The 72,089-nt window shown below is 46.3% G+C and overlaps 1 protein-coding gene across 1 annotated transcript; it reads left to right on the plus strand.

The window, feature by feature from the left end:
- Positions 1-577: 577 nt before the first annotated feature.
- LOC142584121 (uncharacterized) lies at positions 578-30,834 on the plus strand. The gene is made up of 3 exons (XM_075694298.1): positions 578-706; positions 20,989-21,093; positions 30,167-30,834. Exons 2-3 carry the CDS (start codon positions 21,011-21,013, stop codon positions 30,471-30,473), a joined length of 390 nt encoding a protein of 129 aa, XP_075550413.1. The 5' UTR covers positions 578-706; positions 20,989-21,010; the 3' UTR covers positions 30,474-30,834.
- Positions 30,835-72,089: the final 41,255 nt, after the last annotated feature.

Below are 72,089 nucleotides of genomic sequence, written 5' to 3' on the forward strand. Positions count from 1 at the left end.
GTTATCCAGCGGGCATTTTCTTATTGCGGTGTCATTATTAAAGTACTTCACGAACTTTTAACACGTTGGGATTCTGGCGGTTGTACACGCACTTAGCTCAGGGATTATTCATCTAAGACTCTAACCATTTTGCCGCCTACCTGGGTCACTAAGTTGTCCATGGTCGAACAGGTAGCTCATTGGGCTGCTGTGCAGAGGAAACGGCGAACAGGAATTGAAACCAACCGCCATGTCAACTGCGGTCACTGAGTATGCCGCAACGTCTACATACGTCTACAACGTCTACATGGAAGGAGCGCGTTTGCCACATGATGCATTTCTCAGCACTGACACGCTGCGCTGCGCTATGCATTTCGAAAGCCACGCGCAGGCTTAGTGGTGGCAACGCCATTTGGCCTCGATCATTCTTTTAGAAGCGCTAGAGAAGAATGTCGTTGCAGAGCACATGTCATATATGACTCGTTTCGACTGTGGCAATACGTTGTGACGCTATCATGATTGCCCGCTAAACGATTGACTGTCGATAGTCATCGTGGGATGGGTTCGGCTGAATATTTCTTCTTTCAGGCATTGGTGGTGACGCGGGTGCTGCTTCGGCACAAGATGCCAAAGGTCTGTCTTTTCCATCGCCCGTAACACTACGGGTCAGGGCATCCGGAGAAGGCCCTTCTACCAGCTCACAGCAGCCGCAGTCTGAAAGATCGCGGTGAGAGTACTTACTGTGTTCATTCTGCCATGTCTGTAGCCATCTCACTTTCCTCTTCTATGGGCGAAGTGATGTTACGGTCTAAGCGAGAAAGCCCACTGCATGAGAGGCATCATGCCGAAATCCTTATAAATATTATGAAGCACTGTGCTGGGCCATCAATGCGTGGCACACAGGGAACTGAATAGATTTCTAATATATGTCTGAAACTGCTATGAGATTATAGATGTTTTGTGGACGACGTGGTGCACTGTTCAGTTAGAAACCTGCTATCAAGGGCCAATATTTTACAGAAGCGGCCACGCGAGATTATTTAAGTGCTTACTGCTATTTTAATTATTATCGCGGCTATCTAATTGCGAAGTCATGCTTTTACCAAACTTGTTTTTAATTATTACGCGGATGTACTTGAAGCGCCGTGTTACATTGCTTGTAATTCTTGTAGTTGCGATGGAAACTCTTTCGTTACGGAACCCCGATTACTATGTTATTTACCTGAATTTTCTCTACATAGAAGCGCCTAAAGCTTCTAGAGAGATATTAGGACAGTATGTGCAACTTTTTCCAAAATGGCGCCGTGATTGTAGCAAACATAAAAAGTTCAAGAGATGTTGAAAACGTTTGAGAATAGCCCCTTAATTAGACGCCGTTATTGTGACTTTTCCCTTCTTACTACCATTGCCGCAATGGAGAAGTAGTTCTTTTCGTGTTGGAAGACCCACACGCAGTCCACTTCTGTCGCACTTATTTGGGCATCTAACACGCAACCACCTCCTTAAAAATTTAATTCTGGACTTTTATGTGTCCAAACGATAACCTTCTTTTAATACCTGCCGTAGTGGGTGACTCCATGTAAACTTTGACCATTGAGTCACTTTAAAATTCGCCTACATTATAGTACACGAGTAGTACACCTGCACTTCTGCAATTTGCCTTCCTTGAAATGCGGCCGCCATGGTCCGACTCAAACCCACGACATCGAGTTGAGCAGCGCAACGCCATAGCCACCGGGGCTACCACGTCCGGCTCACTTTCTCCAATGCTCTGATACTTGATCTTAGTTTGTGTCACTCTAAGTTTTTTTGCTTTATCCAGTGCGTCTGTGGCGGCATTCTTAAGCCTAACCGTCTGGCTAAGCCAACCAGAGCGTGGCAGCCACTTTTGCACAAACGGCAGTTGCCGAACAAGAGGCAAAGTCTCGCATATGGCTTAAATTATCCTTCGCACTGCCAGGCATCCTATACGCAATATTCCGTGCGCAGGCGAGGGCTGTGACGCTCTGGGTGAACGTTACATTGACAAGCCAGCGCGGAAACGTTCGGTGTAGTTGCTCGTCGAATACGACTTTCCTCTGTAAAAGCACCAAAAGACGAGCAAGTGCGAACGATTGCCGGCAAGTAAATGAAATCACTGAGCAGAAGGAACATATTCATACAAACGTCTCCATCAGCCTAAAATGCCAGTTGCTACACTAAAAGAAAGAGTGAAGGTAATAAGGCCCATCAGCCTAAATGCAAAATAAAGACATAACAGTGTTTCCACTATACATTGATGAATTATCCCATATGCGTAGTATACTTAGCCGTCCATTAAAACCAACGAACAATTCAAGCGCATTTTATTTAAAGATGGGCTAAGGAAGGTGAAACGAGTGCGTATGCCAAACTATGGTCACATCTTAGAAAACGTACAAAGTAACTATATTATAGCTGTTACTTTATTAAGCAGCCCCGTTATCCAGCCTCTAATTGTGTAATATGCTCTGCAATTACCGGGACAACAAGGAACTTCAATGAAGTGCTTTCTGCTGTAGTATACGCTTTCCTATTGAAAGACTACAGACCCGTGGTTACATTTTCTTGCAAGTGCTGTTGGCCGATTGGGCCGTTGCAGGGGTGGGGTATAAATTTGATATAAAAGCAATCATTACATAAATAGAGTACCAATGTATAGCCGAAAAATGTATTACGATGCTACAGCCTACAACTTACATAATACATGTTACATAATATACATTACAAAATTATACATCACAATTCTACAATCTAAACTTGCATTGGATAAGTTAGACCATGAGGATTGATTTATGTTGGTTTCAAAATGTTCTACAGTTTGAGGATTATATATTGCAAACGGTAAAGTATTTAAGTCTTTTACAGTTCTAGGGAAAAGGTTGTATGAGTATGTGTTCACACGAGGTTGAGAGACTAAAAAGTTCCTTGCGGTGGTGGGCTCTGGACTGTCGTACAATTAGGTATCCACGTTAAATATATTTTCAGAAAGCGAAAACAAGAAATTCATTCTGGCTACGTGACGGCGTTCCAAGAGGGAGGGGATAAATTTAATTCTTGCAGCATGTCTTTTACGGAATCAGCACGGGAGTACTTTAAGAGAATAAGTCTAGCCGCCTCTTTTCGCGACCGCTCAATTTTATGAACTAATCCTTTTGGTAAGGGTCCCATATGATCGTTGGATATTGCAGTGTAAGCCTTACTATTGGTAAATATGCTGTTAACTTTACGGGGGCCGGATCGAGCTTTAATTTGTGACGTAAGAACAGCCTTTTTACAGTGGCAGAGCAAATATTTGCGATATGATCAGTCCAGTTGTGGTCTTCAGATATTGTTACTGCTAAATATTTACATTTGTTAGCAGTAGCAAGTACAGTGGAAATTAGTTGATAATCAAAATTTAGGACGTGCTTAACCTTGTTTGTAAGACGTAAAACAAGTTTTTTTTCTGTCTTTACTTGCGTTTTCCAAGTTTCACACCATTTTTCAATCGGCGCCAGCGCGTCGCTGAGCATGTTTTGATCATTGTGGTTATATATTCCTCAATAAGCTAAACAGTCGTCGGCGAACAGTCGTAGAGTAACGTTTTCATTAACGTCAGCACAAATATCTTTAAGCCAAAAATAATACCGGTCCAAGGACAGAACCTAGAGAGACGCCTTAAGTTACAAATAAACGAACGCACTGGCAGCCGTTTATGTCCACGTACTGTTTCCTACGTGATAGATATGACCTGATTAATTCAACTATATTGGTATTTATTCTAAGCTGTTTCAATTTTATAATTATTTTGCTATGAGGAACCTTATCAAAATCTTTTGAGAAATCAAGGCAAATTGCATCAACCTGTTTATCGTTATCTATTGCTGTTGAAAAGCCGCGGATGATTTCAATGAACTGCGTGACAGTTGGCAGTTCTTACCGGAAGCCATCTTGGTTCGAATATAGTGCTTTCGTATTTTCTAGGTACTCATATATTGCTTTCCATGTTAGATATTCGAGAAGTTTGCAGCAGACGCAACTTAAAGAAATAGGTGGATAATTTTTAATATTCTGTGTGTGCCTCCGGTTTTGTGTATCGGGATAACTCTTCCAACAAGCCAGTCGACTGGAACCAGTTTTCGTTGCAATGGTGCATTACCGATAATTTCCAAGTATTGAGCAACCCATTTAGCGTATCTTCGCAAAAAAGGCATTTGAAATTCCATCCAGATCCAAAGATATCTGTTCTTTATTGTTTAGTAGTAGCGATAGTATTTCTTTATAGCTAATTTGTACTTCTGGAATATCTGGCACGTGTGAAAATGATGATACTGTAGTTTGAGTAGTACAGTTAGAAACATTTGAACTGTCAGACTGGAAGAACTTATTATGGTAGAACGCAATTTTCGAACTCTCGGTTATGATTTCGGCATTAACAACAATGCTATATTAACTTTGAGTGGTTTGCGATAAGTGATGCCATAACTTTTGCCGAGAAGATACCATGAAGTTCGTGTTTCCTCGTAATATTTCTTTTTTTGCTTGCTTAAGCGTTATTCGCAGCTGTGACGATAGGTTACATATCTTTTCACAATATTTTACTTTCTTTCTTCTTCCTATTTTTCACTTCCGAAGAAAAATCTCTGGCATTATACAGCGATTACGCGTATTTCTTTTTTTTTCCTTAGTGGTACGAATGAGTTTACACAGTGCGAGATAATGCTTTTGAATGTTGCTTACAACGCGATCATGTCATCCTCTGAGCTCAGACTGTCCAGATGAAAACGACAAATAATCAATGAAGCTTGTGTCGTCAGCTTTAGAAACATTGGCGACGTGCGCAATACATTCTTTAACATTTGTTGCGGGAACGTTGGTTTGGATTCGCACAAATACAAGTTGATGGTCTGATATGCCATCTTGATAATTTTCAAACCGTCTTTCAAGAAATACTAAGTCCAATATGGACTGCACTGTTCCCATTTTTCGGGCCCTTTCCTGTAACACCTGTGTTAAATAGTTAGCGAAAGCACTGTCGAGCAGCATGGCACAGTCAGCTCGTTCCAGCAAATCCATGGTAGTCGAGTTCCAGTCAACCCCCGGCAAGTTAAAATCCCCGCAAATATTAACCACTGGTTTCGCGCCTTCCGTTGTTCTAAGTAGTGTTGCATGACCTCTATGTATTCAATCGATGCGCTAGGGGATCTATTGCTCCTATTATTACTAAATTACCTCCGAATTTGATTGCTTTGGCACCAAGCGCTCTCGTGACTAGGGATACCGTTCATCCCTACACATTCAATATTTTACTCTATTGTCATTGCAACTCCTGCTCCTCTAGTTTCTCTATCATTCCGTATTATCTTAACACCTGCAAGTAACTCACAATATTGTATTTCTGGTCGCAGTCACGTTTCGCTAACCACATGAGGGTCACAAGTGGCTGGCACATGTTCTATGCAGAAACTCGTTTGAGCCCATCGCCCATGCGTTGCCGCTGTGCCCACTGGATGTTGCCAGCAAGGGTGCTTGCTTTGTACGGTCTTCCTACGGCGTTGTTCCACCGTGGGTCCTGGCGTCGAGATTGTCAATTATCCGTGGGCGAGGTTCCAATTCGGCAGCAGCCTGATGAGTCAGGCGCACGCTCCGTGCGCTCCCGTCGAAGGAAGCGCACATGAGAAGCGCCTGCAGAAAAATTGGGCGGGGCTCTGCTATCGCAAACACCAGAGACCAGTGAGGCTGCGGGAAGGCCAGTAATGTAGTGCCAAAGTGCACACATAATCATAAGTGGTTCTGCTATAGCGAGCACAAGAAACCAGCGCAGCTGGGGGAACTTAAGGCTTCAGAAAAATCCAAGGCTTCGTCCTCAGGGGGGCAGCGGGTTGCGGTTGGGACGGCGCGCCATTTGAGGCCCCATCCGCCACAGAAGCGATTGGCCACACGCTGCACCGACGTGAGGCGGCGGCAACTGCCGTGCTTTAGCTCCGACGCATGCTAGCTCCGACGCCGTGTACCTGGTAGCTTCTAGAAATCCCCCGGAGCGAGCGCGCAGGTTTTTATCGGAGAGAATGTCGGAGAGCACTCGTAGAGTAACTTAGTATACGACAAGAGCGGACACTCGAGCCGTTTCGCGGCCAAGCTATGGAGCTTCGCCGATTCCGCTAGGTGGCAGAGCCCATCAAGAAAAATCCGGCTGTGGCTGCGGTTGCGGCTAGCAGCTTGACAGGCGGCACGACCACTGGGCACAGCCCAACATGTGCGAAGCCTTGTCAGACCGCTCCGCCGGGCTCTTTCTGTAAAATGCACCTGAGCATCGTTGTTGGGTTTTTCTGACAGCGTCTGCTTCGTCGCCGTTTCATGGTAAGGCCACAGCAAGTTCCTTTGCGCGTTGTTAGCGACTTATTCTCTTCGCATTTCGTTATGTCACTGTTAGCCGCACGAACGAATGACGGCGGCCTTGCAGCCATGAACAGCTGCCACCCATTTGCTACGCTGACTTTCATTTCGTGTTCTTGTTTTTATGCGCAGCAATGAGCGGTGATGCTGTCGATAACAACGATGCGGCAGCGTCCGAGCTGCGATGCACGTTCGATACAATGACGAAGTTAGAAAATAAAATAAAATGGTTCGTTAAGAAATGTGGCCTATGAACACATGCCGTTCGGGGCAGAGAGCTTTATGATACGCGCGGCGACTGCTGAAAAAGTATGCTCTCCTTCTGCAAAAGAAATGTAGTTATTTCTAAAGCGGTACACGTGCAATATTTGCAGTATGGCAATAATGCGCTCTCTCCGAACCTCTATAGAAGGCTATGTGCGCTCGAGAGTTGTTAGCTGTTCTGCATAGGGGCCGAGAATACGTGTTTTCATTTCTTAATTGTGTATGGAGTCGTTACCGTAGAAAGTTCTTTGTTTCCTAGTCTTTATAACCAGCGCTTCCTTAACCAAAAAATTAAATAAAATGCGCATTGCATAAACGAACGCAGCATCTCCATTATAAAGCTTTGCAGGCACCAATATTGCTTATACGAAGGCACGTAGCGTCTACATTCAATAGCTTTGAAGCCTCCAGTATTGCTTACTTTCTGTCTGTCATTCTGCGTATTGCAGGAATCTCCACCATTTGCTGAAAATACACTGCACAGGCAAAGGACATCACGCATACTCAAGTGCAAAATTCCAAGTATCAGAGGACGATTGCAAGGCTTCGAAGACAGCAGGTGAAGACCGCCAACACAAAATGCTTAATTGCAGCTCTGTAATGACGGCACACTGGCTTACACATTCAAGATGAAGATGTTGGTGCGTGCTCAATTATTTTTGCAGCCATTTTATTTCGGCACGCTACCATTTCGATAATTTTGCTGTCCTAATTCACCCTCCTTCGCAGAAGTACAAGAAAAAAACGTCATATTTTTCCCTTCTAAAACAATCCCATTTTAAGCAAATTAATTCCTGTCGTCTATTTGCAGTTTTCTTTTTCATTATCTGGATAGTTGCAACACGTCTTCTATGTGTTTTGCTCGTGCAAAGTTATTGCCATCACGCCATTCGTTTCCGACTATTCTCCATTTACCGGTGTCACACGACCACTTTCGATCGCGAACAAGTCCGATCCGGATTGAAATTCGCGACTAATATTGGCGCCATCGCGCAGCTTGCGCAAAAGAAGAAATCGTGACTGAGAAATTCAAATCGAATTGGGCTTGATCGCGGTTAAAAGTGCGCCGTGTGACACCCGTATTACTTAGATTTCGCTGTTTCTTCCCGTTTTATGTATCTGCCTCTTACAATCTTGCTGCAATAAATTGTTGTCTGCTATTTTCGTGTTCTTGACTGCGCAGCAAGTTCATTTATATTTAAGGAACACGGCACACTTATTTAGGATACACCTTTTGGCGTGAGTTACTAGACGCACAATATCATAAACGAAAAAGTTCTACTTCCTCAACAGTTCGCATGAATGTTGCGCTAAGTTAAAGCTTGAAGCAGCAAATATGAATTTAAATGAAACTAACATGAGTGAAACACCTTTGCGCGCTCGTCGTCACAACATATAAACAGCGGCACAAGCGCCTGCATGAAATCACTCGATTTAAGCAAAGGTATAGGCCCCCCCCCCCCCAAAAAAAAAAAGAAACGAAACTGAAATTGCAGCCTCCGAGATTCGGCAGCGTGCGCGACTGTCTTGGAAGCTGGTGCATTTCGCCGATTCCGCTTGGTGCGCTGAGGGCCAAAGTCGGCTAGTGTTCCTGTATATGCTCCCGCAGGGAGCAGAGTTGCGCATAGGTACGCCGTCGTGATCCAGCTCTGCAGCGAAGCCACTCCTCGTGCGCGCAGGAGCCAAATGCCGCGCGGTGTTCCGCCTTTTTCTCTAGTGGTCGCGAGCTACAAGCGCCAACTGTTCGCAGGCGCTTAGCAAAGGGCACTTCTTAATACAGACTGCGCTCGAACGAGTCATTCGTGCAGTCGTAGGGGGTGGGCTTCCAACCAACCGAAACTTTGTATGTACCTATGTAAACACGCATATACAAACACGCACATGAACGTACAAATAGGGGCTAGGACCGCCTTCCATTCCCCAAAATAAAATACTCCCGTGGCTCGAACAGCTCCAAAGTTCGCTCGCAAACGCGCAGTACGTTTCCACAAAACGCGGTGCAATGATTTTCAGCATGCATATGAAGTTGTCTTATCACTGTCAGAAAGCAAGAAATGTTTTAAAGAGTGTTTAAAACTTCACACACGTAAGGTGGACACTTAGCGCATTTTGGCTGCCGAAACCAGCCGATTAATGACCGTCGCCAAGAGAGCTATCGTGCCTGGAGTTATGTCAGTGACCGTTAACAGAGCGTCATTTATCACTAACCATCGTTCACAACAGCTGCACGTTTTCGATACATGCGGTGCAGACACAGATTTAAGCGCATTTCAAATGTTCACATGAGCACATTTTAAGCAAAGCTTGCTTTTACGATTCATTCATACCGCAGACTAATCAGCTATATAGTAGCAGCAAATCTGCAAGTAGAAAAAGATTCAAGATGCAAGAGCTTCTAGACCAAATTTATTTCATACAAGGGAATGCATGAACGGCTGCTGGCAGCAGGCCAAATGTGCTGGTTCTTGGAACCTTGGGGGCAGAATTCAAAGAAACTGGAAAGGCAACAAGCTATTAAGAGTAGGTTATTTTTATTGCACTAATCACATCAAGATCGCAAACTTGCAGAGTAATTATTCACACAGTGCAGACTGTAATCTGACAACACATTTTTCTTGATCTCTTACCACTCGGAAAAAAGCCAGTAGTTGAAGACACTGTATCAAATCAATGAAATCACTGAAGCAGCTTTTGGCCAAAAAGCCAGGTTACAAAGCTTTGTGACCTATCGCATCAGAGGCAAGGAAATTTTACGTCATTGAACAGTGCATTCACTCCACTTCCGCCCACAGGAAACAGCATTCACTAAAGCACAACGTAGATTTCTAGCGTGTTTAAATGAACGGCAAGTTTTTGTTCCACTGGCCGATACATGATGCTCACAAGCTAGCACACATACAGTTGCGGCTTAGCTTTTATGGCAGCAATTAGTTAACAAAATAAATAAGCCTGTGCACTTCAAGACAATAAATTGACTAGAATCAATTTTACTGTTCTCAAAACTTCACACGGAGAAGTAATATATTACAATTATCACAGCTCGAGAGCTAAATATGCATATGCCAACTTAGCACCCGTTTTATCCTTGTTCCCTTGTGTGCTTTCTGCAACGATGTCCTAGCTCTTCAGAAATTGCGGTTGACGAGAGAGGTACATATTTGGCAATTTGGCATTTCAATTTTAAACTCTGAAGGGTGCATTCAAACTCAAGAAGCCCAGACTTGTTAGCAACAACACTCTCCCTATAGTATCAGTGTGTCTCCAGCTAGTTTGCTTGGCTGAAGCATTTACTCCTATGGCTGACTTCCGTGCGGTTTGTGCAGTGTGGTGCGCCGCACCCCGTCATACTGGAATACAAGTGCCAGTACGATGTGTTTCGTATCACTTCACCAATGTCCTTGACTTCACATCGTCGAATACCGTACCTGAAACCCGCAGCTGCTCCTCTCAACGCACGATCGACGGTCCGCTGATTGCAATGGCGATGGCACTGACGGAAACGACAAATTCGCATGAGTTGGCGATGCACCCGTGAAGTTGGCTTCGCAGCGGCGCGGATCATTTGACGTCATTTTTCGCGCTCGGCCAATAGCGGTGCGAGCGGCGCCGGAAAAGGTATGCGCAACTGTGCTCCCTGCGGGAGCATATACAGGAACACTAAAGTCGGCCGCAGGCTCCTACACTCTTAGGCAAAGTTACACTCTTTGGCTTGCCCCTTCTGCCACACAACGATAATCGTTATCTGCCTTGATGCGTTTCCTTTCTTTAACGCGGCGAGCCCGGAACTTTCCAGTAACGAACGGCACGCGCGTTATCAGAAGGGGCACTCCAAAGGGTGTAAACTGTTCTATGCTGATAACGCGCGTGCCGTTCGTTATTGGAAAGTACCGGGCTCACAGCGTTAAAGAAAGGAAACGCATCAAGGCAGATAACGATTATCGTTGTGTGCCAGAAGGGGCAAGCCAAAGGCTGTAACTTTGCCTAAGAGTGTATTGGGAGTGTCCGCTCTTGTCGTATACTATGTTACTCTATGGAGCACTGATGTTCCACCACCTCTGTGCCCGTCGCGCCGCTCCTTCTTTCCCGCACGGCTCCACTCACCCTCGCTGCGTCGCTATGCTGCGCGATGCTATGGACAAGAACGGCACCGAGAGCAGCGCTGCTGCGCCGGCGTTGAGACTGCCGCATGCGAAGCAAAATTCCATTAGTGGGTGGTACCCCTCTCCCACTTTTGGTTCGCACCGCCTTGATTGCGTCCTGCTCTGAGCGTGTTTGGGCACGTTTTGTGCCGCGTGCGGAGTGTGCCTACGTGTGTGCGCGTGGACATTTCATTCGAAGGGCGATTCACAGTCTTGTTTCACATTTAGGGGAAACTCGGAGCGCATTACATCGCGATGCGGCGAGCGCTTCAGTCAGTCGGCTGCAGGAGTTCGCGCAGGTGCTCGAGGGGCGGGATCTTAAACGGCGTCGTCTGCTACGGCGGCGCGCTTCCCGCATTGTCGGGAAACGTTCTACTGTCAGTTGCAGGGCGCCGATCTCATCGTTATTGCGTGAAATGAGCCGGTATTCTTTACTAAGCGTTGTGCGACGCCCACTGACTGATACGCCTCGAAGGGAAGTTCATCGGTGCAGGGCCGTCATAGACGACGTACTGATTCCATACATTCTTGACGGCCAGTTTCTCGAAGGCGACGCGATAGGTCGCCGATCCACACTGCTCGTGTTGTGCAAGAACTGCTGGAAGAGCGCGCAGTCACTCTCTTGGAGTGGCCGCCTCGATCCCCGGGCGCCAACATCATTTAAGATGTCTGGGGTTCGTTGAAAGTATCGCTGCCGCACCATCCACTCTATTAGTCGCCCGAGGATAGGCTTCGATCCACCATCGTCAGCGACGGAGACGTGCTGCGAATTTGTTATTGTTATTATTTGTTTTGAACACATATACACAGTTAACAGGAAAGGGAAAGCGAGGAGCAGGCTGGCAACTGCCACCGGAAGGGGCACAACGCCTGCCTACTCTTCTGAAGAGAGGTGACAGCAACACAGATATGGAAGCTTGATAGGAAAGAAGAGAGGAAAGAGGGAAGGAAGAGCAACAGGACGAATCTAAAGACTAAAGTAGAACACAGTACACTACGCACGTTGTTCTGCCGCGTTTCGCTTTGCAGCTGCGAAAGAACACATCCCTGATCAAGTCATTCTACACTTCACTGCCTTCCAGGATGAGCGCTGGCATCGCTGCCGCTGGGGGCATGAAGAGATAGATACTAACTGAAGTTCCGAGCGTGACGTCTCCAATTCCTCGCCGGCGGGCAGGGTCTTGTCTGGTGTAGTGAATGATTGTCGAGAAAAATCACTTCCAGCTCATTGTCTTAACCTAAAACATTCCTTTAATCGTATCCGTTTGTTTCATCGTGTTCGACCCCCTTAGTTATCATTGTTGTGTGCTTTGTTTTCCTTTCGAGTCAAAAACTGAGCACGTTGCGCGCACATCTTGGTGCGTTTTGTCGCTGCTCATCACGGTAGCACACACAGTGAAGAAATATACGTGCACGCGCTCAGTACCCCGGCCTTTCGAAAGAACAAACTAAGCATGCTGTCAGAAGAAGTTTGTGGAACTCCATTATCGCCAATGAAGGCTCAGAATTTGGCGACGCACAACGTTTTGTAAAGAATATCAGCTCAGTTCCCGCAGCACCGATGAAATCGATGCACTGCCCCTGACAGTAGCACGCTTCCCGACAATGCGGCCCGCGCGCGCCGCCGTAGCAGACGACGCAGACCAAGACTCCGCCCCTCGAGCGTCTGCGCCTGCTCGAGCTGCTGCCGCCCACGAATTTGCTTGCCCCATCGCGATCACGGAGCAAGAAACATTTAGGAGTGGAAACTCCGCTGTTTGCGGCGATTAGAAAAGGTCACAAGCCCGTGAAGCCGTTATCGCGCTGGCGGCGCCTGGCGGCCTGGAAAGAAATTACCGCCTTTGAGAGCGCGCCGGAGCCATAGAGTTTCTCACTATAACACCTAGAGGGAAATCTGGCGCCACCGTCTATGGGAGTTTCTTAAGGGGGCACCGTGCCGCCATGGGAATGACGGTATATGTGTCTGCGAGGCTCGTGTTGGCTGGTGTTGTAAGAGGCTTCGTCTAAAACGTGGATGTGGCTACGCAAATAACGCGTTCTCAAAGTAAAATCTTCTTAAAATGTTTCCATACCCCCATATTACATCTTTACTCACCCACAATGCATGACCAAGTGAAGAAAAGCAAGAACAGACGACCAACTGTTTCAAAGCGAGCGCGAACCTTGTCGTCTGTCCTCCAACTTTAGCGGCCCGCTGATACTTTTTACTTAACATATAATCGTACACGCTATAACAAGTTCTCATAGTTAAACAAAACATGTTTCCGCGTAATAATAAAGCTAAAACAGCTTTTCACGTGCTGTTCTAGTAGAAAATGAATCATTGTGACAGACGAAACGGTACTTGCCAAGCGCGTCTTCAAGGTGTCCTGTCTCTACGAGAACGATGCCAATCCGAATCCACAATATACCGGCATTCCCATGCATACCACAGCGCAGCAACGCCAGATTTCCCTCTAGGTAATGTAGTGAGAAACTCTATGGCCGGAGCCGCCTGCCCGGGCGCTGCATTTTTTTTCTTTAGCTGTGGCTTCTACGACGCGCCGCATGACGCCGCCACTGTATACCGCGCCGTCGGCGCGTACAACAGTTGCGACCTTCTCTAGTCGCCCGCGCTCGCTCGCGCTGACGGGATTTTCACCTCCTAAATGCCTTACTCCGTGATCGCGATGCAATACGTTCCGAGTTTTCCCCTAAGTGTGAAACAGACTGTACACGCTTCTGTTTGCCTTTAAGAAGATCGGTACGCTTGACGATTATTTTTATGGCTGCAATGCGGCGAAAGGGGCAACGTCTCTTGTTTGCTTAACCATTTAAGTGACGCTGAGCAGGTAATTGGAAAAGACATCGTATGTGCCGCCGGAAAAACAGTCAGCACGTACGATGCGTCACATACGAGCTAAAGTCATTTTTGCAGTTTCTCACAATATGTTTGTCACAAATCCTTGTTGTCTCTGATGGCGACAACGGAATTCCATCGACACTGTGCGGAAATAAACAAAATATGTCGCTGCATAGCACAAGTACGTACGACATGCGCACACAACTTTAGCTAGTACGTCCCCTACAATATGGAATATAGGCCGCAATGTAGACAGCTTGGCCATTTTTTAACAGTGCTCAAGAGAGAGAACTTGAAAGTATTAGTAATAATTTCTGCTTCAGCAATGCCGGCGCGACCAAGACGCGGACGTGTATCGTCCAGTAACTCGATCGATCGGCGCAGTGGTGAAGCGGGAATGAACTCCGGTCATGTTGAATGCATCGTGCACATATTCAATTTCTCGGCACCCGTGAACTTCGGCCACTGCTAGCGCATACAACAGAAGTAGTTTCCGTAGTTGGGCAGCGCACACACAAACGAAACACGAGAAAGAAGACAGGACAAGCGCTCGTTGAACAACTTAAAATTTTTATATGAATAAAAGCATTTTGTACCAAGTAATTATTAAATTCATGTGGGTTACATATAAAAACGGGCGAACACTCAGGAGTGATCAATGAACGAGCTCGCTTCGTTTGCAAATTGTTTACTTCGCTCGGCGCACCGCAGTAATCGATATCTGTCGTCTGCTTTTTTCGTACCATTTTCTTGTGAGTCGGCAGAATTTCAATGGTGGCATCAACCCTTTCGTGTTTACATTGCTGCCGTGACAGTCAACAACACAATAATAATTTCCGGTCATCCGAAGAGGCGCCGTCGCAAACAAGAGACGTTTTAGCGCGCAGCGCGAACTGAACGCGGGCGCGACTGCTAAGGGAAGCGACGGCGGAAACCTACACCCCTTGGAGATGAAATCGTTCCGCCAGGGGAGAAACGAGCGCTGGCGTCTAGGATGAAACTTGGCGTGCGGTCGTCCATTAACAGCGGAGCTGTTTAAGCTTATAGTTTCGCCGTGGAGCTTTGCCAGAAAACTCAGCCCAGCTGCGCGCCGTATTGCGTTGCCTAGCAACCACCTGCGAGAGCACCGAGCCACGTAGCCTCCTCGCACCCCATGCGCGTAGAGCGGAGTCGTGACGTCACAGGCGAGTAAAAACTCGGAATAGTCGGCACGGCGACACACCTCTCGCCTCCTCTACTCAATGCGTATGTGCTGCTGCCATGGGAAGACCGAAGAAAGTCAGAACGCCCGAAGAAGCGGCTTACCAGGAAGAGCGCCATACTGCCAAGCGAGAAGCGACGCGTCGCCGCCGAGCTGATCCAGAGCACCATGCCGAAGCGACAGCTGAGAAGACGCGACGCCGAGTCGAGGATGCCGAGTTTCAGTCCAAGAAAGCGAAAGTCGGCGCCTGAACACTCTACGCCACCGAAAAAGCGATCCCGGTCGGCGACTGCTTGAAAACTTCAAGCGTCAAGCCCGCCGACACAACAACTTAGCAAAACCTAGAATACCTCGCAAAACCTAGAAACAGCTCAGCGAAACCTACCATAACCTCGCAAAACCTAGAAACGACTTAGCCAAGCCTACCAACAACTTAGCAAAACCTATTATAACCGCGCAAAACCTACAAACAACTTAGGCAAGCCACGTAAAGTCTAGGTGATCACAAGCTGCGCTGTTGACTCCAGCCTTGCACCAGTGGCCCAAGCTGCGAAGCTGCGCATGTTTTTTTTTCATACTGTGCTTTCACTCTCTCTCAATTCTGTCTCGCCCAGCTCGCCGTCTTTTTTTTTTCATGCACGCGATGCTACTTTTATACCCTGCGAACGTCAAGAGAAACCCAGCGCGGTTCTAACAGCTCCACTGGAAAAATCGGAAACTTGTTTGAGCACATTGCCCATGCGTTGCCCCCGTGCCCACTAGACAATATTTTGAGCGGTCCCATTAGAGAAACGGCTACTCGAACATTCTCGTCTGTTTAAAGTTAACTTATATGTCGTTATTCTGAATATTCCTAGTGCTGAGAATATAGGCACTGTATTCAATGTACAATATTGTCAGTACAGTATAAGGTCAGGTCAGGAGCTCTTTTTTAGTTTGATCTCGTATCACGACCAGACATGCAGCATTTAAAGGGACCCTGAAACGCTTTTGACGATTTTCTACAAACGTACTGAGTCGTTAGAGTAGGTCCTTCTGATCATTAATTGACACATCTAAGTGCTCTGCGTAAAGCGTGTAATTTATTATAAGGTTTTAAAAATGCACATCGCTGCCGATCGCAGCGCACTGCTCGGCGGAATTTTAAGCCGCCCCTACCCATATGACCAAAATCACCCATATGACGTCAGTGGGGCGAGCTATCCGATTGGCTGACCAGGGCGCGTGATCGATAATTTTTCCAACTTTATGGTAAACAAATGATCTTCGTAATAGTTGGAATGTTAGTTAATTTGTTTTTATGATAAGAAAGTAGCGTAAAGAGAATGCACAAGAACAATTTTTCAGTACATTAAGCACTTCCGGCACACAGCAAGTGTCGTCTGCTTGTGTTACAACGTACTCCATTTTGACGAGAGCTCCGCGGTCACAGTTGGTCTCAGTCTTTTCGCGAGCACTATGATTTGACTTTGTTGCCTTGTGGACTCCAAACGTAGCGACTGGCAATATGTCAAGCTGCGACATCGTGTCCCTCTGCAAGGCAGCGTACGAGCGAACTGGCTGCTGCGCATCGGACTACCGCTATCCTATCGGCGCCAGGATTTGCGCGTTTGTGGCCGTCACTTTACACCGGAAGATTACTAACGCAACAGCGTTTCGCGAGTCCCGTACTAGGGCAAACGTAAGCGCAAGGGGACAGGGTCTGGCCGCTTGACTGTGCCGTAACGGGATGAGCCGAGATGAGCAGAAGGGCAAATGTGAATGGTCTGCACGGTGCAGCCACCTGGTGGCATAGAGCGCAACCATACACAGTAGCAGCAACGAAGCGTATTCTTCTTTGCTGCTGGTGTGTATTTTTCGCAGGAGTGTAATTATCGACACGTTGTTTTTATAAATGTTTAAAATGTTTTACACTTGGTTAGAGCAATATTAGCGCTTTGTTTGACTGGTTAAGCGCTGCGCCAACAAGTGTCTGGACCGTGTAGACCGATCAGGCCGCTCACGTACGTCTACGTCAAAGTTCCTTCATCAGCTTGAGTTTATGCCTCCAGTGATTTGCCGAAATGACCAGCTTGCCTGTGGTTAACGGAATACCAGACACGTTCGGCGCTACGACAGAATGCTCGCAGCGCACGCTGCTTCGATAGCTCTCGCTTGGGGTCGACAGCCAAGCCGCTAGCGGAGAGGTCTCGCGCGGGCGGGGGCGGGCTCCACAACAACCGGAAGTGGACGATGTGACGTCGCATCGTGACGCAGGACCAGTGAAGGCGGAGCGTAGCCCCGCTCGCTCGGCGAACGAGTTGAGGAGGAAAAGCGTGGATGGGGAGGAGGGTAACTTCTAATCGCTTGTAGCTGCATTAATACGTAACGCTTCACTCAAATTGTGGTGCGAATGTTCTACTTAAGCTGTACCCTACGCGTCTACAAAATTTGTCCGAACCGTTTCAGGGGCCCTTTAAGGAATAATATATTGAGGATTGACGTGATCGTTGCGGATAAACAAGCAGGAATAGAACAATCCTCGAGAAAACATGAACAACCGTGTCATGTTCTGAAGGTGTGGCATCTAGCTTTACAAAACTAATATGTGTCGCCACATATCCACCACCTACAACTTCTATAGAAGTTCAACTTGAGTTGAGAGATGCGTCCGTTGTGAAGAAAAGGCCGTACAGCATGTCAAGAGAAAAAGTTATCGGTTTGACAAGAGCTTCAAGAAATGCTCAACTATGGTAATATTAGGCTATCAACTTCACCATTTGCTTGACCAATAACGATTGTAACCAAGGAACACGATTTATTAACAAGCAAATGGTACCCTTCCCTTTCCCAATGCCCCGCATAGACACAACAGTCGAAGAGTCTGGCGTCTGTGATAATTCTGAAGAACAGAACTGTGTAAAGATTACTAGCAGGTGCCATTAAAAATAAAGAAACGAAGAAGAAGTTCAAAGCATTTGTTGCATCGCCTGGCATATACGAATACAACAGGCTGCTACTACTCGTGTGGGAAAATTATGGCGCCTGGTTAAAAAGAATAAATTTGGTTCTAAAAGATTGCAGAGGCAAGTTCCCCAAGTCTACGTTGATTATTTTATCGTGTAGTAGAGATAAGAGATTACCACGTGATCATCTTATCGGAAGTCGGCAGTCCTTGAAGCTCTCAGTCAAGCAAGACTGAAAATTAATATCGAAAAATGTGGCTTCTTTTGCCAAATGATTGTTTTCTTCGGCAGGGTTCTTGCTGGAAGAACGAACAACACCAAAGAGGAAAGTGTGTAAAACATCTTGGCTCTACATTGACATCAAAGGCGACTAGAAATGCGCCGCGTTAGACGCGGCTGTTTCACATTAGAGCCGTACCTACATTGCAGGATTAGAATTCGCCGCTTTTGAAAGATCTCTGTGGCTTCCAGCCGATAAGGAACTATGGGATTTAGACAAGGTTACATTCCAGCAAAGGCTACTCACTACATAGTAATGAGGCAGATACCATCACGCTAATAAATGGAGCTTTGCCGAATGACATAGGCCGAAGATACCAGATGTACCGTATATACTCGTGTAAGGGTCACACTTTTTTTCTTGAATCTTGGCTGGGTGGGGCCTTCACACGAATTGGCCGATGATGACCCGGTAAACAATCTTACTGTTTCCGCACCTGTAGCAGAGGGTGAGAGATGCGCAAATGACATAGCGCCGCACTAAAACACCTCAGATTCCGGCACATCTTTCTTGACGTCGCTAACCCAAGCATGGCTCCCTTCTCAGAGGGAAAATGCCACGTATCTGACAATAATCTCTTCCAACAAAGCAGAGACGATGTACCAGCCACTTTCTCGTTGGCGTCTATGCGTCGCCCAGTGTAGCAGACGATGCTATCACTTTGTGTAACCGCGCAAACGACAACGGACGAAGAAGGAAACACACAGGACAGGTTCTTCGTCCGTTGTCGTTTGCGCGGTTACAGAATGCATTCCAATATCGACCACCAACTAGCCCGCTTCTCCCTGGTAAAGATACTATCACAATACTTGAAACATGCGTTTCATCACTGCCAGTGCGACATGTGCTTGGAACATTTCTACAGAGCACAAAGGCTGCACTGGTCGCGAGACTACCTGGCCGTTTGTTAATATCGAACGACAGGCACAAACCGCCCCGTCCGCACCAGGAAATGTCACTATTACTTTTCCAAGCTTCCATTAGACTTATCGTACATATCCATCTTGTATACTAACCACGTCATTCGTCCTTATTTGTTTGCGTTGGAGTCATATTGCGTCTTTAATGACCGTTTCTGAACAAAATCAAATGCTCTTCATGCCATTGCCTCCAGAAGCTGTCTTGATGTTCTTGCCGTTGAATCCACGTTTCAAGCGCCTCAATATGCGTAGTGAGTTCAACGTCGAGCGCTTTAAAACTGGGAAAGTGAGCCTCCGACCATGCAAGAAATGAGCGGGAGTTAACATTTATGGTTCATCAGGTGTTAACGTTCATCCGGTGTTAAGATATGTTAACGGGCGACTACTTATGGTGGCCTTGACTTCCGTTTAATAGTGACTACCTGCTCGTAGCCTGCTCGCTATATAAAACATGCATTCTATGTGTAATCATATGCCCACCTTCTATGGTCTCGGTATGAGACTGGCAGTATTGTAAATAAATAAAGAAATGAATCAATAAATAAATGCATATTTGATAAACGATGTGCCAGGATCCTATTTGAGACTGTCCTTGACACATGGAACCATGCAACCTCAGAACCCACCCCACCAAGGAGCGCGTTCTGGTGAAAACTTCCACGAGAGACAATGCAAGCGAAAATAGTCTCGAAATGCACTACCTCCTAAGAGCTCATAAGCCGCACGAAGCTCTCGCAAAGCACGATTAAAACATAAAACATTGTCAAAGTAAACAATAAAAAGGTAGCCGCGGCGGCATACCACAACACTTCAAACCATGTTTTCAACACGGACTCGACAGAAAAGCAGCTAGCCTCATTTAGCGGCAACGGAACTTCGCTTTCCGGCGGGACGCTTTGAAATTTTCTGGAATACTTTTGCGTTCAAAAGTGGGAGTGCGGTTCTTACACGAGTACACACAGAAATGCTCGAGACATGATCGTGTTGAAAAAAGTGCGTTGATTCAAGGTCCCCATTATCCGGCCCGTATCTTGTTACCAAAACTACCAGGCAACTAAAGATCCTAGAAACTTTTTTTATTACAAAGGACTGAGAGGCAACTAGCAGATTTTATTCATAGCGTTATTCCGTGCCATCCACGGAGGGATGACAACAGAAGTCGGGGAGGATAAAAGATTCTTTGTCATCAGGTGCAGAAGCAGATGGAGATGAATACGGATAACAAGGCTGTCAAGGAAATGAAGAACATCAGGACAGAGGAAAGAAATCAAATATGGCGATTAAGTTATCCTAATTATTCTCGAAATCTTCATGTTTCATGGACTTTACGCGAACATCAAGCATTCGTGCGCCTTCTCAAAAATTTTATTTCTGGGGTTATACATGCCAAAAGCCGTATCTGATTATGAGGCACGCCATATCGGGGGTTTCCTGTACATTTATGGAACTTCGGCTTCTTAACGTGCACTCAATGCATGGTGCACAAGCATTTTTGCATTCCACCCGTATTGTAAGGTGACTGCCAATCCGGGAACGAACCCGCGACGTCGACTTCAGCAGGACTACGGCTAATCCAATGGGCTACTGCGGTGTTGTGTGTGTGCCTTCTTCGCAGTATACCTTGTATTTTCACGATCCCTATGGCAAGGTCAGCGTACCAGCATCACTGGTGATTTAAGGGCGGATGGTAGGCACATACGCGCTGTCAGAGATTCATGGAACCTTCTCAGCTTCGCTTAAACCAAAATCGCACAACATTTTCAGGTGCTTAGTAAATTAATACCCATTTTTGTGGTTATTGATACCACGTTATATCTAAAAGTATTCAGTATTCAAATTTTAAGTTTTATTGTGTATACTTGAGTTCGTTCAAGTAATATAATAATTAAATTCTGGTGTTTCACTCTTAAGCAACCGATGTCTGTACTAATGCGAACAAATACAAATCGATAACGCTTATGCCGGAACGCTGCTTACGTTTTTATATTGCAATCTGTCGAGCTTCAATGTTGCACACTGCAGGTCAGAAGGTCGGGACTCGTCCATGGGCATCTCATCAAGCCCGGGCGCTGCAAAGAACAAGTCGCGCTACTCCATCCGACAGGCATCCAGTGGCGAGCTGGACAGGTAAAGGAAGCATGTACTTGATGTCTTGCTAGTTCGCTTACAGACCATACTTCCTCCTTCATGCTTTTCTTGTTAAATTAGTGCAACAGCAGGAGAGGACGTGACTTAGATGCATACAGCGAAAGCACAATGAGGTGTTGGATTTCGAACAATTGTATATTCTACAGGAACAGAGCTGAAATGTCGCGTGAACCGCGAAAATTATGAACGTACAACGGAAATACACGCACCAGATGGCTTTGATCACATGTGATTGGTTCCATCCGAGCATGATGACAATTTCCGCGAGATGGCAAGAGTAGGCAGCTTTTGCAACTTCGAACTTGTTCAGTCACTGGCTACTTATCTGATGTTATAATATGGAACTTCGTGGCTACTGGTTTACGACCACTACCACGGCAGTGTGGGCTTGTCGGCCCACTATGGGTGATGTGGATATATATTCTGTACACAGCACAGTATGCGCGCTTCGTAAACTATGTTGACTGCGTAGCTTTGCACTCACTTCTTTTATAAAATGTGAAAATGATTCGCCTACAAAATCAAACCAATTTTGTGCCTGTGACAATAACAGCGTCTACTTAAACGCGTTGTCCCTCCTCCTTGGTTCTCTATTAGGAAAATGCCCCAGTTCCCGCAAATGTATCTCAAAATCTTTTTAAAATAGGACTCGGCACCACTCTACTTCTTTCCATTTCGTAACATCTGATGGTTTGGCACCCGCCGCAGTTGCTTAGTGACAATGTTGTTGGGCTGCTAAGCACGAGATCGCGGGATCGAATCCCAGCCATGGCGGCCACAATTCAAAGTGGGCGAAATGCGAAAACCCCCATGTGCTTAGATTTAGGCGCCACTTTATCGGCGCCATGGTGATAGTAGTCCTCGCCGCTTTCCCGCTATACTTGGTAGAAAGCAACATTCAAGAGAATGCCGAAGATAAAGCCATTGCAGACTCTTCCAGGAAGTTTTAGGGGCAAGTTGGTAGGCGCGTCGGGTATATCATGGTCTTACTTAGTCTTTTTTTATTCTCACATCTATGTGCGTTTTTTTTATCTCGAGCACGAAGAGGTCTTATAGTACAAGCACAACATGCTTCATAGGACAGATGCCTTTCAAGCCGCTAAGGACTACCGCGTTTTCCGGACTATAATCCGTACCTGGTGCACCTGGTTCGCATGAGCCAACTAGGGCTCAGAATAAATTATGGGATTTCAAGGGCCAAAACCACGATCTGATTATGAGGCATGCCGTAGGGGGGGAACTCCGCAATTTTGGACCATCTGGGGTTCTTTAACATACACCTAAACCTAATTATACGGGTGTTTTCGCATTTAGCCCCCATAGAAATGCGGCCGCCGTGGCCAGGTTTCGATACCGCGACCTCATGCTTAGAAGCACAGGTGCTTGGGCTTAATATAACTAGCGTTTATTAAGTAGTGCGCACCCTCTGTATATCCCGCAGAGACGAACTTCGACAGAAATAAAGTGGTATAGGTTTTCTGCAACCAGTACACAGCAGGTGGGCGAAATGTTTTTGTCATCCAGTGAAAGCCTGGGTTTTGTATTGACTGCATATGGGAGTCAGTACCAAAAGCCGTCAAGACAACTCTCGTCAGGGCCGCCATTATAAATTCATACCAAATCGCCCAACTATCTGTTCTGCTACAATATCGGGTGTTTCTGGTATTGCCACGATATCATTGATATAACGCAAAAAAATCGTAGGACCTAAAATAGAACCCTGAGGGACGCCGTACCTCAAGTCTGCTAAATCTGATTTTACGCTGTTGATTTCCACAAATTGTGAGCGGTGTGATAGATAGCTTCACAGTAAGTCTAGTGCAATGCCTCTGATTCCATAAAAGGGTAATTTAGAAAAATGTGCCATGTTTAATTGAATCAAATGCTTTAGTATAGTCTAAAAATAAGCCCATTGTGTATTGTTGGTTTTCTATATTGGAAAAATTTTATCACCTATTTCAAGTAACGCAGATTCAGTGGATTTACCCCTGTGAAAGCAATACTGATTCGGGGATATAAGGTCATGCTTTGGCATGTGTCCAGTTATTCCAGAATTTAAGGCTTTCTCAATAATTTTAGAAAAAAACTGGAAGTATGGATAGCGGCCCGTAATTAGTTATGCAATCAGTTGCGCCACCTTTATGCAAGACGACGATCCTAGCAATTTTCATGTTATCCGGAAATGTACCTGTAGAAAACACGTTTGTTATGACACAAACAACATTGCATAATAAATCCACGACTGCTTTAATTGATGCCACTTTAATACCCTCATAACCACAAGAGGTGCTTTTCTTTGAATTGTTATTAATATGTGTTAACAGGATGAAGATACATATTACTTGGCAAACTGGTGTTAATACAGTACTTAATGTTGTTGCTAACTTCCGAGTCAAAGGAGCCAAATCAGAAGAACTGCTGATTGAATACTTCAGCGAGGGATTTACCGCTTATCACATTATCGCTTTACATAAGTTCCTGGGGAATGCTGTTTTTTTCCGTACCGCAATGGGTCCTTTAGAGTTCGCAAGCTTTTTATGGTCATAGAGAATGTCCGTAAATTTCTTAGCGTAGTAATCAACATGTGACTTTTTTATGTCGGTATTTAGCCTGTTCCTGACTTTTATATTGCTAAAAATTTCTGTGTCCTTATATTTCACCAAGTTGCCGGAAAGCTTATCTCCTGCTTTGATTATCTTGACAAAGTCGTAGGTAATCGAGGCTTTTCTCGCTTTCTTAAACTTTAACAGTTACCATCAGAAACCAATGTTCGTAAATTTCAATCATTTGCTCGAGAAAACTGTTGTATACAAGGTTTGAATCAGATTTCTTTTATCTAAAATTTCATTCCAGTTCACAGATGCGATATATTGACGGAAATTATCTATGGCGCGGTCAGTTATCACCCGCATACTTTTTGTCGAGTGTTCTGTGTTAACCTGTGGAAAGATGCCCTTAGGAATGAAGAACAAAGGTAAATGATCACTGATTGCATTTACAAGCACGCCCCCTTGCACATCACTTTCATCATGGTTAGTAAGACACAAATCAATCAAGGTTTCACTGGATGCAGAGACACGAGTAGACAGAGCAATATTATTTGAAAAGCCATACATTGATAACAGGTCGACAAATTTATTAACTGATGTGTTACCAGGTTGCAATAAATCAATGTTAAAGTCACCCAAAATTACCACAGGCATTTTCAGTGACGGTAGAATCAAGCAATGTTTCAAATTGACGCAAAAATTCAACCAAAGACCCAGCGGGAGGCCTATAAACAACGCCATTTACGAAAGTTCTACATCTGACAAAAAGAAGTTGGTAGATGGACAACATAGCAGTGTTCAGCCATTACTTCATAATGGACAGCGTTTTTTTTATGTATAAAGCAACCCTACCCTTTTTCGTACGACACCTGCTCAAGCATTCATGTTTGTAACCATTGATTTGGATTACATCTTGAACGCTATTGTACCAAATTTTCGTAAAGCCAAAATATCAAACTCAAAGCCCAAGGACATAAAGAATATGTTGAATTGATCCTCTTCGTTCCGTAAACTTTGCGTGTTTATGTAATAAAAGGAAAAGAACTTGGAGCCCTTACTCTCCTCAGAAGCAAAGTAACGAAAAGAAACGGAATCGAGGTAAGACTTAGAGAATGAAACCACTATGAGAAAGAATAAAGCTTATCAAAACAATACCTGTAGCGGTAACATTAAACAATGTTCGGGAGATCACTTTCTTGGCAAATTCGAATGACACTGTCACTGCTATTCTTTCGTGCAAACACATGGCAACTCTTGTGCCACACGAAGCAGTACTTCATTTCTTTTCCGTTCGTTTGCGCCAGCAATAAAAGCCTTTTGTACATCGCAGTTAGGTTACCGAAAATGCGCAAATGTGGTGCTTTCTCCCGAAGGCGTGAGCGACTTTGCCTCCACAGTTCTTTCAACATGACAGATCGGAAGCAAGCTATCACCGCGGGTTTTTTTACCAGCACGTGGATGCAGCCGATGAAGGGAATCAAGGTCAGAGTCTGATAGCTCGGAAAGCTCAACCGTACGTTCCAGACAGTTCATCTTATCCAGAGGGTTTTCAATCGCTCCTTTTTGCATAATGTGAATCTCGATGTTTTGTCGGCAGCTGTAGTGCCCCTATTCATTTAACGCAGGTTTCACTTCTAGGGCATTCCGAGAAGTTTCAGACTCGAAATGTTCAACACGCTTCCTCAAGGCAGCAATTTCAGTACCCTGACTGTCAGCTTTAAATATTTCGTCATACTTGTCAGAAATCATTTGGACAGATTGGATGTACTGGTCGCACTGATTTAGACGCACTGGTTTCATGCTGCGTCCATGTTTTACTGCTTCCTCAGTCTTTCTTACGTTATACTTTCGAATATCTCTTATTTTGTCCTAGTTGATAAATTTTGACATTTTCGCGAGTTCTATTTGACCTCCTGAGTTGGACACTTTCATTCTTTGTCGTTTCTTAATAGGTCCTACGTTTCTTAGAAGCGCTTACCTATTGGTGGCCTTGGTGGTTAATTCGAACTTCAATTGCTGCTTCTGAAGCCAGCTTAGTTACGGTTTTATTCTTACCTCTGTGTCTTCGTCTCACTTTTCTAAGGCTGCATATTTGTTTGCAAGTACCAGCCCTAATTCGTCTGCTTTTATCCTTACTGCGTCTAAGTTGGCCTGTTCCTTCTTGGCCAATTTTACTTTTTTTCTCTTCAAATTAGGTAAATGCTAGAACTCCTTAACCTATCATCACTGAAATTTACCCTACCTAACACTTCTACATCCTGCACTACGTTTGAATCGGCAGAAAGTGTGAAATCAATTTTATTTCTTGTGTGAACGTTAGGGATTTTCCAGGTCCATTTTTTTTGTTTCTACGCTTCTGAAGAAGGTGTCCATTATTCGCAGGTTATGCCTTTCCGCGCATTCTACCAACATCTATCTGCTAGCATTTCTAGAATCGACGCCGTTGTTGCCAATTGCGTGTTCACCAACCTGCTTTTTTCTCACTTTTGCATTAAGTCATCCATTACTATAATTTAATGCGGTTGCACTTTTCTGATTGCTAATTCATCATCTTCATAACACTGATCTACTTCATAATCATCATGACTGGAGGTTAGAGAGTAGTCTTCTATTACCTTTAATCTGTGCATCTTATCAGTTTTATTGCGACTACTGCTACCCTCTAATAATTTCTGTCCAATTTTTCAATGTTGCCCGCTATGTCCTCACTTCTTCTTATCTGCAAGTCGACTATAGCAGAGCACGTGGCCATTGGTCCGTACTGTATAAGTCTCACCAGTTCTAACCTCACTATGGCCACTGATATCCCAAACACTTGCTGGTAACTCCTCACAGAGGCCTGCTAAGCCAGCTTCACTCGAGAGAGTTCGGGTGTTAAATTTTACCAGGGTCATTTTCATTGGTGGCTTGTTTGGGTCCACAGATACTTAGCACCCTCTGCTGCATTACAGGTCTGACCGCTGCCTTAGTCAGCTGCTCCGCAGCTGCTGGAGACTGAGCGCGATTGTTTGATCTAATAATGAGCCGCCATTCCGACTGAGTTAGAAATTTTTCTGGAAGCGCTAGGAATAAAACACTCATTGAGCCCTTCATATCAGGCAAATGCGTATCTTGCCTCGTGAAAGAGTTTATTCGCGCTCCTTCTCTCCGTACCACCCACAATAAAACATGGCGTTGACGCATGTAGTACAGAGTACAAAGGCTGTACCTTTCGAGCAGTTCTAGAAAAATAGAGAAAAAGGCACTACGAGGATCTCATACAATGGACAAATTGAACAATGAACACTTTTATCGGAAGAAAAGCACCAGAATTACTTTCGGGAAGGAGATTGCTGACCCACTGTCTTTTGCTAAAATCCTTGCTTATGAACTGTATGGCCAATAAAATCGTTAGTTTGAGGCGGTCTTCTTACAAGTGGAGAGCAAATCAGCGATGTTTTGACGCCGGTGAACATGCGATGGTACATTCAGTGTACGAGGATTCCGTGAAATGGTTCACTGGCAATATTACGCGAAAGAAATCGCCGGCTAGGAATATAGTTCATCTTCTAAGCAAAGTACGGGGCACACGTGCAGTCAATTTGCGACGTTATGTTCTCGATGATGAATGTCAAGCCCCTATCATAGAAATTTATCTGCTACACAATCAGAGGTCGCGTTGCCTAAGCTGCCTACGACTCCACCAGGCGCTGGGTTTGAACCAACGCCATCAGCCAAGGTGTGACCTGATAATGGCAACTGTGGCACAAACCATAATCGATGATTATCAAAGTGAACGCAAAGTCACTGGGAAAGTAAACTTCGCAGCTGTGCATGAGGATAGCAATAGGGGCTTGTTGGTACAGCATATCTTATTTTGTTGTAGCGCAAGCTTGACACGGACAACAGGCACAAGCGCTGTGTGTGTCAGATGTGCCTTCTGTTGTCCGTGTCAAGCTTGCGCTATAACAAAATAAGATGTGCATGAGGAACCTGCTTTGTGCTTGAGGAACCTACGCGTCGGTACCCCGTAATTGCTTGATGGTCCTGCAATCAGCGCCGCGTAGTCTCGGCTACCTGTTCGGTGGCCGTCTACGTAGCGTGTCACCGTTCTTCGACCACGGGTCACTTGCTCGTGCTGCCTGTCGAGGCGCTGCCGCTGCTTGGCCGCGCGTGTCTCGTCGGCCCGTCGCTTCACCTCCTGCCTCCCTACCCTCGCTGCTTCGTCTCTCGTCTCTGCAGAGCCTTTACACTCTTACGCTTCCCTTCCGTTTGATACTTTCAACCAGCCCATTATTGTATCTGCAAGTAAAGCCCTATGCGCATTGTAGTGCACCTAGCGGAGCCCAGCCAAGTCTGTTTTTGGCGCAAGCACCCGTACCGGCAAGTGAGCAAAGAAGCAGCGAGCGAGCGGGTGCACGGGCGCGCGCGTGCATCGGCCACAAACACTCCATCCTTGAGCTGGAGGTCCAGTTAAACATGGCTCTTACTAGAGAAAATCGTTCGCATTGAAAAACAGGCGCCTATTCTGCTGAATAAATTGAAACAGCATTGAGGAGGGTAACGTGGAAAGGCGGCCCCCGAAGCACTTGGGCTACGAGCGTTCTTGATTTAGGAAGGAAAGGTCACTATAGAGAGTGGGATATAGAGAGTGGGATACATGCGTATTGCCTGTTTTCTAATGAACTTGTACTGCCAATGCCTTTCTGCGCATACACCATGATATCTTGTATACCGTGTGTCCCAGCTAACTTAGTCAAGCTGTTGAACGAAAACGAAATTATAAGACCCAAGGCATTCGGTCATCACGGCCGCTTGAAGGCGTGTCTTGCGCCGCGTAGATAAAATTAAAAGACCCAAGCTCTTCGGTAACCAGCGCCACTTGAAGGCGTGTATTGCACCTTGTTTCATTTCCAATCTTTGATCAATTTGGCTACGTTAGCTGATAAATCCTATATAAATATTTTTGTTATTCTGTCGTACTGACACCTGTAGCTGCTCGTACGCTGCCAGTGCATTGCACTAGCAATAAAGTTGTTTATCAAGCAAATGCCTTACGTTCCACATGTAATGCAAGCATACATGCTCCAATCTAATGTATATACATGAATTGCGCATCGACTTCGGAAGACAGCAAATAGTGCTCGTTTTACGCGCAATTCTTTATGTTATGGCACCTATGCGAGTGTATAGCATGCAAGTACACCACGCGGTGTATGTTCGCTGTTTACACTTTCGTTCACTGTGTCGTTTTTTAGTGTCTTGCGATTTTTCCTCGACAAATCGTCAAAAATGCATACCTGCTAATACAAAGCCTCAAAAGGCAGCGGCCTTTAGTCTTCTTCCTTGTGACGGTCTGCTCAGAATAAATACTTCAGGAATGTTTGTCATGACGTATTTGCAGCTCCTGGAATTTGTTCTCGGCCCTTGCCTTGTACAGAGGCATGTTTTTCGACGTTATAGGCTTTTACTCTGCAGAAGCTGTGGTTGAGGACCTTATTTCGACACCTCCTTTTCTGTGGAAGGTAAACATCATAGCTGAGCATCCCAAGGGCAGAAGATGGCGAATGTATGCTGCAGCGGCACCAATCACAAAATAAAATAACTTCCAAGTTTTCATAGGCACACAGCAACATCGTGTAGTAGACGTGTTGTTTTTATTATTGATATTATTTTCTTTGCACGGTGCTCACGAAATTGTAAGCGAGTTACCCACGTCATATTTGTGTATGCAAATCTTTACCGCAACTATCGTCGTGGTCTCAGCAGAGGAGTTAGGCCTACTTGTGTTCTCTAAGCTTAGCCACAACCCCACCTGAGTTAGTCAGACGAAGCTCTGCAGTCATATGGGTACAAATCAAATGAAACTCACTTGGATTCATTCGAAATATATTTTGTGGAAAACATAAGTAGGCATATTATCCGCGAACATGGAAGCAGCCGTTAACATTAAGGTCGACAACTGCGTCCGTATCTGAAAAGAAAGCTACGATGTTAGAATTGTTTATGCAAATATGTGAGCAAATCCTGATGCTGGACAAGTAGTAGTACCATAGACGGCTGGCCAATGGGAAAGAGCACTTGCCAAAAAAAAAATAACCTTTGTGAGTGCGGTCCTGCGTCGGACCAAGCCGACGCATAAAATGTGGCCGGTTGCCTACTGCGTGCATCGTCTATGTGTTGCTCGTGTGATGCGCATCTGAAGCAGGCGTCAACTATAAAAGGTCATGTAGCATCCAGCTCATGCCAAGTAGAGTGTTTTCGTTTCGCCGCCGCCTTCCTGCGATAGTATTTTGATGTCAGCAGTTTCAGGCACATCTTGCACCTAATGCGAACAAACATTTTGACAGGTTCGAACTAACATTTTTTGAGGAGATTTTTTGGTATTGACAACAGCAGAATACTCTTTCTTTGGGTCTTTCTTTGTTATTGTTCTTTTAATAAGTTCCTGCTTATGTAAATGAGTCAGAGTTCACAAGCCCTGAAAATTGCTTTCGTTATGTTCTTGAACTTTCGGTACCAAGATACGGCAGCGAAGCAGCCGCAGCCACTGACAACAACATGGCGTCCGTGGCGGCAAACTCGGCCATTGGCCACGTAGTGATGCAAGCCATCGAGGAAGCGTCTGCTTCCGCAGACCCGACTTCGGAACCGCCGTCCGAGTTGATGGGGACCGTGCCGCGGCCGTACCACGAGTGCTCCGTCGGAGAAGGCTCATCTCAAGGCGGCTGGGCGCATAGGCTTCGGCCGAACGCGGCCGACGAAGACACCTCCGTCTCCTTCCAGAGCTTCGACGTCGAGGCCCAGGTTTCGGCCGCAGAACGCCAGTAGCGGCTAAACGAGTCTCGATCGGTGCCACATTCCCGTGACAGAAACGATTTGCGAAGCGCGTAGTCATGACAGTGGCTACGTTATCACCGCAAAAAGATGACGTGGCATCTTCAACAAAGGCGCGCAGCAGACGGTTAGTTAATGGTTTACGTAAGCGCTTTATGCGTAAACGTTTAGTTAAATGAAGCCACCCATGTCGAAATAAAAGAACACTTTGGGCACGTGTCCACGATGAGTTTTCGTCCTTGGTTCTTCTGTATGTCGAAATTTTGTTTAAGGCATTATATCACATGTGTTAGCACGCATACCCGTTATACATTCTTGTCATCTCGTGCATTTCCTCTAGGAATGTATATATTGAAAGTGCTGTATTGAATAAAGAAAGGTGAGCAAACGCTTATTTTGAACTGCAGACCCGTCTCTGTTTTACCTTTTCTCTTGAAGGGCGTAGAAAATATTATCTTTCGCAGGTTTTTCGTTTTCTTTAGAAACGTAATCTTCAAACAGAACACCAGTACGCCTTTCGAAACAACACGTGCACGCAGCTTGCCCTCCTTAAACAAAAAGAATTCATTCTGAGTGATTTTATTGACCGCTTACGAACTCTCGGTGGTTTTGGCGATTTGTCCGAAGCCTTTGACACCATCAACCGTGAATTGTTGGTGCGTATGATGGCTTATTATGGCATTCCTGGCTTCGTCCTTGACCTCATGAGATCGCATTTGAGAAACAAAACAGTTTGTGCCGGTTAACGCCATTACCTCCGAAGCCATTTCTGTAAATTTAGGTGTTCCTCAGGGGAGTTTCTTTAGTCCCCTTGTATTTAACATTTCCTCCCATTATTGTGTAAACAGTGACAAGGATACCACATACGTCATGCATGAAAACGACACCAGGTTACTGTTTTCATCCACATGTATTTCATCCACATGGTCAGTCTGAAATACCGTGCTGGCAAAGCTACATAACTGCGGGGCTAATAACGGGCTAGTTATTGACTGCGAAAAAAGCTAAGCTCCATTTAACTCTACCCAAAAACGGTAATGCTGATATTCAACAGGATATCTGACGAATACAACAAATATCGAAGTTATCCCATAAGTCAAATGCTTAGGGGTGCAGTTCGATTACTACATGACGTTTGAAGAGCGATTTCGATTTTCTTGCAGGAAAACGTTCGCAGCTGGTGGGAGTAGTGTTTTTCTCAATTATTGTCCTTCAATGACACTGTTGAGATATAATGCTCTCTTCTTTAGTCGCATAAATTACTGTGGTCTTGTATGGGACACGATTTCCCCAACTAACATCGTCAAACGGTTTCTTTTGCAGAAAAAAAAATTATTCATGCCATATGTAAAATTCAGCCATGTTTGTTCAGATGGTTTGTTCCGCGACCTCGGAACGTTTCAAATAAAAGCCTTGCTTAACTGTCTTTCGGTACCTACGCGCGTACATATAAAATGGTTACAAATAACCTACCATGCGTTACCTCTATTGTAAATATAAGAAGGCGCGTTACCATTTATAATACTTGGAATCCGGAATTTTGCTGTATACGAAAATTAGGTACGAGCTACATTATACAAATGATGCGCAACGAATTGCCAAGATTGCTGAATGATCTCGTCATTAACCAAACTGCTGTAGTTACGTGTTCTGTTTCAGATTTGTAAATTACTCGCGGAAGAGTCTTTATAATGTGAACATTTTTTACTGGTGTTTAGCGTATTGCCTATTGGGTCTTATTCAGTTTCTTTTATTTTATGGCGCTGTATGTGTATTTTATCTGATCTTTTTTTGTAACAATGTATAACGTACATACTATTTCTTTGTTTGTAGTCCTTACAATTTTCATAAGTATGCTTGCAGCATTTCTTTTTGCAACCTCACCTATCGAAAAAAAAAATGTGAACGAGAATGTATGAGAAATGTTGTACGCGATTATTGCTGCATAGACTGTACGATTTCTCGTAGACTGAACCAGCTCTCGACTTCACATGTGTACGAGATCACGTTTTTTCCACTAAACGGGATTCTCGCACATCTTGAACGACTTTATACGAGCTGAGTCCATAGAGGATGAACGAGCTTGTACGACCTGCGAGAGTTCTGAAACCTGAAATTATTGGCAGCTCCTTTTCATATACATTATAATAATGCAAGTGCAATTCTTCTAATTCTTGACGTTCCAGGTCACTCCAGGAACATGCACGATCACTTGTGCTGACCTCTCTGAAGTGTTGCTAAAATCGTTTGTTCACAATTCTACAGTAAAGAGTAATATTGAGGTGAAAAAATGTCAGGTCAGATAATGGCTCGTTCTTGTAAATAAGAGTATACTTTATATAAGTTCTAAAAATTCATTCAAGCTTTCATTAATAGTGAAGTCCTCCGCATTTTAGCACGAGCACGCCACATAAGCGTTCTTTATTGGACCTTCTAATGGTATTTTGATACACCCAGTCTGCTGACACATGAGCACTGGAATGTGTTGCTTGACTAAGAGCTTACAGGGCACCTGAAGAAGTAAAGAAAAGCCAGCAATTTCTTTTCACTCACGCAATGAGATAACACATAGGCATAAGCAGTTTCGCCTACATTCACACAGGTAAGAATGCTTCATGATTCAGAACATAAGATATATTGAAGCAATTTTAATAAAGATAAGTGGTTTCTGGCAATGCTTATGACTCCTAAAGGAATACGCATTACTGTGGTAGAATAACATGTCGCATTCGCAGGTAACTGCAACAAGTGTCATCACACTTAAAAAACACACACTGTTTGATTAACAATAATTGCTGGTATTGAAACAAGTGAAGCAACAAGCCTAAAATGTACTTTTAGAAAGCAGCACGAAGACGTCGAGCTAATTAAATTACTTGGAAACTACCCTTCTGCCAGCAAAGTAAAAACTGTGGTGGCGTAGTGGCTTTGACATTGCACTGCGAAACCGAATAGTAGAGGGTAAACTACCGGCCACTATGGCCACATTTGGATGGTGGCGAAATGCAAAAACGTAAGGTGTATTAGGTGCATAATGAAGAACCCCGGGTTTTCATAATTATCCGGAGTCCGCCACTGCAGTGTACCTCGTAATAATGTGGGTTTGGCAGATGAAACAGTACAATTTAATTTACTTAAAGCAAATAGTGTACGCATAAAGTCCAATGCTTATCTAATCTCATCTGACAGCAGCTACATTTAAATTTTCATACGTTCTAAAATAAGGAATTGTCCGATGGTTTGAGCAAAAATTTACTTATGGCAAATTTTGCTATTAGATTTCACTTTCCTTTTAGCAAAATTAAACTTGCAGTGCAGGTACTCACAACTCTGAAAAATTGGCACCACTCCTTAAAGTGCGTGGTATTGTTTCAAATGACACCACAAGCTTGCTTTACGATTCTTAGCCTACGCAAATGATTTTCAAAATTCTTGACACCAAGGACTCCTCGACAATATCAATAGTCACACTTGGCCCTCTTCTGTATTTGTCCACAAAATCGTGCACATAAAGACATTAACCTGAGTTTGCAATTGATAATGCAGCCTGTTCCATAATAATGAATCTAGGGTCACTGACCTAAGTCAAGCCAAAAAAGCTCCTGTTCTGGCGAGAAATGCCCGTGAGTTTTTCTCTTGCTTCAGAAGCAGTTAACTCCTGGCACGTCCCAGGTCAATCTCGTCCGGGTTGGGTGAATTGCCACAGTATTGAAGTTCATTCCTTTGTGCAGAATGTCAGTTGCAGGTTTCGTGAGCTTGTAGAAAGACATGCTCAAGATAACTTCGTGGTTTCTACGGGCGCTATTGGTTGTAATACGTCAAACGTTTTTTCGGCTGTCTGCACAGGTGTTCCGTGAGCGTCGCTGTGAAGTTGACATTTCGCTGTACGCCCTGGAAGGCACAAATAATGATCTGCTCTTGTTCGCACCAGGCTGGACTTTCCAAGCTCTTGATTTCTGTCAGCACTAAACCCTGGCTGCCAGTAATTTCTTTCCAGCTGGCCGAATTAACTTGAGGCCCCACGCTGACACTACACATGCCTTCAAATGCAGACATTTTGAATTAAAATTCTTCCCTTTGCAAGTCTGTTTGAATTAAAGGTGGCACTTAAAGGGAAGCTGAAGAGTCTGTCGAATTCGATAAGATGCTCATATACGGATGCGGGAACCTTATAAACTATGAAGGTAAAAGTTTGGGGGGGGGGGATTTTTCACTTAGGAGCGGCGCAATCGTCGGTTAAAATTGCGCTGTAGCTCCGCCCCCCCCCACCCCGTCGAGCGCCGCGCGCTGCTGCTGACGCTGACGATGCGAGCGGAGACCGGAAACCGCGGCTTAGTGACGTCAACACTGGTGTTCCGCTCCTTCGCAGTCTGCGCGACCGTGCCTGACCGGGCTTATTTCTGCGTGCGTGCCGTCCTAATCTGCTTCGCTAGACCCTACATTCCTTCATTTGTGTGTATATAGGATGGGGTAGTTGACGTGCGCAGCATCAGTTGAACTTGTAGGCCGATCATGCTGGCGTTCTGTGCAGCCTACGCTTGCATGAACACCAGCGGCCGCGACGATGTTCCGATGTTCCATTAGTTCCTGCAAGACAAGGAGCTTTCAGCTAAGTGGGAGGCTGCTGTGAAGCGAAACATCTTCAAGCGCTCAAGAACAACAGTGTTGTGCTTTAACCACTTCCGTGAAGATTACTAGAGTTTATGAATAATGCGTGCTTTGGGTTCTCCTAAAAAAATATAGCACGCTGAACGGAAGGTGCATGTTTATCGCCCACCCTTGACGCAGGTTTCATCGCCAAGCGCCGCGAATTTTCTATTCGCACGTGTGTTGTGAAACAGCCTGCATGCAGCTACCATAACGCAGTGCAAGCGCAAAGTTTGCATGTGTTGGAAAGCCTGCTCACGCCAAGACGCTGCGCTCCCCCTTCTGTCGCACACATAAGAAACCGACCATCTCACGTAGCCGACGGAATTCGCCCGTTCCGAGTAGCGTGCGGATGGCGCGCTGATGAAGGTTCTATACTACACGTGCTACAACAGCCGGTAAACTTTTCCCGCGTATAAACCGTCTGTGTAGATTGCCGACAGCTTTGGGGCAGCGCACAAATGCTGACGATCGCATCACCGCTTACGTTCTACGAGGAGGCAAGCAGGAACATAATACTACAGTTGTTTGCCCGGAAACGTACTCACTGGAACGGTGAATGCCGCTTAGCAAAAAACATACTCGCCAACGAACATTTCCAACACAAGCAGATGCTAACACTTCGCCTTCGTTCGCGTGGAAAGCAGTGCTTGCACCAGCATTTTTTGCTTCTTGGAGAGGCCGGCTCTTCGCAATCGGCTCGTACATGTATGTACAAGTATGTACGTACGTGTAGTATGTACAAGTATAAACACCTTACAAGTGATCTTGCACGCGACAGCGACAGCGTTACAAGCGAGGCGATGGCTGTCGCGTTCACTCGTCGTCTGCAAGCCGAACTCCACGCGAGCGACGGCTTTGGGCGACGACTTCCCGGTATGAGGGCAGCAATATACGTGCCGAAACTAGCGTGACGCATGCTTTATCAATTTAAGTTGATGTATTTTGCTGAAGAAGGAGCATAAGATATTTCTGAAGGTCTTGCACTAGGTTCTTATTCTTGCACGTGTAAAATTCAATAGTTTGCTCGTTCCGTGCGACAAACAGTAGTATTTGAGTTATGTGCATCCAGTTTCGGCTTCGCACAATTGGCTAGTCGCTCATAGCATTTCCGGGCGACGAGCAACGAGTTCTAGATTTCTAGAAACGAGTAATCGAGCGACAACACCGAGCGATTTGTTCAAGCGGCGGCCCGTTTTCTCGCTTGAAACCGTCGCCCGTCACCGTCGCGCGCAAAATCGCTCTCGTAGAGTTTGGACTTAACGCCGAACTCCTCAGAGAAACGCAAGCTCTCGAAAATTTCCATGACCGTCTCAGCAAAACACCACCAAACTACTTTGCACCGTGCTTCGTGTGTAGCGGCAGCAATCGGTCCGGACGAACACCATTGTCGGCGTCACGAGGCGCCCGACCAATCACAGGCGGGGCGTGTCTGCTGCTGCAGTTTTCGTCGAAATAAAATATGTTTGCGCTTTCTTTCGCTTAATTTCGATGCGATATTCGAATTCAGAGGGTTGAAAACCACGGCGTACTGCTCTTCACTCATTTTTTCTGGAAAAGCTTTCAGCTTCCCTTTAGAGCTCTCTATTCTGAATGCGAGTGAGACAAACCAGTAAGTCTTGGTTCCATTGCTCTGTAAGTTCAAGTTATGGGGTTCTACGTACCACGACCACTTTCTGATTATGAGGCACGTCATAGTGGTGGATTCCGCAATTTTCGACCACCTGTGGTTCTTTAACGTGCACCTAAATCTAAGTACACGGGTGTTTTCGCATTTCGCCACCATCGAAATGCGGTCGCCATGGCCCGGATTCAATCCCGCGACCTCGTGCTCCGCAGGAATGCTCTGTCAATATTGTCTGTAGAAGGTATATCCAAGGGTTCATCCGAAAGTTCATTTAGTCAGGTAACATGACTGTGAAGTTGTGGTCGCTGACAATGTAAGCGGCCATCATGTTAGCAACAAGATGAATTTTCGTCAAACCTTCCAGTCCCACAAACTACACTGAAGACGTAACCGAGATTGCCCAGTTCATTTCACTCACGTCTGGAATGCCCACTTCTAAGTGCCACATTTTCTTCAACGACACTTGCAAAGCCAGGAGCCTTATCCTGAAAATTCTGTTCTTGGAAGACATCAGTAGCGTCAACTTGAGATCTCAAGATGATTCAGCAAGCTGAGAAGAAATTACTGAGAGCACAATAAAACTACACCAGCAGAAAATGAAGGGCATCAAAGCCGCTAAATTCTTCGCAATGTGCCAACTACATGGCCATTGTTCATGAGATCCCGGATGTACAACTTCATGCCAACTTCATGCCGATTCTAAAAAGACCCCACCGTTGCAAGAAAAGTTGATACCTTAAGACAAATGCGCCCTCTCAAACTATGGAACTGGCGTTTAACTCTTGTCTTCCTACAACCTAAACCTGTTGTTTTGGGCAATAGAAAAAACCTCAACGCTGGTGCCTTGCATGACTCGATGAGAGTCATCTGCGCAGTGAATGGTGCCGTCACTGCACTTCTTTCCGAAGATGAGGCCTACACCTGCACTTTCACGGTGCTGTACAAATTGTAGAAGCACATCCCACAAGCTTTTTTTGCCTCAATGTGAGTAAAGAATCCATGTGGGGGCTCCAAAACGCATCGAACGAATGAACGCAAACCCATACCAACCAACCTAGCATGTTCAGCGGTGATAAAAATAGCCTGATGTCGGCTTTTCTCATAATTCTTTCTTGGCATGAAACAAGCTTGAACGGCTATGTATGCACGTAAATAACGAAAGCGCATGCATCACTAAATGTGAAAAAAATCACAAAAAATAGCATTTAGAGCACAGAGCTGTAAATGTATATCAGACACTACTATCGTACAGTAGACCCTCAGTAAGCAAAATAGGATGATCTATATATGACTAGACTTGCGACCGTACTAATTCAATGCTCAGGTGATTTAGCAGCCATCTGGTAGTGCACAGCTCACTTACACCATTCTGTTTGAAAGCTGCGCGAATGTGGCAATGTATAAAGGCAATAGATCTGGGGATTTGTGAGGCTTCCTTATATGTGTGACGGGGAATGTGTAAGTTGGCTTCCCCTCCCGAGAAATAATAATAATAATAATAATAATAATAATAATAATTATAATAATAATAATAATAATAATAATAATAATAATAATCTCTATTACATCTATTTTCTTCGCAGTTACTTGTCCAGCCTGCATAAGCAATAGTGCTTGTGTGCAAGGCGGGGCAGTACCGCAAGCAGCGCCAATACGTGTACACGGATTAAGAAAGAAACTAAAAAGAAAGGTACTGGAATATTGAAAGGGCATGCGCCCACTATGTATCTAAGATATATTAAACAGAAATATACTGACATCAAGCACAAGTACGGAAATAGGTTCGCACAAACATGATCCAATAGTAGCAGATGCCCAAGGGCACATAGTATCAAGCAGTCTGTCGGATGTGCTCCGTCCACTGCATGCATGCTTACAAAAATCTCAGGGAAAAGTTGAACACATATGGGTATTAAGTATCACCCACGACCTTAGAAGTGATTTTATTTGTTTAACTGAGCTTATGATCTCACTGTCATTCAAATTATTAAAATTTGCCGGCACATAAAAATACGAGTCCTCTTGCCATACTTGGTGTTGTTACGACTTTGCACCGCTGCCACCACTATTACGACTTTGAGGTGGTCCCGTAGCGCTCGTCACCCGTTTCGTGACAGAGCGTTGGTAGCGAAGACTCCGAGTCAGGCGTCGGTGAGAATAACGAAAGGGACTTTATACACTATATACAGGTCATTATACAGGACAAGGTCGGATCGGCACGGGGGCCGAGGGCTCACAGCAAACGCGACTGTTCCCGCTCGGCGACGTCCGGTGCGACTGCGACGCGTGACACATCTCACTCCACTCGAGAGCGGCACTCAGCTCCCGGTGGGTAGGCGGATTCGGTTTTCTAGGCGGCGGCGTCGGGGCTTATAATGCCCCGAGAAACCATTGTCACTCAAACGGCCCAATACAAAGCCAGCACTCGACGGTCGTCCGAGAGGTCCAACCAGTGACCGCGCTGGCCACCCGGTTCAAGGTTGCCGCGCGCGGTGACCTCCAGGCAAAGGGAGGTACGGCGCCGGGCTGTCTAGCACTTGGTTGCACGCTTGGACATGTCGCTTGCCGATGCTTCTCCGGGGACGTCGCTGCCTGACGGCTCAGCATCTTGACTTGTCAAGGGAGAATTAGGGCGCTGTCCCTTTCGGCGCAGCCCCGGGTTTGTCCAAAGGGCGCTCGCAGGATAAATTCTGCATTTTGTAGATTCGGAATCCGGGCTTGTGGTAATGGCACAACAGCATCCCCGCCATCAGATAAGGCGCCGGGAAGACGAGCTGCCTCCACGTGGCTCGGATGCCAGGCGCGCACGTTCGTTAGGCTCGTCCAAGTTCACGTCCAGTGTCCGGACACCAGGTAACTTCACGTGCCCAAATCCCACACTCCAGGACAGGAGCTCTGCTCACCGCGTTGTCACCAAGGCACCTCGATCAGCTCCGCTCGGGTCGTTCCTAAGCCCTTGCTTCTCGCCACTGGTCCCGGTTGGTCGTTCTGCAGCTTGCAAAACCGACCGGCAAAAGGCAACACCCAACACGAACAAGTGCCCTCTGTCTCCCGTCAAACACCAGACAAGGCCACAATCCAAATCAACCTAACTAAATTGCTAACCCCCTTTTTGCTCCCGCTGCAACAAGAGGCAGGTGTACGATCTGGTACACAAGGCTCAAACAACCAGTTTTCAAATTAACAACACGCCAAAATATCAGAAACAATTAATAACCAGCAATAATAATGACAAATAGAATGGTCCCCCTGAAATCACTTGGACCGAAAACATACTACATAGGAAGCAAGTGAGGTCATTCATTTTTCCCGGTGATATTTTCGCGGAATGAGAAGCTGCTTATATTTGCGACCGTGCTTATCCGTGTAGCGGCGGTACAATAAGCCAGATTCCTTGTAAAATGAAACCCTCTTTTTTTTCACTCCCCGTTTGACGCTCTTCCTCAGATCGGCTTCTGTTACTCGCGAATCAGACTTTCCCTTTCAACTGCAGCCAGCTCCTGCCACTGGCGGCAAGCGGAGCGAGTGAGGAGCCCGCGTCGCCTAACTGCGGCGTCGCGTCCATATCGCGGCTAGCACTGCACGTGTCACTCCCACTCACTTCCAGGACACGCTCGCCCAGGCAAGCCTCCGAGCTCTGCCTCTCCCGTGATTGCTCGCCATTCAACTTCCCTTGATCGGTCCGTGTGCCGCACCGCTGTTCGCTCACCGACGCAAAGTCAAGTTCCCTCGACAGCGGGCGCGCTTTGGATCGCGTGAGGGCCATGTACGCCACGTCGGCAAAGAATGATTTGCCCTCATCCTTCAGCAGCTGCTCCGAGCTATTTGAGAAGAGGTAGGGAAAGTGCGCCGGGAGGGCGGCAGACACAGCGGCTTCTGTGTTAAGTTTCCCAAACTCTCCTTCAATAATAACCGTTGCGAGCGGTAAACAGACACTCTCCTCCTCGGCCACTCGCCGTATCCTAGCGCACTCTCCCGTAAAATCACTCGAGGAGATGAAAGACGGGTGGACAACGTCCATACTTGCTGCAGAGTCCCGAAGTGCTCGGCACTTCTTACCGTTTACCTTTATTTCCTGCACATATGGCTCCAATAGTCGTATGTTTTTGTGAGTTTCCTGTATTGTTGCAAAAGCAATTTTCTCTGGGCAGCTCGCAGCGATGTGCCCTTGCTTTTTGCAATTGTAGCAGGTTGCGGTTTCCGTTTGTCAAAAGAACGCGTCGTATCCTTTCGCTGTTTGGGACCATCGTTATCATTCTGAAATGCATTCTGTCCTTCCCTTACAGTTTCTTTGGTAAGGGACTTGTCTTCCCGAAACTCGCGACGTGTGTTTTGCTTCCGTTCATCGGGCTCCCCGGACAACCCGTCTCTCCTATCTGCTTTTTCTACGCGCACTGCCTTGCTGTGCAAGCTGCGGCGGGGGTAATACTCTTCCGATAACTCTGCTGCCTTGTTTAGCTTAACCTCATTTAGCCTATTTTGCAGCCAGAGCCTGAGATCCTCATCAATGCAACGGTAGAACTGCTCCAACGCGATGCATTCGACGATTTTGTCGCGGTCGTCGTAAACCTCTTCGCCCTTCAGCCATTCCACCAGGTCGGCTTTTAGACGAAACGCGAAGTCAACATTCGACTCCCTGCCCTTTTTTGCATACCGGAAGCTTTGCCGGAAAGCTTCGGGCGACAATTTGTACTTCCGCAGTAGCGCTTCCTTCACATCACTGTAGCTCTCAAACGCCTCTTTCGATAAGCAAGTCATTACGTCTGATGCCTCCCCAGGAAGCAAGGCTAACAGATTCTGTGCCCAGAGGGATCGCTCAATGCTATTCCGTTCGCACACGTGCTCAAATTTCACGAGGTATTTGGCCATATCCTCTCCGACGACAAAGGGTGGAAGTTGATCGCGTATTCTTAGAACGTTAGAAGTGAAACTAGGCGCCGGCGAGCTATTTCGGGTCTCCAACTCTTTCATTTTAAGCTCGTGCTCGCGACGTTCCCTCTCTCTCTTTTCCTCCTTTTCCTGCTCTCGACGTTCCTTTTCTGCCTGCCACTCCCGACGTTCCTTTTCTTTCCTTTCCTCCTCGCAACGTTCCTTCTCCCTCTTTACCTACTCGCGACGTTCCTTTTCTGCCTGCCGCTCCCGACGTTCATTGATATCCGCCCAGGCCTCTTCGGCTTCCTCAGCCGTTACGTCCCCAGTCCTCTGACCTCAAGGATCGCATTCTTTCTTTTGGTTGAGTCCAACTCAATGCCCAACTCCTCACAAATTTGGGGAAGTTCTTTGACCTTGTACTTCTCCATCGTTCACACTGTCCTCCTGCTGTTTACCCTTTTTGAATATACCTGCCGTACGCTACTATAACGCTACTAGTAAGACATCCGCAAGTATTTCACACACTGCCCTGTTTACCCCCTCAGCATCCTCTGGTTTTCAAAACACTCTCACTAGGCTTGAAACACACAAGGTTAACACAACGCAACACCAAATCCTTCCCTAAGCTACTATAACCTGTGTCAGAGAAAGTCTGGTGTTTGAGGTAAACTTCAGGCACTCACCGCGCCGAGGTAGCCGATGCCGGTCAATTCCGTAGCTGCCATGCACTGTTACGACATCCCACTGCTGCCACCACTGTTACGACTTTGCACCGCTGCCACCACTATTACGACTTTGAGGTGGTCCTGTAGCGCTCGTCACCCGTTTCGTGACAGAGCGTTGGTAACGAAGACTCCGAGTCAGGCGTCGGTGAGAATAACGAAAGGGACTTTATACACTGTATACAGGTCATTATACAGGACAAGATCGGATCGGCACGGGGGCCGAGAGCTCACAGCAAACGCGACTGTTCCCGCTCGGCGACGTCCGGTGAGACTGCAACGCGTGACACATCTCACTCCACTCGAGAGCGGCACTCGGCTCCCGGTGGGTCGGTGGATCTGGTTTTCCACGCGGCGGCGTCGGGACTTATAAAGCCTCGAGAAACGATTGTTACTCAAACGGCCCAATACAAAGCCAGCACTCGACGGTCGTCCGAGAGGTCAAACCAGCGACCGCGCTGGCCACCCGCTTCCAAGTTGCCGTGCGCGGTGACCTCGAGGGAAACGGAAATACGGCGCCGGGCTGTCTAGCACTTTGTTGCACGTTTGGACATGTCGCTTGCCGATGCTTCTCCGGGGACGTCGCTGCCTGACGGCTCAGCATCTTGACTTGTCAAGGGAGAATTAGGGCGCTGTTCCTTTCGGCGCAGCCCCGGGTTTGTCCAAAAGGCGCTCGCAGGATAAATTCTGCATCTTGTAGATTCGGAATCCGGGCTTGTGGTAATGGCACAACAGTGTACACACGAGGTACAACATATTTTTCTGTCTGGCGTAAGCAGCGGGATTTCACGTTGGGGTTCTTAAAATTAGTAGAGAAACAATTCTTACACATGGCGTCAAACAATACATGCCGCTCGATTAACAACTCATCCAATTCGTACATGCTTAACAAGACATTCTCCCCATGACCAAGTCTGCCATAAGAAAGGCTATCAGCTATATTTTTAGGATGCGCTTAATTATCTTCAATCTGCTAGAAGAGACGTAGCCGCAAATTGTTGTTCCGTTCTTTATGACAGATTCGCCAAGTGATTTGTAATCCATTTACGTACATATGCCTCGTAAAAAGATTTAAAAGCATAAAAATGAGCGGACACACTATGTAAAAGTCTTGGCGAGCTGTTGAATGTGAACATTCCATGGCACCGTGTCATCGAAGTGTAAATCCAGGTATTTTGTGTTTTTTACCAGCGTTACCGGAGGACAAGAGCATGCAACGCAGCCACTAGTGTGGAGATAAATAGGGGAAATATCCGCAACTAGTTTACATGGACTGGGAAAACATATGTTAGTCTTCGATTTCTTAATAAAATATTGTTCTCAACGAACCAATCAAGAAGTATAGAAACATCATACTTCAGTACTCTTTGCGGCTTCGTCCAAGGATTTGTTCAATATAACCATTGCCGCGTTATCAGCGTATAAATGTTTATTTTATTGGTAAGCAGGCAAGATCGTTCTTATAAGTTTTAATCAAGAGTGGTTTCAAATGGACCCTTGCGGCACGCCTGATTTAACGCACAATAGATAACTTTGTGGCTCCGCCAACATTGTTTTGATCGATTTCGTTACAGATATGGTCAATGAAATCTAACAAGCCTAGGGTACTCTGTTCTGAGCGAAAGTCAAACTGCGCTGGGTTGATAAGGCTAAACCTTTCACAGAAAGAATCCATATTAACAAAGACTACTTTTTTTCAAACATGCCTTCCAACGACAAAATAATTGAAATTGGTCTGTTTTCTCGTGAAGCGTTCGAGATCCTTTCTTATAGGGAGGTCTGACATTGCTAACTTTCATGTTTTCGTGTGTCTGTCCGGCTCTAAATGTTTCATTTAGAATGTATAGCAGAGTTAATTTTAGCACATTGAAATTCGCAGCTTATCTCTCCTCCTAATTTTGTCAAAACCCGGAGATGTTGTTAAGCTCATGGGCCGTATCATATCCCATAATTCGACTTCATCCACTGGAGGTTGAAAAATAGAATGACTGTCATAGAATGTAATGTTTGGGAGATTTGCTGGTGAGCTCCCATTTGTAGTGTTGTTTACCGACTCCATAAACTTATTGTTAAAATCATTCGCTATCTGGACAGTGGGTCACTGGGGAAAGGCGTCTGTAAGAATACCATCTATACTCTTCTTTGTAGGCCTCCCTATTGTAGAGTTAAGCAAATTCAATGTTTTACCGGCATAACATCCGGAAGCTGAAAACTTGACTGCGCGGCAGTGCTTCTTAGTTGGTCTTATTTTAGCGTTCACTTGTTTCTCATTTGCCTAAATTCTTCTCTTGCAAGAGTGTCCCCGGGTTTGTTCTGACATTTTCTTAAATTTATTTTTAACACAGGAGAGCTCCATAATTTTGCTATCGATCCACGGGCTCTTGTTAATTCTCCTTTTAAACTTTGTTTTCTTTTGGGAGTAATGGTAGATCTCTTTAAATGCCTCTGCGAACACTTCGTACGCCTTAGGTTGCTGTGCTGTGTTAGATTATCCCAGTTAAATGCTCTCATTCGTTTATCTACTTCATTTGAATTCACAAGATAGTTCTCTTCAGTATTAGTTTCAGTGAAAACACCAACATCTCCTGAAAATGCCATAGCCACAAAGCTCTGTTGCTATGGCAGAGCTATGTCGTTCTGTGCAGAAAGATAGCAAGATTGCTTATTTATCGTCGTAAAAGAAGTGTCGTGGTAGCCATGCCGTGTGTCCTTTTCGCAGTTGTGCGAGCAACTTGCATTCAAGATTTATCGGTTCTCCTCTTTCTGCCTCTCGCTTTATATGTTGTGCAAGCAATAAAATTGCAGGGTTCTTAGTAGTGTCATCATATGCACCTCCTTACGTTATTTAGGAATTGTACCCTAAATAAGGCTTTTTATTAGTAGAAGAGTCCTATTTTAAGGCACAAACCAGCTCCCAGGCACTTGGCAATTAAGGAGTGTAAGCATCCTCTGAAAACGTGTCCATAAGGAACATTGCAAAAAGATCACTTGAATAAAAGAACATTAGTGTAATATCACTAAGGGACGTCCTTGTGTCTTCCTCCTTAGTGTATTTGTTGAAACTGAAACTCAAAACTGATATTTAGGTGCAAGCTCTCCTCATCATATTACCTTGTCAATGAACCAAAGCACAGTGGTGCCTAGATGTTGTAGGATCAACTCAGATGTGAAGATTAGCACCGATCAGCAACACAGTACAGTCTCCTTAAACTTTCTCTGCTAGCGCGGCCAATCCTACATTAAAACATGTGAGCTTAGTGTCATGAGAGCATAATATATAAAGTGATACTATGAACACAGCAATCCTCTTTAGGTATAAAGAGGAATAAAATGCAGATATTCTGCCAGTTCCAGGATTCACATTGAGTACCAAAGCTTGCATGATAAGAAAAATCCGATGTATGAGTTATCTATGCAGAACGGTTATTTGAAGGTACCGTATGCCTCCCTCGTGCATAACTGGCATTCAGGTCAAGTAAACTGGACCAGGCTGCCACATAGTAGAAGTAAACGTATGAATGCTGCGCCAATTTTGATACCATAGCACCACATGCATCCTTACAGCCATTTTAATATGTTTTGTAATGCTGACCATCGTGTAGCCGCTGCAGTGTTAAAGCCTTCAGAAGGCTAACAGCATTGTCCAAAAGAGGCTAACCAATAAGCTTCCACAATAGCACAACTCACCATGTTTATCAGAAAGTTTTCATTAAACATTTGCAACTATCCTCCTATGGCTTCATCCCAATTTTTGTCAACAGAATACAAGCTTCAAGCATCTGTACAAGCTGCATCAAACAGGGCGCCATAAAAACGCCACACTGGCTCACTACCCAATTTCATGTTAAATGTAACACTGGCAAGTCGAGTACCATGTGCAGAACAAAGGAAGTTGTTCTCGACTCAAGTAATCCTCCAATTTTTCATTCACAAATATCAACAGCACTACTTCTGTCATATCCTTGCTGTCATATGCTTGCTTCAAACTACAATAAATTGCGTGACCAATAGTGGTATCGAACTTCGGTCCTGCACCATAGCAGCCCAATGTTCTAACCAATAGGCCACAATCACACGTACGATTGCAGTGTGCCAACGCCAAATTTTGTATAAAAAAACGCCAAGCACAAGAGCTGAAGCTTAGGCAATTTGATAACAGTTCATTTTGGTGTGTTCATAGCGCACACACAGTAAAAAAAATAAGGAATAGACAGAGAGTGAGTGTATGGACATAAGGGACATGCTGTTGGAATAATCAGGGGCAAATGAGGGGGCCAATATCAGCAGTAATGTCTGCGTCAGGCATAACGGGTCTAAAGCAGACCTTTTGTTCTGAAGCGGCCTAGTGGCACTTGGAAAAAGGTGGGAAAATCAACAGGTGGGGCACGCGGGCGCGAAAGTTGCTGTGAATGACTGATGCCGTTAGAGACATTACCAAATCTTTTTTAAAAAAAGGTGGTGAGAGATGCGTGCTATGAATGAGATGTAAGGAGAATGTGGAAGGTCCTGCAAACCTCGAGGATTAAATATAGGTAGACATGTTGCCATAGAATGAAAGCAACCCCTTCTTTATACATACAAGGCATCTCAGCTACCATGCATCGCGTTCTTAAAGAAGATGGACAATATATACCATGGTTAGTGACGCAATATTTTTAATTTTACGCAGTTTTTAGCAGCAGCGAATGATTAGTGAGCATGAAATACGTGACTAAAAACAAGGGAGTTTAGAGAGTCTTCCAATTTTCTATAAATTCTTCATTCACAGCCCACCATTCAGAGCACTAATTAAAAATCATGCTATTGCATTTGCTTAAGAACCTAATACGTTTATATATCTATAAACGTTGATGCCGCATGCTTGGACCATGCGCTATATAAAGATATCTGTAATCCAACACATATACCACTGCTTAGGATTCTCGCGTACTTCGTAAACGGTCGCTTTGCTGGACAAGTATAGTTCACACTGTAAGGTAGGCTGTTACTACTAAGCAAAACTATCTTATTCATGGGTCGAAACCTCATCTACCGAACCAAGTAGTCATGTAATGTAATCTGCACCTAACAGTTTGAGTGCTTGTCAAAGTATAAAAGCACAGCTCATATCGTAGCAGAACGGCAGCGATTCTGTTACGATCGTCGCGAATGTTTCATTCCTCCGAAATTGCAGCTTATAACTAGAGGATAATACTGAAATAAGGTCACATTACTGAATGGAACGTTCAGAAATACACAATTGATCTCCGAGGCTGATTGTAGGCTCAAACATACGCGCACACATCGCGCTGCGTGCTCCGTCCGCTTCAAGGCCAGCAAGAAGTCCGGCCATACTGACTTAAATCACTTCAGTATGTCTCATAGAACCGTTTTCCACGTAGAAGACGCCACGTCATACTAAATAAACCGCACGAGCGCGAAAACAAACGACAGAAAGTACCGCCGAGCGTATACCTGCCATGCAAAACGGAGCGCTCGCCCAAGCCAGCATACCGAAAGCCCATAGATCACTGCGGGGCAATGTGTAGCAATATGGCCTCGAGATTTTGTGGCAGATGGACATGCTTTTGAGGGCTCTGTGGCGGCGGCGAAATCATAAGTTCTTCTGCATGCTTTTGCTTCTGTTTTGGATTTGCTAATTTTTTTAGCCTTTAAATAATAATTGCGTAGTGTTCTTCTTTCTTTTGTCTCTCTCTATTTTTCGTGTGTGCGGGTATCTTTCGTGTATATTTGGTATTGCAGGATAGTCAGAGCGCTCTTTCGCGCCACGTGCTTCAGTACGTGCAACCGGATTAGACGTTGAGTCTTTATAGTCTTTATAGCCTTTAAATAGTAGCTTGGAAGTGGGAAGACTAATAGCTAGCAGTGGTTTTACTGGGTGCGTGTTGGCAGGTAATTGAGGGCGTGGCTGCGTGGTTGAACACGTGCGAAAACGTGCCAATCTTTAAGTCTCTGCGGCATTGATTGCTTTTAAAACATTGGTGAGAATTACTTTGCGACATTTTAAGGATTTACATCCTGTGCGTATCGGTTTTTGTAAAAAGGCACGTGCTCTGCATTATTATAGTATTATAGTATTTGCATTAGAAAAGGTCGTGCAATACATGGCAAGAAAGCCGGGAAAGCAGGCAGTGCGCGGGGCGTCCCTCAACGCAGATGAGGGGACAGATGAGGATGGAGAGGGAACTGAGTCAATCGGCACACACTATGATGTCGATGCTAGCGTGAAGAAAATGAAGGCTTTCCAGGAAGAGCTTGTCAAACAGGTTGAAGAGCTCAAAATGAGCTAAATAGGGAGCATGATGCACAGAAGGTAGGGGAAACGAGACTTCAAGCAGCCGAGGAAAAGCTGAGCGGGGTCGCCAATGTGAACGGGAATGGTCGTGACAGTGGAACGCAGTCCCCCGACGTGAAAGGAGAGGGAGTGCCAGCAAACGTGGAAGTAAGTACATGGAATTCGTGCAACGTGGTGAGGGGTTAGCTGGAAAAAGCGGCACCTACCTTGAGGCCGCCACGCGGCAAAAGCAGGAGTTTATGGGTCACTGAGCCTTGTCAAGTCGGAATCACGCGGAAAAGGACAAGGGGAAGCAAGGAGAGGTAAGACAGAGTGAAATAGTGATTATCGCCGGTGACTCTACCTAGATAGGTGCTCAGAAGCAATTCTGGAGAGGGTTAAAGTCGATATAAGAGTTGCGGTAGGCACATTTCCGGGGCGGACGCTGGATTCTGCCACGGAGTGAGCAAAAGAAAAGCTCGCGGAAAATGCCCACGTGCGCGACCTTGTCATAGTGGCAGGTGGGCTAAATGACGTCCTAAACAGAAAAGCGACAGGTCTAGCCCAGCGCTTGGCGAAAGGGGTGGACGACTTGCGCGAGCTTTCCCTTCAGGTGCAGGTCGTGGTGTGCATGGTGCCGGAGGTGCCTGCATGTGACAGTCGCGTACAAAGAGCCGTAGTGGCTGCTAATGAGGCGATATGGAAAATAAGTCGAGAGAAAGGCTTCGAGGTTGTCGAAGTAAACAGGTAAGTGAGAAGGTCTGGTAGTTTTCAACGAGACGGCACCCACTTCAATTAAAGGCTTGCGCGAGAAGCGGGCTGGCGACTTGCTGGTCGCGCTGTTGTTTCCTTAGGAGGGCCCCGGGCACTCAGGAGGCCAGAGTAGGTAGTAATGAAGAAGGTTCCCTAGGGGAACCTATGTATAGCATCGCCGTCAATAACAGAAAAAGTAGGAAAACAAGAAAGAGAGCTCGCCATACAATAGGCTACATAAACATGCAGGGCGGTTGAAGAAAGTGGGCAGAGATTGAGGAGTAGTTAAATAAAGAACAAATAGGGGCGTATGCGGTTACAGAAACGCACTTTAGAGACTCGGAAGTGCCGCCAGTGATTGAGAATTATGTTTGGGAATGGTGCAACAGAACTAAGTCGGAAAGAAAGGGAGCGGGAGTCGGAAAGCTCAAGTATCAGGGATCCAAATGAATGGAAAAGAGCAAATTCAAAATGTCAAGATCATCTTTGGTTATCAGGTACAATGAGTGGGGAAAAAAACTTGGCTAGGCGTTACGTATTTGTGGACTGGAAATAATTGCACAAAGGAGAATAATGACTTAGTTGAATGCATAAGCGTTGATATTAAGGGTTTCGGGAATGGTGCTGAAATTTTCCTATTAGGTGACATGAATGCCCGCATAAAGGATTTAGGTGGCTATAGCGACAACAACGGGAAGTCAATGCTAGACCTTTGTGAGCAACATAACCTCGTTATCGTGTATACAGGGCCTAAGTGTGAAGGGCCGATCACGTGGGAAGTAGGAAATCGCCAATCAACCATTGATTACTGTCTGTTGACAGACCGCCGGGCGCCTGGCCTTGTGCACAGCGTTCCTTTAGTCTCAATTATACACGCTAACACACCCTCGCTCGTTGTCTCACCCACACGCCTTACACCCTCTCCCCTTTAAAAGAACCCCACCTATATATACTGTGGCGAGAAAAGCTTATGTGGCCTTAAAGAATCAAATCCGCTTGTGGAAACGTTGGCTCCTGCTTTCAACTTGTTCTCGTTTTGCTCATCGTCTTGAATTTGCATCTCCCGCCTTCCACATGTTTTACTTAAGAGGAAAAAACGAAATCAGGAAAGAAACAAGTTTTGATAACTCAAAGGGAAGCTCATTACTTTTCGAAACGAGATCGGGTTGCTTTAGAACACGCTCCTATAACAAGAAAGAAGAAGCATGTGCTTGCTGCGATAAAGCTCGGGAACCTATGGAGCATGTTTTATTAGAATGTGAAGACGTCTGCCTAGTGGTCGATTCAGGCACCACTGGCATCGTTGAAGCCCTTGGGCTCAGCGAGAGCAGTGGAAATGTGAACATGTCCGCAACAGGGATTAGTAAGTGGCGATTGGATGATTGGTGGAAGTAAAGTAGGGAAATGATAAAAACGCAGACGTACAAAAGCCCAGTTCGCAATAGAGGATCAGAAAATTTGGTTGTGGGAGTTCGCAATGTTTTTTTTCCTTGTTTAACCCAGGCACAATATTGACGCAAAATAAGTTTGCACGTGATGACACGGGACCCTTAAGGCGAGAACGACGAAGTACGTGGTTGCGCGCGTGCTCTCCGAGGACCAGCCATTGCAGAAAGGCAGGCGTTTCTTTGCCAATCTGTCGGTGGTAAACTGTTTTAGTTGTAATAGCTGGGTGACATTTCTGGTGGAGGCGCGGGGTACGGTGGACGTTAACATCTCCGGAGCATACCCCAGACATAAACCAGGCGAATAGTTCAGCCGAGCTTACCCCTGTGCATGTACGTGCCAGCCGACTTCTCCAGGGACTCCAGCCACAGCACGGTCTGCTACCCGAACAAACTAGAATGACGAACCAACCACCTCCTGCCACTCCTGCAGCATCGCACGTTGTCGTCAATCACATCCGGGCGCCGAATCTGTTCCACGGAAGTGCTTCCACGGAAGGAGGCCGACGACTGGCTTGACCATTTTGACCGGGCTCCCAGCCTCAACGACTGGAACCACGAGCGTAAGCTACGCTACGTGTACTTTGCTCTTGAGGATTCCGCGAAAACATCGTTTGAGAACCACGAGGCGACACTGACGTCATGGGAAGAATTTCGTAGACAGTTCCTCAATGTCTTCGCTAGGGCGGACAGGAAGGAGAGGGCCGTGTTACCGTTGGAGGCAAGAATTCAAGGCCCGAAGGAGCGAGCGACGGCGTACGTAGAAAACATGAATCGGCTTTTCAGACGTGCGGACCCTTCTATGACTGAAACAAAGAAAGTGTGCCATCTCATGCGCGGCGTCAAAGAGGAAATCTTTGCTGGCCTCATTCGAAATCCGACGACGACACTTGCAGAGTTCCATGACGAAGCCACTACAATGGAAAAGGCCCTTCAACAGCGGGCCAGGCAAAACACCCGCGACGCCATGATTTCAAGGGAGCTCTCTGCCGCTACTCTCGGTAACGACGTTGGCGCCTTGCGAGAACTCATCAGGGCTGTCGTCAAGGAGGAATTGCAGAAGATGCAGACGACCACTGCCCCTGTGGGACAACTTTCCATTGCGGAAATGGTGCGCGCCGAGGTCCGACAGGCCGTCCATATTCCTGGGCAGTACGAGGCACCACAGCAGGGACCGCACGCCGAAATGAGTTACGCTGAAGCGGTACGCCGTCCGCCACCCTCAAGTGCGTGCAGCATGGTACACCACACTCAAAAAATGGACGTAAGCTCCAGGCCGCCTCGCAGCCCACCGCACATCGCCGAAGCAAGGACTAGGAAGAGGGACGTCTGGCGCACCACAGACAACAAGCCCCTTTGTTTTGATTGTGGCGAAGCTGGTCACATCTACAGAATGTGTCCTTATCGTCATGTGGGGCTCCGTGGATTCTCGCCGAATGCACCTCGTCCACGACCTGGTGAGCGGCCTCCGGAAATAGAGAGTGTCGTCGCGAATCGTCGCAATGTTGATCAGCGATGGCAGGAGCCCCGTTCCTCGTCTCCTGCTCGTCACAGGTCACCATCACCAAGCCAAGCCTTTACTCGCGGCGCTCTGAGACGCCGCTCGCCTAGCCCGGCGGGTCGGGAAAACTGAGTTCAGCGACCTCCGGAGGTGAGGCCGCTGACGACGACCGTACGCAAGATCATCCACTACGACGACAACGAAGAAAACAGAACGAGGCAGACGTACAGGCCGAGTCAAACACCTTACGAGAGGTAGTAACGTCGAACATTCCCGTCACCATAGACGGTGACGGGAATGTGTTGGAAACGGTGTTAATCGACACTGGAGCGGACACCTCAGTTATGAGCATGGACCTTGCCTGCAAGCTGAAGAAAGTTTCTACCGAGTGGACAGGGTCGCAGATTCGAACTGCAGGAGGACATCTGCTAACCCCGGTAGGAAGATGCACAGCGTGAGTGAGCATTCGTGGGTTTACATACCTCGAAGATTTCGTTATCCTCCCAAGTTGATCGAGGGAGCTAATTCTGGGAATGGACTTTCTGCAGGCTAATGGAGCTGTGATTAACTTACAAAAGTCGCGGGTAACGCGAAAGCATTGACTTCATGAGCAACTTGTTTGATGAGTTCAAAGCCAAGCAGGATGAATAGATGACTTCGAACAAGTCCTTATTGGCCCAAAATGAAATGCTTGTGAAACGAGTGGCTGATTTGGAGCAATATTGTAGGCTCAACAACATTGAAGTTAAAGGAATCCCTCTGACAAAGGGGGAGGACTGCCGAGCCATTCTGAAGCGTATGGGCGACGTCATCGAGTGTCCTGTATCTGAACCTGACATTGAGACAGTTCATCGTGTTCCGTCGAAATCATCCGCTCAACATTTAATTGCTCGCTTTGTTTCAAGAGACAAGAAAAATGAATTTGTAAAGAGAGCCCGCAAGGCTCGGCTCCGTTTGAGCCACCTTGGGTTTTCTGGCACAAACGACACGGATGTTTACGTGAACGACCATTTGACAAGCAGTATTAAAATGCTGTTTGCCAAAGCACTTGCCCTGAAAAAGGCAAAAAGGTGGCAGTACCTCTGGACTGAAAACAGCCAGATCAACGCTCGGAAAGCTACAGATAGCAGGGTGTTCCGTGTTTCAGCCGAGTCGGATCTGCGCATATTCACGTAAGAGTGCCTATTGTGCTGATTACACGTGCCTGGTCACTTTTTCATCGGTATGTCTCTTACGTATTCTCGTGAACTTCGTTCTTTACTTTGTCACACTAATCCTTCACTGATTCATTTTAACGCACGCAGTCTACGAAAGAATCACGAGGGGAGAGAGCGTGACCAGTTTATTTCAAATCAACAAGATTTGAGTCCGGCTTCATTTTAGTGGGTCTGGGCACCCGCCGCGGACGCGGTTCCGAGACCTTGTCTCGAAGCGCCTTCCTCGGCTCGCTGGACGGCCCAGAGTTGTGCTGTCAGGTCAGAGCTGAGCAGTGCGGTCATCCAGCGTGACCGGAGGCTGGCGGTGGAAGAGACGGAGGGGTCGGCACTGCCCGACTTGGTTGTTAGGTCAATCACGAGGGGATAAATATTTCTTTATCTTTGCTTGATAATGATTTCTCTTTTATTTGTGTTTCCGAAACGTGGCTTTGTAGCGATGATAGTAACATGTATGGCTTTCATTCTTACAGTCCTGAATAATGTCACCATTTAAACAGTAGGCATGGTGGGGCTGCCATCTTTGTTTCTTCGCGCATCAGTTACACTCGCCGAAATGATTTAAACTTTCACGTCGATTGCTGCGAAACGGTATGGGTGGAAACTAACCAGCCCATCGAGGCATGTAGCACTAAAAGGTTTGTTCTCGGCTGTGTTTATAGGTCACCAGGTTCTAACGTTTCGGATTTCATCTATGCTCTTGATAACGTACTTAACAAACTGCTATCGGAAAATAAGGGTGTAATGATTGTAGTAGATATAAACATCAACTTGCTGGATGTTAATTCTAGCTTGTATACAGCCTCACTGACTGCTTCAGTGGCTACGGCCTTGAATCCCTCATTACATCGCCTACAAGATGCGTTGGTGAGGGTTCTCATTCACTAATTGATCATGTTTTAACAAACCTAGGCGTACCCATTTCGGCGGGAGTTGTCAATACTGACCTCACTGATGACTTTCCGGTTTTTGCAATCTTTGAAACACGTTTGGCCAACATTGCCACCTCTTACTTCGCTACAGTACTCCACACAGATAAATCAATTTCTACCATTAGCTCCACTGACGGGTCAGATCTGAATTTTATTGAAGACCCCGTAGAAGCTCTTAACTTCTTCTGCAATTTATTCACTAAAGCTATCAGTACTTGCTCTCGAACTGTGCGCTGTAAAAATCGATTTAAACGCCCGAATAATCCTTGGGTATCAGATAGCCTGCTGAAGAGTTTGCGCAAAAAAGATAATTTGTATAAGAAGACTAAAAGACAACCATTTAACTGTTCTCTGAGAAATCGGTACAAAATATATTCCAACGTTCTTAACAGGACTCTCAGAGAAGCCAAAAGGCTTTACTATGAAACAGCATTCTTGCAGAATAAAAACAATCCTAAAAAACAATGGCAGTTGCTGAATGACTTTTTCAACAATGAGCCGCCTAAGTTTATCTCTAAAGTTGTACGCGACAATCTTACTTTTTGTCAGATAGCAAACGCTTTTTCTGATCATTTCGCATTGCCCGAGGGAAACACTAACAACTTGTCAGCCTAAAATAGAACGCCTGAGCCATTCATTTTTCCTTCATTCTGTCACGCCGCATGAAGTGCTTCCTATTATTCGTAATCTTCGTAGCACAAGTCCAGGGTTAGATGGTATTGCAGTGCGCCACCTAGAGCTAGTCGCTGATGCCATATGTGAACCCCTGAGCGTAGTAATTAACCTGATCTTTAAAACTGGTGTATTGCCGCCATTGCTAAAGCGTGCGAAGGTTATCCCGGTATTAAAAAAAGGTAATAAAGAATTCATTTCAAATTACCGTCGAATCTCGATTCTTTCTTCCCTAAGTAAAATAATTGAAAAATTATTTTTGATCAGATTAAGCAAGTATTTGGAAAAATTCCATATAATTAAATCCTGCCAGTTCGGTTTTCGGTCTGGAAGCTCCACCAGCTTAGCTCTGCTTTGTTTAACTGATTTTATTAAGAATAGTCTTGACAATAATGAATTCGTTGGTTCAGTTTTCTTAGACCTTACTAAGGCATTTGATACTATTAATGACATGATTTTATTTCGTAAACTGGAAGCACATGGAATGACTGGCCCTGCCCTGGCCTTCTTAAAAAGTTATTTGTCTGATAGGGAATTTATTTTTTATGCGTCTGAAACTTTTTTCAGTTCTAAAAAACTTAACCAAGGAGTACCACAAGGCTCAATAGTGGGGCCTTTGCTTTTTTCTCTTCACACTAATGATATGCCACACGTCACTGACTTAAATCATTACGTTCTCTATGCTGAAGATACAACTATATCTATAGCTGATAAGTGTATCTCTTCTCTAGTAATCAAACTAAATAAAACTCTTGACCACCTAATGAATTGGTGTAATGACAGCTCTCTAGTCATGAATCCATCTAAAACTAAGTTTTTAGTATTCCATTCGCAACAAAATCACTAATTATTCCTCCTTCGTTAACCTTAGGCAATCATTCTACTCCCTGTAGGCACTCCGTTTCATTTCTAGGAGTTATCCTAGACAGCCATCTGAAGTTTCACCTTCACATCAATCACGTCAAGCTGAAGTGCACCTTTGGTATCCGTGCACTTATCAAGGCACGACACTATTTTTCTCCTTCTGCTTTGCTTTCACTCTACTTTGCGTTCATTCATTCACACATTAACTACGGATTAATCGTTTGGGGTAATACATATCTATGTCATTTGTCTTCAGTTCAGCACATACAAAATCGAGCAATCGTATCATCACCCACAGATCACCGCGCTCTAATGCTATCGGCCTGCTTGAACAGTACAAAATTCTAGGTATAAAAAGATTATTCAACTACAATTTAGCAATAATGTTTTATAAATTGCTTGATTCCCAGCTGACCTTTCAATATATTCAAAGCAGCTCCCTTAGAAATACAAACCCTACTAGGTTCGCTTCTAATTATAATTTTCTGTTACCATCAGTTCGTACTAACTATGGTAAAAAAACATCTACATTTGCTACCATTACACTTTGGAATCGTTTGCCTGCTTCGCTTAAAATACTACCTACTTTTCAGCGTTTTAAAGCTTCGCTAAAAGATTTTTTGCTAACCACTGATAATTTTTCCTAATAAATATTTGTATGTTCATAGCTACCTAACTAATAAGTACCACGGCATGGCATGGCAAGAACTTTATTTTAGTCCAGAGAAACTAGGGTCCGAGGGCACAAGCCCTCAGGCTAAGTCGGTGGCTCCGCCCACGTAGGCACCGGTAGGCCAAATGCTTTCCCGATGTCGTGAGCTCTCCGGACGGCCAGGAGTTGATCTTGGAGGACTTCGCTGGATATGCGTCGACTCCAGTCCTCCTCACTGTTGAGATCCGAAGCCCTTTGGTTGGGGCACAGGCAGAACATATGATCAGATAGACATGGAGTGTGTCCACATCTTTTACATTCCGCGGGATAATCCTGGTCAATTTTGTTAAGCACGAAAGGTGTGGGATAAGATTTAGTTTGAATCATTCTTAATGTGACTGCCTGAGCTCGGTTGAGCTTCTGATAGGAGGGAAGGAGGAAAAGACCTCCTGCCATCTCTATAGTGTGAGGTGATCTCGTGAAAAGTAGTAAGTGGGTCTTTGTAGGAGCCGCAGTCATGCTGGAGCAGTTCCTGATCTGATGTGCGGCATGTGAGATCTCGCACAGCAGAGTGAGCTTGCTCATTAGGATTGCGGCCATTGGGGCTGACCGAGTGGCCCTGATGAGCCGGAAACCAGACTAGGTGTGAGCTATCCAGTTGGCCGTAATTATGAGTATTTATACTGTGTATAAGTAACTTGAGTGCTTCCACTGAGACGAAGCCGGCTGAGTAATTCCTAATAGCAGAACGGGAATCGGAGAAAATTGTGGAGCCTATCCTCATTGTAATTGCAAGTGCTATGCTGGCTTCTTCGGCGGCATGAATGGAGCTCGCTCTTAGTGACGCCGCGCTTATTAATATACCGCTCTCATCGACCACAGCAATAGCGTAACGGTTGCCCGATCCATAACTAGTTGCATCAACAAAAAGTGCTGAGCTGTGTTGTTGGTGCAGTTTACCCAGAATGCATTTGGCCCTGGCGTCCCTTCTGCCCTTGTTGTGGACAGGATAAATATTTCTTGGTATGGGGTCTACAACTAATTGTGTCTCCACCTCCTTGGGTATATTGAACTTAGAGACGTCTCCTCCTCGAGGCAGTATTCCGGCTTCATCTAGAATTTTACACCCTGGCTTAGTGTTGGAGAGTCTTGCAATTTGTCACATCGAATGTGCCTCAATGAGCTCACCTATAGTGTTATGAAGTCCTAACTTGTTGAGGAGTTCGGTGCTCGTTCCATTAGGGAGTCCCAGAGCCCTTTTGAGTCCGGAGCGTATAAGTGCGTTTAGCTTAGCCTTTTCTCCTTTCCCCCAGTTCAGGTATGATGCAATGTACATCATATGACTGATGAAAAATGCATGATATGCTCTGATGAGATTGTCCTCCTTGAGGCCTGCATTTCGATTTGAGACCCTTCCCAGGAGCTTTAAACTACTGTTGGCCTGACCTGTCAGACGGTTCAGGCCCGTAGCGTTACAGCTCCTTGCGTCAATGAGAAGACCCAGAATTTTAATTTTCTCTACTCTGGGTATGACCCGTCCTGTGTTGTCTGTGATTTTAATTGGCAGAGTTTCTAAAGGCGCAAGGTTTATAACACCTTGTCTCCCCTGTCTAAAGAGTAGCAGTTCAGATGTACTAGGTAATAGCCTGAGTCCGGTGCCCTTAAGGAAGGATTCTGTTGTGTCTACCGCGGCCTGTAGTGTCTGCTCTAGTGCTGCGAGTGACCCCCTTGGGACCCACACTTTGATATCGTCAGCGTATATGACGTGCCCTAAGCTCGGGATTTTGGACAATTCCTCCGAAAGCCTGTGCATGGCAATGTTAAAGAGAAGTGGGGACAATACTGAACCTTGTGGTGTGCCGCTGTTGCCTAAATTGTATAGACCGCCTGTGACTATCCCGAGTTTGACCCGAGCTGTCCGATTAGCTAGAAAGGACCTCACATAATTGTAAAAATTGCTTCCCAGATTCAAGGTTGAGATTTCAAGTAGGATATGTTTATGTGCAACCGTATCAAATGCTTTGATAAGATCCAGACCCAGGAGGCTCTTTACGCTCGTGCTAGGGTCGTCAATGATAGCCCGTTTGATCATGAGCATGGCGTCCTGTCTGGATAATGCCTTCCGAAAGCCTATGAGATTGTGCCTGAAAAGCTCCTGGTTTTCTATGTGTTCTATTATCCTGTTATGAATAGCATGTTGGGCTACTTTGCCAATACAGGATGTAAGTGATATGGGCCTGAGGTTCTCCTTTGTTAGTGGTTTGCCGAGTTTTGGTATAAACGTCACCTTGGCATCCTTCCATTCCGGTGGGACAGTGCCGGATCTCTATGACTATTAATTTCGACCGTGATTATGTCTATGGCATCATCGTCCAGGTTTCGCAAAAGTTTATTTGTGATGCCATCCGGACCCGGGGCAGATCTCCCATTTAAATTAAAATGTACACGCCTTATCTCAGCTGCAGTGAAGTCACTGTCCAAGTCCGGTTGCGATATTCCGGAGTAAGGTTCGCTTATTTCTTCTTCGTTTTCATATTCATTTTAAGTGGCAGGTACATGTGTGCGAAGTCGCTTGCGACCTCTCTTGCTGTCCGCCCTATAGCTATCTGTTTATTGACGAGTCTGTTTATGGCGAGGTTTGTAGTACCTCTGGAGAGCTTGTCATTAAGTAGGCTCTTCAATGGATTCCATTTGCCTCCTCTGCGCAATCTACCGTTTGTTTCTGAGCAAGTTTCGTCCCGTTGTTGACGTGAAAGTTGAGCCGCGTATGTTTCGATATCACGAGTAACTTGGGCGATCTTGGCTCTAAGTCTTCTATTGAGTCTGTGACTCTTCCATCTGGTTAGAAGGGAATTTTTCGCTTCCAGCATGTGAGCTAGCTTGGAGTCCTTTTTGGGGACTTCGATTTCTGTTGAGACTGCTTTAGTAGCTTTCTTGATCGTTGCCTTTAGTTGATGTAAAAGCTCCTCACAAGATTCGTCATCTATGGTGGTTTCCTTACGTAACTTACGAAAGAGATCCCAGTCCACGTACTCATATTTCCTTAGTGGTGGTGGTTGTGTCTGTAAGATGACTTCAATTATGTAATGATCACTTCCTAAATTCTCCTGCAGATTGTCCCATGAGCCTTCAATTCCCCGAAGGAATGTTAGATCCGGAGTTGTATTTCTGGTAGTGGAGGTACCAGTTCTCGTGGAGAAGTTAGCATCTGTAATAAGAGCAAATTTTAATTCACTTGCTGTGGTTGCTAAATTAGTACCCTTGACGCTCTGATGACCATAGCCCCATTCTTTGTTGGGAGCGTTGAAGTCCCCAGCCACTACAAGTGGGGCTGTATCTGGCTTGCTGGAAATGCGGCCCAAGAGGGTCTTAAAATCCCTTTTCATATCTTGCGGAGAGCCATAAACGTTAGCTATATACACGTTAACTGCTTTTTTGTTCTTCAGGATGAGTTCGATCATTTGTGCTTCTAGACCAACATTGTACTTAGGAAGCTCGTGAGTTTCATAGGAGGTACCCTTTCGAACCAAAGTCGCTATTCCCCGACCCCCTGGAATGGTCAAGGTTTCGGAGTTGTAACACAGTAGAGAGATATCCTCCTTAGCTATTGTTTCCTGTAAGAGAATAACGTGCGGCTTAACTTTTGCCGATCGAATGAGCTGCTGCAGGGGAGCCTTGCGCCTTCGGAAACTCGCACAATTCTACTGCCATATTTTAGTGTTATTCTTGTCGTTTGAAGCCATTATGATACCATTAGTTGACTACCCGAACCCCTAGAGTCCGCGCTCGGGCTACCGTTTGTGCCTCCGTGGACTGCCGATACAGCCGCTGCGCTTGCCTTTGCCTTAACTTTGGGCCTTTCTAGTTGACCCACTCGAGCATGTAGATTAGTGATGAGCTCCATGATTTTCGCCAGAGTCCTGTCTATTGTGGCTAACCTTGAGGCTATCCTGACTTTTTTGTGTTTGGGGGTGCCTCACTCTCACCCATCTCCTCTGCCTCAGAGGTTTCTAAATCTTCCTCCTCTGTTTCGCTAATGGGAACAGGGTGGGGGGCTTTACGTTTAGGTTTGCCGGTCTAGAGTTTTGGAGCCGTTGTCTCCATCTGACTACGGGGTGTTTCGGACCTTTCTTTAAAAGATTTGAAAGCCTCCATGAGCTCAGACAGTTCTTGCCTTAATTTCCGATTTTCTGATTCTAATGCCAATATTCGGGGATTTGACTCACGTTCCCGCTGTGCCCTACCATTAGTACTCCTAGACCTTGCCCTTGTCGGTTGTCCTGGTTTCCCAAGGCCTTCGTTCTTGACTCGATCGGCCCAGGTTGCTCTTGGGGTCGACTGTGAAAGGGACCTCGATCTTGCCCCAGGTCCTCGGGGTTGCGGGTCGACACCAGAAGATTCTCCAGAGCTGGGTTGTCCTCTGGATCGAAAACGCCCCCTGGAGCGGGAACGCCCTCGTGAGCTGGAGCGTCCTCTCGTGCGAGAGCGCAAGTTGGCGTCATTTTCTTGCATGATCCCTTTGCGCTGGGAATCGTGGCTGTCGTCAATGTCGTCTGCCACTTGTGTATAGCGTGCTTGCTGTCTTTCGCGCCTTCGACGCCTTTGCCTCACAATATAAGGCATCTGGAATCTTCGACTGCATTTTCGGTCCCCAGTTGGGTGTGCGCCACCGTAAATAGCGCACTTGGGATCACAATGATGATCTTCAGTTGGGGAAGTGATTCCACAGCCCCTACACTTTCGAACACTTGCCGGATTGGGACACACGTTGAATCTATGCCCAATTTCACCACAGCCGTAGCACACATCTATCTGTCGTCGGTAGAGATAAGAGGGCATGAGTACGTTACCACAAATAACGTGGTTTGGCACTCTTTGTCCTTCAAAAAGTACCACCACCGTTGTAGTTTGCTTGATCCGACGTACCTCGACGAGGCCCGGATTTCGGTGATTGACGAAAAGGGTTTTCAGTTCCGCGTCGCTAGTGTCCAGGTCGATACCGCGAACAACACTTTTACATGTATCTTCTCCTGCTGCGGTGTAGGCCGCCACTTCGAAGCGTCCATCCCTCCTATGGATCTTGCGTACCTTGGCGTAAGCTCTCGCGTTTTCTTCCCGCGGAGTCGATACCACCAAAGTGTTTTGACAGCCGCTCGGACAGTACGTGTCCTCCGTCGTGTCTTCCGGCGCTAAGGCTGCCGCCATGGCCAGCGCTCTGGAGAGATGTACGAGGCTGAACTTTTTAACGTCGAGGCCGCCACGGAGGCGGACAATCATCTTGATGTGATCCCTCGGTAGCATCGGGATCCTAGAGGCGGTATCGACGCGCTTAAGCACGTTCTGCGAGGTGGCCATGTGGCGATTACCTTTCCCGCCATGGCTGGTATCCTTCATAGCCACGGATTTTGCGCCAGCGGCTAATGCGCGTCTCCTTCGGCGAGCGATGGCTGTTATCCATCCGATATCTTCCTCCGAGGTGATCTCCATGCCTTCAACAGCTAAGCTGGAGGCCATGGCCTACAGCGCGAGTTAGGGGCTGGCACCTTTTCTACGTGGCACGCAGAAAACAGTTTGCAAAGAGGCGAAAAATGGACCCACCGGCAAAAAATGGGCATCCACGTAATCCCTGTGATACGACGCGTCGATCGACACCAGGTTCTCAGGAGTGGCACAAAAATTCGGCGCGAAAACATTGATCGAAGTGGGAGCCGATGTTTGCACGAGCGCACTTGTCGGCTTCTTCTTCTTCCTCCCTAATAAGTACCGCCCATTCTTTTTTTTTTTTTGCAGTGTTCACATTGTGCCACATATTTCTTATCCCTCTTTGTTCGTTCTTTTTTTTGCTTTTTGCCTTTAACAATTGTATAAATTCTGTCACTCCCGTTGTTATATCTGTTACACTATATCGATTAGAGCATAGATTGTTTGGTTTTTCTTCTTTTTTTCTTTTCATTATCATTTGATTTTCTTGCAACTAATATATTGTTATGATATCCACTGTTATGCTGCCAACTATGTCACAATGCTGTTGTAGTTACTAACCGAGGGTCCTGTTTTCAGTATCATTACTTTGGGACCCTCGTCTGTATATTACATTTATGTACCTATGTTTTTTCATATGAATAAACTTCAACTTCGACGGCGCCGGCTTTAGCAGGGAGCAGCTCTGACGACACGTATTTCAACGCCTTGAGGATTATTGACGAGAACATCACGGTGCCGCCAAGGAGCAGCGTATTGACCCTCGTCACCTGCGACGCATTCGATGGCTATGAGGGTATTGCCGAGGCAAATATCCCGCTGCTGCTCGAAAGACACATCTGCATCGCCCGGGGCCTTGTTCGAATACAGGATAAGTGCTCGCAAGTTTTGTTAACAAACTTCAGCCATGAGTATCAGCACGTCCCTCAAGGTACAGCTGTGGCATTCCTAAACGACATTGCTGACTTCTCAGACACCGGCACATTACAAGTGACTTCACCGAATGCAACAACTAACGCCAGCCTGAATGCCCGCGTCCACATTAATGATGACTTAGCAGATGTACAGAAGGATCAGCTGCTGGGCCTACTGACAGAATTCCCCGGCTGTTTTACCACGGAATCCAAAGTCCAGCGCACTTCCGTTACGCAACACCGGATCGTTACTGAGGAGTCGGCGCGGCCTGTTCGTCAGCATCCTTATCGCGTGTCACCTATGGAGCGGGAGGCGATTAAGCGTCAAGTTCAAGAAATGCTAAATGATGACGTCATCCAGCCATCGACAAGTCCGTGAGCATCGCCTGTCGTACTAGCAAAAATAAAAGACAACAGACTCCGGGGGGCCTCTGCGTTGACTACAGACGGCTAACCGAGTCACCAAACGCGACGTTTATCACCTGCCACGGATGGATGACGCTTTGGAACGTCTGCGTCATGCTCAGTTTTTTACTTCGTTAGACCTAGTCAGGCTATTGGCAAATCAAAGTGGACGAGCGTGACCGTGAAAAAACCGCCTTCGCGACTCCCGACGGGCTGTACGAATTTAAAGTGCTGCCTTTCGGTCTCTGTTCCGCTCCTGCTACATTTAAACGAATGATGGACACTGTACTCGTTGGACTAAAGTGGCAGACGTGTATAGTGTACCTAGACGACGTTGTTGTGTTTTCCAGAACGTTCGATGAACATCTCGCCCGCCTACAAGGTGTCCTTACCGCAATACGCAAGGCCAACCTCACCATCAAGCCTGAAAAATGTTACTTTAGCTTCCAGCAACTCAAGTTTCTAGGCCACGTGGTCAGCTGCCAAAGAGTACAACCAGACCCAGAAAAGCTCGCTGCCGTTGCCGAGTTTCCTCGTCCTAAAGACAAAAAAGGCTGTTCAGCGGTTCCTGGGCCTCTGCGCTTACTACCGTCGTTTCGTTGACGGCTTCTCACGGATTGCTGAACCGCTCACGAAACTGACGTGACAAGATGTGCCCTTTGCGTGGACGGAAGATCAAGAGCAGGCCTTCACCGAATTGCGTAAACGCCTTCAATCCGCTCCAGTGCTGGCGCATTTTGATGACACCGCGGCAACTGAAATACACACCGACGCCAGCAACGTAGGACTCAGGGCCATTCTGCTTGAATGGCAAGATGGCGCAGAACGTGTAATTGCGTATGCCAGTCGTAGTCTGACAAAAGCATAAGCTAATTATTCAACGACCGAAAAAGAATGCTTCGCAGTCGTGTGGGCCATCAGCAAGTTCCGACGCTACTTATATGGCCGGCCATTTCGAGCGATCAGTGATCACCACTCCCTCTGCTGGCTTGCCAATCTACGAGACCCGTCAGGTCGCCTCGCTCGTTGGAGCCTCCGCCTCCAGGAATACGACATAGCTGTTGTCTACAGATCCGGCCATAAGCATAGCGACGCTGACTGCTTGTCACGTTCTCATATTCCCTTGACATCCTCCGACTTGGAGCTAGATTTGTCGTTTCTTGTTGTCGTCGACGTGGTGCGCATGGCTGACTATCAACGTGCAGACTCTGAGCTGCTTCCAGTCATCCGATATCTCGAGGGAGCTGATGTTGTTGTCCCACGCCCACTTTCACGAGGATTGACGTCGTACTGCCTGCGAAACGTTGTCCTGTACAAGAAAAACTTCGAGAACAGTCAGGAAACGTTCCTTCTCGCCGTCCCGACGGCACTGCGCGAAGAAGTTTTACAGGCGTGTCACGACGATCCCTGTGCCGGCCACTTAGGCTTCGCGAGGACATTAGCGCGCATACGGCAAAAATACTATTGGCCACACCTATTTTCGTCGGTTCAGCGCTATGTGCGAACGTGCCGTGACTGTTAGAGGCGTAAAGTTGCACCCGTCAAGCCTGCCGGCCTCCTTCAGCCTTTGGAACCGCCTCCGGCGCCGTTCCATCAAGTGGGAATGGACCTTCTTGGGCCGTTCCCCACGTCGTCCTTGCAAAATAAGTGGATAATCGTGGCAATGATGATGTTTGATGTTTAATGGCACAAGGGCCAGGTGTGGCCAAAGAGCGCCATGCTAATGTTTATGAGTTCGCAGTGGACAGATGGGTTCTATGATCTTAATGTGTCGTGGCTGTAAAGGGGCCTAAAAGAGTTGATGCAAATTCCATAAAATGTATGAGTAATAAAATTATGGGAATGACTATTGAAGTGTACTATGAACATTACAAGGCATTGAGAAAGAGTGATGCAATATACAAGATACGTGAGAAGCTAAAAATGTCTGGAGCACTTCTGCCTCATCAGAGCCCTTGAAAGCCAAGGACCTAGAGGCATGTGCTATAAAAGAACACTATCGTAGATGTATCCTCTGGAAAGAGGATGCACTACGTAATAATTGGGCTTGTTATGTGTAGCACAACATCTTTCAAGTAAGCGAGGACTGCTTTCGTCTCAAACATCGGTTCTAGACCAAGAAACATGGCCGGATGCAGAGGGACGTGATGGCTGTATGCAAAAGGAAAATGTTTCCTCCTGTCTCTTTCGGCTTCCCGGCACTCCAGAAAGACGTGGAGGACCGACAGCCTGTCACCGCATCTACCACAGGTTGGAGGCTCGTTACCGGTCAGGAGAAAGTTATGAGTGCCGAACGTGTGTCCTATTCTTAGTCTAGTGAACAGGACGTCTGTTCTTCGTGTTTTCGTTGTTGGGTGCCAGAAACCTAACTTAGGCTTAATTACGTGAAGCTTATTACTCGTTTCTGCATCCCACAAGCGTTGCCAGTGGCTTCGCAGTTTATTTCTGAGGAAAGGCTTCATGTCTGTGGCAGGGACTGCAGCAGAACGAGAACCCTGCGATGCCATTGATTTGGCCTACTCGTCAGCAAGCACATTTCCCTGGATTCCTCTATGGCCAGGAACCCAGCATATTACTACATGTCTGTGTGATGAGTAGATGTTACATAAGTGTGTGTAGAGTTCATTGAAGACAGGATTTGTATGCTTTTGTAAAGAAATGAGTGCTTTTACAAGGCTTAACGAGTCTGTGAATATCATGGCTTTGTCAAGTTTCAGTTTCTTTATATGTTTTACTGCACACAGTACAGCGTAGACTTCTGCTGTGAAGATACTTGTTATAGGGTTCAGCACGTCAGATTCAGAAAGAGAGGGACCGACAGCAGCGTAGGATACGCCAGCATGGGATTTGGACGCGTCTGTGTAAAATTCGTAGCACGAGTACTTGGATTGAAGCTCTCGGAAATGCATAGTAATTTCAAGCTCAGGAGCGTGCTTCGAGACCTCTACGAAGGATGTGTCACATTCTATTACCTGCAACTCCCAGGGCGGTGATAGATTAGCAGGAGCCATTATGCGATGTTCAAGTATTGAGACATCCATTTCTTCACTAAGTTCTCTTACACGCAGCGAAAAAGGAAGTCTCGTGGAGGGTCTGTTGCGGAAAAGTGTTTCGCACGTTAAGTCGTTTACTGTCCTAAAACACGGATGTTCCTTATTCGAGCGCACTTTAAGAAAGTAGGTGAAGCTGATGTATGTTCTCTGAAAATGGAGTGACCACTCATCTGACTCTACGTATAGGCTTTCGACAGGGCTTGTTCGAAAGGCGCCAGTGGCCAGGCGGATACCCAGGTGGTGGACCGGGTCTAACATTTTTAGCGCGCTCGGGGCGGCAGAGTGGTAAACCACGGCACCATAGTCCAGTCGTGATCGAACTAGGCTCCTGTACAGATTCAATAAACATTTTCTGTCGCTACCCCATGTTGTGTGGGATAGGATTTTAAGTAAGTTCATTGTTTTAAGACATTTTGCTTTCAGATAGTTTATGTGTGGGACGAATGTAAGCCTGGGGTCAAGTATAACACCTAAGAATTTGTGTTCCTTGTTTACGGGTATTCGTTGCCCATGTATTTCAACAGTGGGATCTGCAGCAAGCCCTTTTTTCCTGGTGAAAAGAACCCAAGAGCTTTTGTTGGGGTTCACTTTGAACCCGTTTTCGTCTGCCCACTTGGAGACTTTATTCAAGCACTGCTGTACCTGCCTCTCACAGACTGTTAGGTTGCAGGATTTGAAACCTACTTGTATGTCGTCAACGTAGACGGAATAAAAAATAGATGTGGGTAATGTTTTACGAAGCGTGTTCATTTTAACTACAAAGAGCGTGCAGCTCAGTACGCCTCCCTGGGGTACCCCAGTTTCCTGTATGAATGCTCGCGACAGCACATTACCTATTTTCACCCGGAATGTACGGTTTTGCAGGTAGCTTTCTATAATATTTAACATAGTGCCGCGGATGCCCAGCGTCGATAGGTCACGCAGGATACCGTAGCGCCAAGTTGTATCGTACGCCTTCTGCATGTCGAGAAACACGGATAAGAAGGACTGTTTATGTACGAAGGCATCGCGAATGTTTGCTTCCATGCGCACTAGATGGTCGGTTGTAGATCGTCCTACTCTAAAACCGCACTGGTACGGATCAAGAGACTTATTTAATTCAAGGAAGTGTAAAAGTCGACGGTTTATCATTTTTTCAAAAAGTTTGCATATACAGCTTGTGAGGGCAATCGGACGATAACTTGTTACTAATGTGGGGTCTTTGCCCTGTTTAAGAATCGGAACAACCAACGCTTCTTTCCATGCGGTAGGTAGGTATCCCGCAGCCCATATTGTGTTAAAAAGTGCTAGCAGAGTAATTTGAGTGCCACTGGAGAGGTGTTTAATTATGTCGTACATGATCCTGTCTGGTCCAGGCGCGGAGCTCTGACATGCAGTCAGGGAGGCTCTCAACTCGGCGATGTTAAAAGGCGCATTGAAGGGTTCGTTCTGTCTGCATTTGCGGTCGATACCCTTGTGTTCTTCTACTTGTTTGTGTTTTAGAAACGCCTTGGAGTAATGGTTAGAGCTGGAAACGTGCTGGAAGTGTTCGCCAAGGGCGTCAGCTTGGTCTTCCAAGCGGTTTGCTTCACCGTTTACTAGGGGCAACGGATGAATTTCTCGCCCCTTAAGCCTTTTCAGCCCATCCCATACTTTATATTCTTGAGTATATGAATTTATACCAGATAGAAACCTCTGCCAGCTTGCCCTCTTTGCCAGTCGTCGTGTCCTTCTTCCCTGCGATTTGATCTGTTTAAATTCTATAAGATTTTCCGCTGTAGGACATTCACGTAATTTGTTCCAAGCCTTGTTTTGTCTCTTCCTCGCCTCTCTACAATCGTCATTCCACCAGGGGACCCGTCTTTTGGATGAAGTGCCTCTTGTTTGAGGAATGGACTTTTCAGCGGCGTCAATGATAAAAGCGGTGAAGTATGAAACAGCATGATCTATAGTAAAATTATCTATAAAATCTCGTGATATGTGGGCGGATTTCCTAAAACCTTCCCAGTCCGCTGAGGCCAGTTTCCAGCGAGGGAAGTGTGGATGCAAGTCCTGTTTCTTTACGGAGTTCAGCGTTACTGGGAAGTGATCACTTCCGAATGGGTTTTTAATTACATGCCACTCTAAATCATGAAAGATGGAAGCGGATCCGATCGCCAGGTCTATTGATGAGTACGAGTTATGATGTAGATTATAAAACGTTGGTTCTTTCTTATTAAAGAGACAGGCACCGGTGGTTAAAAGGAAATTTTCAATAAGTCGACCTCTCGCGTCGCATTGCGAGTCTCCCCACATTGTGTTATGTGCGTTAAAATCTCCCACGAGTATGTAAGGCTCGGGGAGCTGGTCAATAAGGTTATAAAAGTCTGTTTTTTCGAGGCGCTGGTTTGGCGGTGTATAAATGGAACACACTATTACTAATTTATGAAACAGAATGGCCCGAACTGACACTGCCTCGAGGGGCGTGTTAAGGGCGACGGGTCGGCAAGCTACCGCCTTGTCGGCTATTATCGCTACACCGCCGGAGCCATTAGCCTCCTCACGGTCTTTGCGGAAGATGGTGTAGTTTCGAAGAAAATTTGTATTGGTAGGTTTCAGGTGTGTCTCTTGAACACACAGCAGCTTCGGATTATGTTTGTGTATTATTTCTCTAATGTCGTCGAGGTTATGTAGAAGTCCTCCTACATTCCACTGTAGTATTTGTGTTTCCATATTGGTAAATGTGTTTGGTGCTGTGTGTTTAAGAAACAGATTAGTTCACGGGCGCTTTGAAGGCGCCGTGACGGGCGTTTTATCTCTTTTGGAGCGGTCGAGAGCGCCTCGCCGCTCCTTAGGCGCTGGTGGCGCCGTCTGGCTGGTGGTTGTGTCCATTGCCTCTTGCGAGGCACTGGACACGCGCTCTTCCGAGCGCTTTGTTTGGCGTGAAGGCCTCGGCACGTTGGACGAGGCCTTCGAGGTCACCTGCCCGGAGGTAGATGGCCCCGTCTGCTGGATTGGCGTAGCAGCGCTAGCTGCATCCGCCGGGGGGGCGGATGGCGTCACTGCCGCCTCACTGGGTGTGGGTCGGACAGCCGCCGGAGACCGTTGTGGCGCTGCCCCCTGACGCGCCACTTCGGCAAATGTGTTTTTGGGCAGGTAAGACACCCGCCTGCGTGCCTCCTTGAAAGTTATGTTTTCCTTTACTTTGATCGTGACTATTTCTTTCTCCTTCTTCCAGGATGGGCACGACCGCGAGTATGCGGCGTGCTCCCCTTCACAGTTTACACAATGGAGAGTGTTCTCACAAGTTTCAGAAGTATGTTCGTGGGCACTGCACTTCGCACAGGTTTGACGGCCTCGGCAGCTCTGCGAACTGTGGCCGAAACGTTGGCATTTGAAACATCTGAGTGGATTCGGCACGTAAGGCCTGACACGGAGCTTTATGTACCCGGCCTCGATTGATTCGGGCAGGACACTTGAATTAAAGGTGAGAATTAGGTGTTTGGTCGCAATTTCTTTACCATCGCGCCTCATCTTTATTCTTTTCACATTAACCACATTTTCTTCATTGAATCCCTCTAGGAGCTCTGCCTCTGTCAGCTGAAGCAGGTCATCATCTGAGACAACGCCGCGTGCAGTGTTCATAGTGCGGTGCGGAGTCACTGTCACTTGGAAGTCCCCAAAAGACACTAGATTGGTTAACTTTTCGTATTGTTTCAGATCACGGAGCTCCAAAAGGAGATCTCCACTTGCCATCCTTGATGCCTTGTAACCTGGACCAAGAGCCTCAGTTAAAGACTTCGAAACTAGAAATGGGGAGATTGTGCGTACTTGTTTATCTGACTTTTCCGAATGAATGACGTGAAATCGTGGGAAGTTGGGTTTTTGTCGTCCAAAAAACTGAAATACATCTTCGGTGCGCCCTCTTTTCTGAGGGCGATCTGGGAGGGGAGGGAAGGAACTAGCCATAGAATAATGTAATTTTCGGCAATAACGCCAGCCACCCACCGTGGAGCCCTACAAGGGGACGTTACAGGGACTGTAAAAACAGGTCCTGCAAACGCCAGCTGTACGTTATCACTATAACCAAATATGAGATAACCTAGGTTGGTTATTCACACAAGGTTAACCCTTGCTGCCTGGAAAAATTGGAAGTAAACGGAAGCTAGGAGAAGATAGGAAAGATGAAAAGTGAGAGAAAGACGAAGGCTAGAGGGAGAGAGAGACAGGAAAAGGCAACTACCGATTTCCCCCGGGTGGGTCAGTCCGGGGGTGCCGTCTATGTGAAGCAGAGGCCAAAGGGGTGTGTTGCCTCCGCCGGGGGGCCTTAAAGGTCCAAACACCCAGCATCAGCTCAACCCCCAGGATCCCCCTTTCCCCAGACACGGCCAAGCCGCGCACGGCTACACGCGGGAGGGTCCAACCCTCGTGTGCTCGGGTACGTGGTGTCGCAACACACCAAACGCCTGCTGACGCAGACGCCCCTGCGGGGATAATCGTGGCAACTGACTATTTAACTCGCTATGCGGAGACGAAGGCTGTGCTACGGGGAACTGCTGCTGAAGTCGCCAGCTTCTTCGTCCACAACATCGTGCTTTGTCCCGGTGCACCCGCTATACTCATTACTGACCGCGGTGTAGCGTTTACAGCGGAGTTATTGCAACAAGTCGTCACACTGACGCATACCGACCACCGAAAGACCACAGCCTATCATCCCCAAACTAACGGCTTAACAGAGCGCCTAAACAGAACATTAGCCGACATGTTCTCCATGTACATTGATGAAATTTTGCAATACGTCACGTTTGCTTACAATACCGCTCTGCAGGAGACCACCGAGTTTACACCATTCGAGCTTGTTTACGCACGTCGCGTTACAACCCCTCTTAGACGCCATGCTCCCGGTAGACCACGGAGCCACAAGGAATGACACCACTGAAGATTTCGTCGAGAAAGCCGAGGAAGCTCGCCAGCTTGCTCGGAATCGAATCCGCACCCAACAGAATACTGACGCCTACCGTTACAAACGGACCCGACGGAATGTCCAGTACTTACCAGGCGACTGCGTGTGGGTGTGGACACCTATCCGACACCGTGGGCTCTCAGATAAATTGTTGCGCCGCTATTTCGGTCCCTATGAAGTAGTACGCCGCCTCTGTGATGTGACCTACGAGGTGGTGCCTCAAAGCTCTGATCCTGGTTCGAACCGACGCCATCCCCGTGCTGAAGTCGTCCACGTAGTACGGATGAAGCCGTACTACGCACGCGAGGGATAAGCACACCTCACAAACCACTTCAGCATTGTGTACATTCCCGTATGTTCTTTTTTGCCTTTTCATGTTGGCACTCTTGCCTATAGTGCGCGCCCGCTGCCCTTGAAGCGACTGGGCCGGTCGCTTTCGAGAAAGGAGCAATGACGAAAAATAAGTTTGCACGTGAAGACACGGGATCCTTAAGGCGAGACCGACGAAGTTCGTGGTTGCACGCGCGCTCTCCGAGGACGTGCCATCGCAAAAAAGCAGACGTTATTTTGCCAATCTATTAGTGGTAAACTGTTTTAGTTGTAATAGCTGGGTGACAATATTAGGCAATATAATAGGAAGAGCTTGCTGGCGCAACCCACC

The sequence above is a fragment of the Dermacentor variabilis genome, chromosome 6, assembly GCF_050947875.1.
Source record: "Dermacentor variabilis isolate Ectoservices chromosome 6, ASM5094787v1, whole genome shotgun sequence".
Lineage (NCBI taxonomy): Eukaryota > Metazoa > Arthropoda > Arachnida > Ixodida > Ixodidae > Dermacentor > Dermacentor variabilis.

Bases quoted from the DNA above. Each gene is read 5' to 3' on its own strand.
- LOC142584121 (XM_075694298.1), top strand. From the start codon at position 21,011: ATGGGCATCTCATCAAGCCCGGGCGCTGCAAAGAACAAGTCGCGCTAC. The intron at 21,094-30,166 runs GTAAAGGAAGCA...TTCGGTACCAAG, and splicing joins TCCAGTGGCGAGCTGGACAG to ATACGGCAGCGAAGCAGCCG.